General features: G+C 33.2%; 2 protein-coding genes and 2 non-coding genes across 4 annotated transcripts in view; 3 read left to right on the top strand and 1 right to left on the bottom strand.

The window, feature by feature from the left end:
• The first annotated feature begins 1,004 nt into the window (after nucleotides 1-1,004).
• On the top strand, nucleotides 1,005-1,076 carry Smp_tRNA_01999_Pseudo_TTG.1.1. The gene has a single exon. It is a non-coding gene (tRNA).
• Nucleotides 1,077-15,464: 14,388 nt separating this feature from the next.
• On the top strand, nucleotides 15,465-15,531 carry Smp_tRNA_02148_Pseudo_TTG.1.1. The gene has a single exon. It is a non-coding gene (tRNA).
• Nucleotides 15,532-21,774: 6,243 nt separating this feature from the next.
• Nucleotides 21,775-56,367, top strand: Smp_142940 (putative paired box protein pax-6; the record flags this gene model as incomplete). Its single annotated transcript, XM_018799904.1, has 7 exons — nucleotides 21,775-22,507; nucleotides 42,946-43,111; nucleotides 45,318-45,531; nucleotides 48,243-48,339; nucleotides 48,562-49,334; nucleotides 55,522-55,930; nucleotides 56,108-56,367. The coding sequence occupies 7 exons, from the start codon at nucleotides 21,775-21,777 to the stop codon at nucleotides 56,365-56,367; spliced, it is 2,652 nt and encodes an 883-aa protein (XP_018653771.1).
• Nucleotides 56,368-64,460: 8,093 nt separating this feature from the next.
• Nucleotides 64,461-69,352, bottom strand: part of Smp_142930 (mitochondrial carrier protein-related) — a gene marked incomplete at both ends in the record, with an annotated part of 21,465 nt that continues 16,573 nt past the window's right edge. Inside the window, one exon of the mRNA XM_018799903.1 lies at nucleotides 64,461-64,651. Coding sequence (XP_018653770.1) covers nucleotides 64,461-64,651 — 191 coding nt within the window. The remainder of the gene's footprint in view (nucleotides 64,652-69,352) is intronic.

Genomic DNA, 69,352 nt, shown 5'->3' with positions numbered 1-69,352 from the left:
TTATAAAAAGAAAAATGACTTAATCAGAAAGGGTTTTGTGTAGACTTAGTATTTTCATAGTTGAAAGCATGAGTCAATTGAAGCTAGACCACCAAGGAAAACCTGAAACTACTGGACGGCCTTTTCGTCCTATTGTGGAACTCCTCAGCAGTGCGCATCCATGACCTCGCCTCGCAAGATTCGAACCCAGGACCTACCAGTTGACATGCTTTCAACTATGAAAATACTAAATATCCACAAAATCCCTTTTGATTATAATCATATGCTCACTAGTGACTGATTCCAAGAGATAATTCCTGGAGTTCTAGTGAGAAGCAGTGACCAGTGGAGTTCAAACCACGTCTGTTGTGAGATAACAACTTACTGAAGACAATTGGTGAATGGTTGCTCAATTTCGTGGATTGGTTGAAGTTGGACATTAACACCATCAGATGCCGTCTCAGTGGTCTATTAGTTAAGTGCTCTTGCTCGAGATTGGTAGTTCCTGGGTTCAAATCTCGTGAGGCGAGGTCGTGGATGCGCATTGCTGAGGAATCCCACAATAGGACGAAACGGCCGTCCAGTAGTTCCAGGTTTTCTGCGGTGGTCTAGCTTCAATTGACTCATGCTATCAACTATGAAAAATGACCTATTCAAATATTTTAAAACTAAATCACTTGTAAAAATACCATCTGGTTTCATGAACGTCAATCTTCTGTTTAAATATTATCTTTTCAATGTCATTACATATAGACTTTTTCGAAAGAAAAATGTTATGTTCCATGATCAATAAAATATTATTACAAGCTGACAAATATTAAGAAAAGTAGAGTGAGTTTTGCTGCATTATATAATTTGCTTACCATGCTTGTGAATTAAGGCTATATTGAGGCAATACGCAGAGTATGCACATATGCCAATTAGAGACTGACCAGTTGCAGTCCTAAACATCGATGGGAAGATTCAAGCAAACAATACTGAATGAATTTATACTTCACCCCATCGCAAAAGCAAGTGGCTATCAGGACTCAGTGGCCGAGTGGATAACGCGATGGCGTTTGAAGCGAAAGTTACTGGGTTCGAGTCCCAGAATGGACATCAACTCTGAGATGCAGGTACATCCAGCTCACGAGTCCCAAATAGGACGAAACGCGCGTCCTCCATTCCACTGCTAGCCACTATCCATCTATGTTTATCATGCTTGTGAATTAAGTCTATATCGAGGCAATACGCACAGTATGCATATAAACGAATCAGAGACTGACCAGTTGCACTCCTAACACATAGATGGGAAAATTCAAACAAACAATACTAAATGAGTTTATAATTTGTAGTGTTTCATTATCTTCTTTTTTATTCTTGTGGATTCATCTGTTGAACATTGAACTTTTTAAATGTCAGTTATATGTCGTAGCAATCGTAATTTACTGTAACCAACTGAATTTGTTCGTATGCTTAGTTTTAAGTCACATACCATAATTAGTGATTGTAATACTTTAAATTTTCTTAATCAAAATAAGTGATGTTGGATTTAAAGGTATATTGGCTAAGATTTCGCGTCACTCAGACTAGCGATGATATTTCAACTTGACTGATAAAATTCCATCAACATCAGAATAGATTAGACAAACATGCAATCGGTCGCTACTCAGTGATTAAGCAGTTATAGACCATCTCATTCCTACAGGAGGCCTATGTGAGTTCCCAATAGCTATGTGGTAACGTCTGCAATTTCAAATACTGCAAGATGCGTGTTTCAATTTCACAGGACGCATCAATTCCCTACATCCTACTGGCAAGTGTCAATTACTATGAAACTTAAGTCTAAGGTTTCTTGTTGAATATTTCTAACCACCTAGATTCTTCGACGAAATGTTTGTAAATCGAGTTATTTAATCTTCAATTTGACTCTATAATATTTGTTTATAAATAGTACCGTTATTTTGCTTATTATTAAAGTAATGACTATGGACATTCCAAGTTAGAATAAATTGAGTGTCAGGAAAATTTTCAATGAAGATTAGTTGTTTTCTTACTCTCTAAAAGATGTTGGCAACCAAAAAACATTATTTATGTTCATACATCTAGCTTAATACTGATCCAAAATTTTTAAATTATATCTGTTAATTTATGATCAATTAATTACTGAGTAATCGTCTACTTCATCCTTATTTAGTCCTTTATTGCTAATCGAATTCTATCCATCAAGATATAATACTGCCACTAACCTAAATAATTTGACATCACTTGCATTGTGTTGAAATGTTAGATGGTTGAAAGTAGTTGTCAGAATATTCTGCTTGATCTAGGTTCCATGCTGTTTAGCATTCGTTGCAAAAACCCACCTGTGATCTTAAGAAGACTTATGCTTTCTGAGGGATTCGATCACGCACAGCCCAAATTCGTCAGTTCTGTGATGACTGAATGTATTCGATAGGTAACTTGGAATTCAGGGTTTGCTGATTGGCACTTGTACTTAAAACATATGTGCAATCAAAAGGGGCTGATATCTCTTGTAAGACTTAAATCAGCGTCACCCAGTGTTGCATCTGAAGACTGTCCTAATGAGCTTCTCAAATAACTTCGAATGGCTTAAATAAAATCTAATTAATTACAACACTAAACAGTTTATCTTTAAGCCAATAAGTTCATTCTGTGTTCAACTGAATTAAAGTTTAATTAAGGAAATTTATTGTTGAAAGAGAATGATATATTTATTTACCTTTATTTTAAATTAATTTATTTCACGTGATTACATGTTATTAACTTCATCATCACTTAAACTAATAATATAAACTTTAATAGTTGAATTCATGAATCAATGTAAGCTAGACCACCATTGAAAACTTGGAAGCACTAGACGGGCGCTTTGTTCTACCATGTGACTCCTCAGCAGTGCACACCCACAATCCCGCAAACGGGAATCGAATCCATAACTTTCGGTCTTCAGAGAGAATACCTAACATCAAGACCACTGAGCTGGCATCCAATTCTGTTGATGACTAACTCTCAACAATCCACAACATTGAGCGACCATCTTTCACTATTGTTGGGTGACAGTAACAACTAAAGCGACCATGATCGGAAGACCAAATTCTGTATAGTTGAGAAATGAATGAAATCTTCAGACCTGCCTGTAAGCCAATAGATCAGTAAGTGAAAGGGTTTTAAATTACGTGTATCAAATAAAGATCCATAACTAGGCACTAGCTAACACCCTACTGTTATGATTTTAAAGTTAACTGAATTGTAATGTAACGTAGCTCGACAATTAGTGAGTTTGATTCTAGATGTAGATTATGTGCAAAGGGCACCTTCGTGCATAGACTTTCTGTTTGATACTATTAATCAATAACTTATAATACTTTTAACCTTAATTAGTTTCAGTTAGATAGGGTAACTTCAGATTATTTATTTTATGCCAACTACTTAGGATTAAACTTTCAAGTCATTTAACTTACTGATTATAAAATAAAACTTATCTTTTCAGTATAATCAGTACTAAAGAGAAAAAAGACTTGCATTGGTTAATTTACTATAATCAGTGCATTAATTGTTAGATGAAAAGTGGCCTTTTATAACATTAGAGCAACTTATGTTTCAACTGTCTAAATATTTCATTTAAAAAGAACACTGTTCTTCTTGGTGTATTATCCTTTTTATAAATCCATTGATGGAACAAACGATACACAAATTGTAAACTAAACACTTGATAGGAGAATAATTGTGACAACTGAATTGTATTTTCACATTTGAATTCATGGGTCGATTTAAGCTAGACTACCAGTGAAAACCATCGGAAATACTAACATCTTCCCAAAATCCTTACAGTGACAATTGAATGGGTAGAATATGAGTATCAAGGATTGACTGTTAAGAATATTTATAAACAATGTTTTGAATGATTACACTTGGAATCCATGTAAAAGAGATATTTATTGTAACATTCCATGATTAATGCTAAGAACTTTGTTACTTACTTACTTACTTACGCATGTTACTCCCAATGGAGCATAGGCCACCGACCAGCATTCGCCAGCTTTGTACTGTGACAAAATTTATAGCTCTGAGTAAAGCTATTGTTATCCTTTAGTTTGAATGAATATATATTTTAAGTATTCACCATTATAATAGTCGTACGTACACAACCAGTTAACGAATGTTGTGAAATAAACAAATATATTACTAACACCAATAAAAAATAATCAATATGTTAAATCACATATTTTATTAATCTCTTAATGGAATATCTCCTAGATAGATACAACAGTAATCAGTCAGTTTATAGCAATATAATCTCGTCAATCAAAATGCGAATAACTTTTTAAATTATCCAATGTATCTTAAGCTTCGAAAATATATGAACTGATTCAAAAATATAAATTTATCAGTGAATTAGCCTTGAAATACTGTGATCTAGTTGACCACCTCCAACCACCATCTAGTTCAGAATACTCAACAATATCAAAATCATCCATTTGAACTATAAATCTTCAACACCTTCTTAAAACAATTCATTAAAATGAATAAAAAAAAGTGGAAAAATCTTTTTAACATTGAATTGTAAGCAAGACTTTCTGAAATGAGATTGAACTTGAAATTATGAATTTTACATTTTTGAACTAATATTTATTTATTTTAATAGTTGAGATCATGAATCAATTGAAGCTAGACCATCATAGAAAACCTGGAAGCACTGGACAGCCGTTTCGTCTTGTTGTGAGACTCCTCAGCAGTGCGCATCCATGATTCCGCATCGTGAAGTCCGAACCTAGAACCTATCAGTTTCGCACGCGAGCGCCTAACCTCTAAACCATTGAGCCAGCATCCAACGGTGTTATTATCTAACTTTAACCGATCCACGAAATTCGGCGATACATTCACCATTGTCTTCAATGAGTTACTATTTTGCAACAAATCTGGTTAAACTCCACTGGCGGGATCGTGAATGCGCACTGCTGAGGTATCCCACAATAGAAGGAAACGGCCGTCCAGTGCTTCCAAGTTTTCCATGATGGTCTAGCTTCAACTGATTCCTGAACTCAAATATTAAAACTACTATAATATCCACAAAACCCCCTTCTGATAATAAATTTACTTAGTATTGTTTGCTTGAATCTTCCCATCGATGTTTTTAGGACTGCAACTGGTCAGTCTCTAATTAGCATATGTGCATACTGTGTGTATCTCCTCGATATAGCCTAAATTCACAAGCATTGTAAGCAAAGATGTATGGTGACTAGCAGTGTAATCCAGTTTGACAAGCGTTTCGTCCTATTTGGAACTCGTCAGCTGGATGTACCTGCATCTCAAATAGGACGAAACGCACGTCTTGGGTTGGACTGCTAGCCACTATCCATCTTCTCCTTCTAATAATATTTATTGAATAAATTAATAATAGCCGCGGGAATATTGTACAATATGTGAAACATCTTAATTAATCATAAATATTCAGTTAACTTTATTGACACATATATATACAATTATGTAATTATTAAAAGTAGATAAAACATTATATAATTTCAATTATTCAATTGACTAAATTTATTTTTAAAATTGTAATGAAGGTTGTTTCTTCTTTTTTTTCTTTTCAAATTTTGTTTATCTACCATACACAATTACTTGCTTAAATGATCAAACTTATATAATTTTAAACATTTTATAAACTATATATATATGTATATATGTAGATATACTGAAATCAAACTTCATTACGCTTCATTAAATCTTATTTCTTTGAGAAAAAGAAAAGAAAAAAGGAAGAAAAAAAATTTTTCTTCATTCTTTTCCTTGAAACATTTTTTGAAAAACAAACTAATTTCTATAATATTCATTATTTTCCCTGTTATATCAGTGTAAAGTGAAAGTATACACATACAAATATATAAATATATATAGTCGATTTAAATAAATCTCTTGAGACATTTCAACCTGTTTGACACTGTATTTTTTTTTATTTTTTTTTTATTTTGTTTAATTCATTCATTTTTAGAATATTTGTTCAATGTACAAGAATGGCGATAAATATAAATGTGACAAGTGTGTACAACTATAAATGTATACATACATACATACATACATACATACGCACATACTTACATACATACATACATACATATACACGCACATACATACCTACATACACACGCACATACATATTCAATGAGCCAATCACATTATTACATATACATAATTATTGATAGTAAAACACATGAACAAATGTGAAACGTATTAAAAATGAAAATAGCCTTAGGATATTAAAATAATAATTTCCCTTATTTATTTATTTATTTCCTTATTATTATTATTACAGTTAAGAAATGGAATAAAACTAAATAATTCTGATATTTTCTTTCCCTATTTTATTTACGATTAATTTGATTAGAAAACAGTAAATATATATTTCCAATGGATAACGCGATGGCGTTTGAAGTGAAAGGTACTAGGTTCGAGTGCCAGAGTGAACATTAACAAGTCTGAGATGCAGGTACATCCAGCTGACGAGTCCCAAATAGGACGAAACGCGCATCAAACTGGATTCCACTGCTAGCCACTATCCATCTTTGCTTACAATGCTTGTGAATTAAGGCTATTTTGAGGCAATACGCACCGTATGCATATATACCAATCAGAGACTGACTAGTTGCAGTCCTAAACATCAATGGGAAGATTCAAACAAACAATAGAAAATGAATATATTTCCATAGTTGAAAGCATGAGTCAGTTGCAGATAGATTACCAAGGAAAACTTGGAAGCACTGGACGGTTGTTTCGTCTTATTGTGGGACTCCTCAGTAGTGCGCTTCAATTGACTGATGCTTTCAACTTTGAAAATATTAAATCTCTACAAAACCCCTTCTGAAATATATATTTCCCATTAACTATATATGTATATATATGTATAATATAAGTTTAAATTAATTCCCAATAATAACTGGTTTAATAGTAATACTAATAATAATAATACAAGGTTAATATGCTTTTTTTCATGATAGTATGAAATATAGAATTTAATTTCATAGTAGGGTAATATGATTTACAATGTATTGTATAAATGAATTTGTAGATGAAATCAAGTTATCAAACTGTCTGATAATTCATTTCATCAAGTCAACTTCAGAGTTCGAACTGAGAACTCATCTTTGGATTTGTGGTCAGCTACATAGTTTTAACCTGTTTATCGGGATCCATAGGTATATTTTTCTAATTTCAATCAGTTTGTGATATAATTTAACAAAATCATCTACTGACTAACAAACAGCTTTATACTTGACAAATAAGGCGGCCTGTTTCAATATCTGGGCTATTTGTTCCTGTCATCTAGATATTTCAACAACTTATCTGTTTTTTTTATTTGTTTTGACAGACCATTATGCCAACTTATTGCATCAGCTAAACATGTGAGTTTGTGAAAAGTTTACGACTTTTTGCAATACAAGTTACAAAAGAACCCTATCAGAAACATTATGGTTGCTGGCAATATGCATCGAAAAGAATGTACTTTATTTAGATGTTGATTCCTGAGATGTTAGCAAACACTCAGTTTTTATCGTCATTAACAATGAATAAATAAGAAATGGAAACTTGTTGAAATACTCTGTAGTGAGAATTTTATATTGTACCAAAAATATTAAATTTGATAAAGCTAATGATAATAATAATGAGTTACATTGAATCCAACGAACTACTGGAACTTTGACAAGCAATTTTTCAAAGTTACGCAAAAGTGAAATCACGGTTTTTATTTAAGAGATTGTAGGGAGTAGTTAATTTTGAAAAAATCTTCGTCGCCGACTGAGAAAATTATTGAAAACCAAGAAAAGCTCTTCTGAATACAATACATTAATGTAGGCAAAATGTAAACTAAATTTCAGATAAACTTCTATCATTCTCTTAATGACTGTTGACCTAGGAATGAACAATAAAGAAGATAAAACAAAGCAGAAAACTTATTATCACTTTAACTAACAATGATACAGAAATAAATCTATGTGTACTTGTATAATCATTCCTAGTATCCTTGAGAACCAATCATTTTGAGTGCAGACTTCTTAGTCTAGAATACAGATACACACTTGTGGTACAGAAATTTAAAAGAGCTATTTAAAAATCCACGTTTTAGTCTGGTTCCGGTCAAATTCTTGAGACATTGTTTATTTCCAACTTAATGGATAATTTTCATAGTTGAAATCATGAGTCAATCGAAGCTAGACCACCATCGAAAACCTGGAAGCACTGCTCTTAGGCCGTTTCATCCTATTGTGAGACTCCTCAGCATTACGCATCCACGATCCCGACTCACGAGCGAGATTCGAACCCAGGACCTATCAGTCTCACGCTAGAGCACTTAACCGATAGACCACTGAGCAGGCCGGCATCCGATGGTGTTAATGTCTAACTACAACCAATCCACGATTTTGAGCAACCGTTCATCATTTGTCTTCAGTGAGTTTATATCTCTACAACAGACTTGGTAGAACTCCACTGGTCACTGCTTCATACTAGAACTCAAGGTAATATCTCTTCTAGGTTTTCCATGGTGGTCTAGCTTCAATTGACTTATGATTTCAACTATGAAAATACTAAAATCTCCACAAAACCCCTTCTGATCTATAATGTATAATTATTTCTTCTTTTAATTTGACTGTTTGAGACAACACTGTTTATGTTTATTCATCATGAAAACATTCAGTTAAATGCAAATTCGACTTGTTATGTTTTGATGATTTCATATCGTGAGAAATACAAGAAGATTGGAGGGAAGCACAAACCTAAATCCAGTTAAAAGATAAAGACATTCACTTATAGTAAGAATACACTTTTTAAAGCCTAAGTATTCAGACAAGAGTCAGTTGGGTTTAAGAATGCTGACTATCGATTAGATATTTTCATTTGTATATTTTGGTTTTATTCTAACATTAAAACTTGAAAATGATTTGACTATATATTTTTTTATCACAGTCTACTTAATAAACGTACTTAAGTAATATAGATTATAACCAAATTATACGTTAGTTTTCCTACTGAAACAGTAATACTATGAGTCATAGATAACCTAGCGATGAGTTGATGGGTGTATCAGCATGAAAATTCTCCCGATCAATAGTTATACAGATCTTAAAATAGAAAGATTTGTCTCCCAATAGATTTTAGTAATGGTATATTTTCCCAATGGTTTTAACGCTGGACTTTCAGTTACCCGGTAACAGGTCTAAACCTAGATTCATCTGTTTTGCTTTAGCTCACTGGATAGCACAATTACTAATGTGCACACTTAAGGTATGAGAACTAGTAATCAATTATATGAATCTGTACTTGATAAATAAATTTTACAGAAGAGACTATAATTTATAGACAAACTTGAATTTTGATGTGAATTTTATTCAGTTTAGTTAAATAGCATTTTGACATTATAGATGATATCAGTTCGTGATAGAAAACCGAAATCTGATTCCTAACCCCAATCATCAACTGTTAATCATAATTGGAATTCCTTATACTAGTTTATCATAATCATTTAGTCCTAGTTATTAGGTGATATTCTTACGTTCACTTGAGTGTTGTTTAAAAGTCGTCCATAAATTATAGTCTCACCATTCTTCAAATGATACTTCTTGAATTTCTAGACTTCTTTTTAACAAAATTGCATATGGACTATAAAGTCTCCTGTATAACCTATTCAGATGAGTCACAGATATACACAAATATATATCCTTTCCTTTTTGTCCAACTGATTAATTGATACTGCATCATTATGAGGACTGCTTCTTTTATGATATTCATTCAAGTAGTCACTCTTTATTTATCTATTCATTGAATCATTGATCCATAACGGGATAAACACTTCTTATTGGTCAATTGACAAATATATAATTGTCATTATTATTATTACTTTGTTACATTATCGTAGGAATTCAATGTTTCTTCATCACAGTATTTTAATAATGATGGTGACTTGTATGATTTGAATTCTTTTGTATCAGTCGGTATCCATTGATGATGGGAAAAGAAGATATTTCAGTATGATTTTTTTACTTTTCAAGTTCACTGATTTTAACTATGAGTATTTCTAGAGGTTTTGTAGTTTATTTAATGGAAAATCAATTGATTATTGAACATCACACATTTACATATTATATAGTAAATAGCAGTGACCAGTGGAGTTCAACCAAGTCTGTTGTAGAGATATGAACTCACTGAAGACAATTGGTGAACGGTTGCTCAAACATCGTGGATTGGTTGAAGTTAAACATTAACACCATTAAGTGTCAGTTCAGTGGTCTATCGGTTAAGTGCTGTGGCGCGAGACTGATAGGTCCTGGGTTCGAATCTCGCTCGTGAGTCGGGATTGTGGATGCGCATTGCTGAGGAGTCCCATAATAGGACTAAACGGCCGTCCAGTGCTTCCAGGTTTTCCATGGTGGTCTAGCTTCGATTGACTCATGATTTCAACTATGAAAATACTGAAATATCCACAAAACCCCTTCTGAGATATAGTAAATAGGCCTTTTAATATGAATGACTTATGTAATGCAATAAATATTTGATTTATTGTTGGGTAATAAATGAAAATATGAATGCTGTATTAATGTGGAGCAATGTTTTTATAGTTAAGGTGTTGGACTTGGAACTATTAAATTACAGATTCAAGTTTTGTCTTATCTTATTTGGATTGGGCTGTAGGATTGTAACTCGAAGCCAAACTCATAAATCTGTACTTAATGATTTATATCAGGGTAACTGATAAGAAACTTTATAGTTGAATATCTCATTACTAAGACAGTTGTAGATGTGATAATTATTTTGTACTGCATGTAATTGAACTTTGATCATTCAGTATCGTAATCGGGAAAATGAAATGTACTTCCTGAATAATCTCTCTACTAATAGTGACATTGAAACTATGAACCTAGTAGTTCATTGCTATTAATTAACATATTCAGTTCTGACTAATCGTGAAATTCAAATCCGTTAAATCTAATACTCCTAACTAAGATTCTTTTGTAGATTTGAGATATTTATAATATAGTCACTATTCTACGTATACCAAACTCTCTCTCTCTTACGCCTGTTACCCCTCGTGGAGGAGCATAGGCCGCTCACCAGCATTCTCCATCCAACTCTGTCCTGGGCGATCCTTTACAATTCTTTCCAGTTAACATTCATCCTTTTCATATCTGATTCTATTTCCCGACGTAATGTGTTATTTGGCCTTCCTCTTTTACGCTTCCCTTCAGGATTCCAAGTTGGGGCTTGACTCGTGATGCAGTTTGGTGATCTCCTCAATATATGTCTAATCCACTTCCATTGTCTTTTCCTAATTTCTTCATCAGCTGGAAGCTAGTTTGTCCTCTCCCATAAAACGCTGTTGTTTATATTATCCAGCCAGTGAATGTTGAGTATTTTTGCGTAAACAACTGTTTATAAATACTTGTGCCTTCTTGACGATAGATGTGGTAGTTCTCCACGTTTCAGCTCCGTACAGTAGGACTGACTGTCTTGACGTTCGTATTGAAGATTCTCACTTTGAAATTAGTTGACAGTTATTTTGAGTTGCATATGTTCTTCAACTGTAGGAATGCAGTCCTTTATTTGCCAATCCTCGCCTTTACATCTGCATCAGATCCTCCTTGTTTATCAACGATGCTTCCTAGGTACGTGAATGTTACCACCTCTTCCAAAGTTCCTCCATCAAGTGTGATTGGGTTGGTGTTCTCTGTGTTGTATTTGAGAATCTTGCTTTTTCCTTACGTATACCAAACATCGTTTTGTATATTCATAAAATTAAGTAGATCTAAGCGATGATTAAGAATTTCCTTAATGTAAACTTTGTACTGATAAGCTCTTTTTAGAATCTAACTTGTTATTAGTTATCATACAGTGTACTTTAATTTCATTTTAAAATTCAATTTTGATTCATGATGACAATTTAAGGATATTTATTCATCTTAATAAAAATGTATCACTAGGCAACTGGGTTTTTTTTCACTTGTACATTATGAGCAGGTGTATTTTGAAGAAGAAGAAGAAAAAAAGGTTCTCTTTAATGTTCTAATGTGAAACGAACATCATTCTTGTATCCTTGACATGAATGTTAGTTATTTCGACAATTTTAATCTTTTATATTGTCAATTGTAGTTTGTATGAATTGATGATGTACATCATTTTATGAGTATATTTTACATATATATGTATATGTGCGTGCGCATTTCATTTAACTATACCTTCAAAAAGGTCACATGATACTTAAAATATTATCTATTTCTTAAGGTCATCTTTTATAAGATAGTTAAAACATTTTGAATGAATCGTTTATTAAATGTAAAGCTATCATTGAAATAGAAAATTAGCGCTTATTTATAATAAACATATGCACATATTACATGTAGTGATAATGAACTATGAAATGTATATCTATCTGACCGAAAGGAAAGAAAAGAAGTGGAAAGAATCCACTGTATTTAAATATCCTTGAATAGCATTTTTTTTTTTGTTGATCAATGTTTTCTTTATAAAAGTCAAATATTGTCATCAGTTGTTCCTTTTTTTTTTTTTATAATTTGAACACAAAGTGATTATGACTATTGTATTTGTCAAATAGTATAGATATATTTAAAACCAACTAAAGAAAATGACCATGTTGCTGTGACAAACATAAGATGATGATAATTTCTTTATAATCATGTATATAATACGGTTGAATGAATTAATCCAACCTGATATTAGATACGTCTAATCTTATACTTCTTATGTATTTATATAAAAATTAAATTGAATATAACACGCAATTATTGTCAGCTGTCAGTGTTAACTACACTTGAACATAAAAATAGGGTTCATGAAATAGATATTCATCTTTTTATTTCTTTTTTCATTTGTAAAATATATATAGACAAGATCAATGGTTGTCGGTTTTCGAGGCGATTAATGGTGATAAGTGAGTGAGTAAGTGAATGAATGAACAAGTGAGAGTAAATCAGAAGATGATCTGACTATATACAATCATAAAAATCTATTGTAAATAAACTGTGACCATTTTATTGGAAAAGATTTAATGAAGCTTTTATTTTATTTTGGATGCTTAGTGGCCCATTATCTAACTTCAGTTGTAACGTAGGATGATTTCTATGGAAATATATATTCAGTCAATCCTCACATATAGTTATCGACTTAACGGAATGGATTTAGAATACGTATATTGCATACAATCGTTGATCCAACCAGACAATCAAAGAAACGAAACGAAGAAAGGGATTAGAAAAGAGCAAAGCAAAACAGATTAGAGAAGGTATTTGAGCCAACTCACTTGAATTAACCGTTACTTAATATTTATGATCAAATCGAATTGAGGTGAAGTGAAGTAATGCAAACTAACGAGAGGCGAGGTTGATAAGTGAATAATTAACAAGGTGAAAACATGATTCAAAGTGAATGAATAAATTGGTTTATCCAGAAGCTAGAATAATCTAGGTGGGTTTGACTTAGGGCTAGTCACTACAGATGGCAAATATTAGGATTTTTAAAATGTATCTGACATAATTTTCAATTATAAATCATCAAAGTAATCTTGTTTCATTGTTCAATACTTAAAATAATGATCAAATAAAAAATGTGGAAAATAATAGTTCCGGTTTTCAAAAGGAAATAATTCATAAATTTTTACTTGCCCCCAAATGCCCTGGTATGGCCGAGAGTGGGGAGAGTCCGCTCTCCCTCTCGAAATGCTCTCACATGGTCACGCGTATAAAGCCTCCGTCAGGGAAGTCCTACTCACTGCCTTCTCATAGTGGCGGGGGTTTTGTTTACGAAATCGGGAGGACGAAAGTGAATGTCCGGAGCTTTAACTGGGTTGGTGGACACAGAGAACCCATCTAGGGGAGTTGGAAAACTCTGATTCCAAACCAATGGTGCATATGGGCTCCACGATCCTGAGGGAACAAATAGTGTATGAACTGATTGTTGGTCACTGGCTACTATGGGACTGCATCTACTCACGATGCTCCAATGCTTTGTGGATCAGACCTTTAGGTCAAAGGCTCAGGGTGTGGCTCCCTAAAAAACCACCTGTTTCGGTTTCGGCACCTGAGTAGTATCACAGCCCTCACACAAATCAAATGAAATTTGTGTGGCGCATATATATCTGGTACCTCTTTAATTAATATGTAGTTTTAACCAAAGTTTCTATCGACAAACTTTACAAGAGGTGAATATAACCAAGTAATATGATTGAGATCATGAATTGATCAATGTAAGACTGCCATTAAAAATATGTAAGCACTGGACGGCCGATTTGTTATAGTATGGGACTACTCAGCAACGCGCATCCATGTTCTCGCACGCGGGATAACTGAGCAATAATAAAATTTAATAAATAATAATTTTCTCAATATCTACTGCATTTTACTAAACTAAGTTTTACCAATTCTTTAAAAATCTCTTACTATCCGTTAATTGGTATTTTCGATTCCTTTATTTCTTCAAGTGTATGTGAGGAGGAGACCTGTTTTGGTTTCCATACAAAGAAGTAAACTCAATATACTTTAGCTAAACCCTTACAGATGTAAGTAAAAGAAATCTAAACGATATCTCTCATTTATACTAACGAATGATTTGACATAATAATGAATAAATTGTAGATAACCAGTTGAAAAGAAAGATGATTTTCGTTATGTATGGACATCAGTTCTATGAGTCTTATTGGGCAGTAATGATCAGTGAAGTTTAAACATGTCGGTTATGAACAATTTATCTACCAGTAGTACTGAGAGATGATTAAGGAATATCACTAATTAAAGGAATTTTGAAATACAAACCAATGGATTCCAATTCGGTGACTTAAAATTTAAACAATAATTTTGATATCTGGGTCTAATCCCAAATAGGTTAGTGGATTCACAGTGCAAAACATAGTTCTATAATATGACGAAACAGCTATCCAATGCTTTTCATTGGTCATCTGACTATGGTCACTTCTTAATGTAAATGAAAAAAATTTTCATGAATCTTCTGAAAATATCTCCCCAATTTTTAATGAGTAAATAATGTGATCAATGAGATATTAATTTTAGTTGTCTGAATATTTTAACAGTAATTTGTCGAGACTATAATTTATGAACGAACCAACCAGATTTACGATAACAGGTCTTACATTTTGGTATTATAGCTGATATCAGTTCGTGATAGAAAACCCCAATCATCAACTGTTAATCATAATTGGAATTCCTCACACTAGTTTATCATAATCATTTAGTCCAAGTTATTAGGTGGATATTCTCGAAATCACTTAATTGTTGCTTAAAGATCTCCATAAACTATAGTCTCACCAGTAATTTTGATGAATATAATAACATCATAGTTATGAAATGTATGTACCAATAAGAGACTGATGAATCGCACTCCTATACATCAATGGGAAGATTCAAACAAACAATACCAAGTGAATTTGAAATCTTAACCCCATCGCACAAGCAAGGGGCTATCAGGACTCAGTAGCTGAGTGGATAACGCGATAGCGTTTGAAGCAAACGGTACTTGGTTCGAGTCCCAGAGTGAACATCAACTCAACTCTGAGATGCAGGTACATCCAGCTGGCGAGTCCCAAATAGGACGAAACGTGCATCCTATATTCCACTGCTAGCCACTATCCATCTTTGCTTACAATTGTAATTACCGTTTGTGGACTTTCAGAAGAGATATTTTTCTCTGAATAATAAACTTGTATAAACGAATAAATAAATTGGGGGATTTTCATATTACATTTTCTCATAGATAATAATAGACATTATTATTTCCAATAAAATGTGGGAATGTTGACAGATTAGTATTACTATTTATTTGTATTCAATACTCTACGAGTATAGTTCCCTCTTGATACAAATATTGTTATTCCCCCCCTAACTATTGTCCAGCTTCATTTATTTCATTCTTTAAACTAAACAAGTATTTGGTATTAATGAAATGACATGATTGTTTGCTCGTTTTTTTTTTCTGTACAATATAGTATTTATCATTTAGTATTCGAATAGATGCTGGTCGAAAATAACTTATTATTGTAAAACAGAGTTTCCCTGGTTTAATTTGTTCATTATTACACATTTATTTTATTTTTTTGGTGACATATATGATATGGGTAGGATAACATCATCATCACCATCATCGTCAGAAAGTCGTCATGAGATTTACTGCTTACAAAGGTAATTGATTAACCAGTTGAAGGTTCTTTTGATCTACTTATGTTGTATTGTCAATATATATTGTAAAGTATGAAAGTGTTTTAGTATTCTAGCACCTAAATATACATTCACATTGATGTACACCTACATACCTACATACATACACACACACACTCAAAGTGTACTCATATATGTATACTTGTGTCCAAATCTATTTGACTTCAATTCAATAGTCAAGTTTTTTATTTCTTAGACTCATTTCTATTTATTATCAGACTACATGCTGGGTTTAGTTAAGCATATGATTACTCCTCGTATTTTTTCTCTCTATATATATATAATCTATATCTATATATGATTATATACAACAGGTTCATTCATTATACAATAAATAATGTGTGGGGGGGGAATATGAAAATTTTTTTCAGAAAAAATAAATTTTTTTAGACTCAAATTTTTTTATAAACATAAATAAAATAATAATGAGAATAAAAGAAAAAAAATTATAAAAGTCATTTATTAATGTAACAATATTGAGTACATATATATAAATAAATAAAGAAGACATTATCACCTACACTTAAGAACATGTGTATGTCTGTACATCTATATATAAGTGGATAGGCACATAGACACAAAGGTATACACTACCATTCAGTTTGTAGAACATAAGATTCAATAAAAATGGTCAAGTTACTAAAACTGATACTACTACTACTACTACTACTAATAATAATAATAATAATAATAATGACAATAGTAATAATGATAATCATATAAAATGCGAACAATAAGTGAAATGGTTCTAGATGTGTTATTTGTCTTATTTTTTTCAGAAGGGGTTTTGTAGAGATTTAGCATTTTCATAATTGAAAGCGTGAGCCCATTGAAGTTAGACCACCAAGGAAGTGTTTTTTTATTTGTTTGAAAAATTGACCTTCTTTATACTTCTTTTTCAATTTTTTTCTTTTTTTTTATAAATTGACCTTTTATGAAGTAATAAGAAAACTGGATTACATCAGACAAAAAAAAGTTACATGTTGATATTGTTTAAAGGGGGTAGATTGGTTTTGATGAATAGAAATTTTATCTTGTATTCAAATAACTGTTTTCAACTCGATTTGTTGCAATGTATGGGATAGAAGAGCTAGTTCATCTGCGAACTTAGAACACAATATACCTGAATGATAATGTGAGCTTAGATTGTATTGAGTCCGTTAAAAGCGCTGTACTGATGAACTTAACAACCCAAATAAACAGATTATTTAGTCAAACAATTTTCTCTTTTGCCCTTTTTTATATTGAGCTAGAGAAAAATCTCATAAACAATTGTTACAAATAATTGCAACAAACTACTTATCTAGTATTCAGCAGTATATTCTACATTAATTGGACAGCTATCAAATATTTATGCAGCAGCCTCTGCATCGATAGGCCACAACTTACACAAAGGAAAAAGCAAGATCCTCAAATACAATATGGAGGACGCCAAGTCAATCGCACTTGATGGAGGAACTCTGGAAGATGTGAAAACATTCACGTATCTGGGAAGCATCATCGATGAACATGGTGGATATGATATAGATGTAAAGGTGAGGATTGGCGAAGTAAGAACAGCATTTCTACAATTGAAGAACATATGGAACTCGAAACAACTGCCAACTAATTTCAAAGTGAGAATTTTCAATACGAGCGTCAACACAGTACCATTGTACGGAGCTGAAACGTGGAGAACTACTATAACCATCGTCAAGAAGGTACAAGTATTTATAAACAATTGTCTACCTAAGATACTGAATTTCCATTGACCGAATACCATCAACAATAGTCTACAATGGGAGAGGACAAGACAGCTTCCAGATGAAGAGGAAATTAGGAAAAGCCTTTGGAAGTGGATCGGACATACATTGAGGAAATCACCAAACTGCATCACGAGGCAAGCCCCAACTTGGAATCCGGAAGGAAATCCGAAAAGAGGAAGGCCAAAGAACACATTACTCCGAAAAATAGAAGCAGATATGAAAAGAATGAATGTTAACTGGAAAGAATTGGAAAGAATTGCCCAGGACTGGGTTTTGTGGAGAATGCTGGTGGACGGTCTATGCTCCTTCGCGAGGGATAACAGGCGTAAGTAAGTTAGTAATAAATATTTATATGCACTTCTTTGTGTTATTCTTTAGAGTTTACTCAAAATTAGTGTACTGTAAACCTTTTTACCTTTTTAAACAATAAAACATGGCATAGTTATTTTTTATGACGGTAATCTTAATTGGTTGCAGTTCAAGTGACCTATAAAATCGGTTTTTATTTTCCATTGTTTTTGACATTTAATCACATTTTAATGAATAGTGATTTCATAACCTTATCAATTATTTATATTTGTTAACTTTAACAGTTCACTCTTATGACATTATAAAACGGTTTTATCCATGAAATTACTGATTGTCAACTGTTACTCTGCTTGATTCATTCGAAACCGACTGCTGATCAGTGAATTTTAAAATCAATCACTTCAGATGCAGTTTTGATATGTGTTTAGTATCTAGTAAATCCTCGTCTTCCATCCTTATCCTTTTCTCTGAATCATGGTGGTTCCTTTGGCGAGTACCTGTCTTTCATGGTTATATCATTCAGAAGTTTAAGTAATCTACATCTTCGACCTTAGTCATTTACTGTTCTCATCCAATATTATTCATAAGCTGCTATTTCATTTATGATTTAATTCATTATTCAGGGTTATAGGCTTTCAGTAGAGCTTTTGTAAACGAATTTCAAAGTTATTGTCTTGTCAGCAAAAAGAATCTGGTCGTGAAGTGTTGATTTCGTTTCTTGTTAGAGGTGTGTGAGTGGTTTTCTCTGTCCTGTCGCCAACACCATCGAAAAGTAATTTTCCTTGAGGTACCTGAAAATGAAACTATTTTAGGAGTGGTCTTAACTGTTTGGGAGACTGACCTTAGAGCCTAACAGACAACAGCATGAAACCGGTCACATACAGCGTTTCTTTATGTAGTGATGCGATAGCTTTGTAATTCGAAAGCCTAATCTTTGGAGACGGGAATCTGTGGAGCAAGATATGGTGTTCTATTATTGGGACTGATCTCTTCCAGCCCCCTCTTTTTGTTATGAAGAAACAATATTGTTGTCACTTCTGGTTGTCTGAGGTAAAATACTGATTACAGTCATATCCCTAAAAAGTACTATCCTTCTGGTGTATATTTTTGTATTTAACAGGATTATGTGATAACCCAGTAGGGGAAAATAAAATGACATAATATTTTATGATTAGTAGTTTCTAAATCATGAGCTCATCTTGGCTAGATCACCATTAAACACAAAGAAACACTGAAAAGTTATTTCACCCTAGTATGGGATTCCTCTACAGTGCCCACCCACAACCTCCTCATAGGGTACTGAATCTAGGACCTTCAGTATTAAGTGTGAACGTTTAAGTTCAATCCATTGACGATATTGAGCGATCATATTTTATTCCCTCACAATCGGCATGGTTGAAATCCACTTGAAGTTAGTCATTATTATTATCATCATAAGTATAAGGTTTTGTGAAGATTACAGAATTGTCACAGTTTCTAAATTATTATCTGCTTACTGTATTTTACTAGAAAAAAATACATCAGTTCACTATGTAACTGAATCACGAAAAATTCAGTGTAAGCTAGAATACACTTATAAATAGACGAACAAATCTTTTTTCCCGCAACAATTTTCTCTTCTCTCCTAATTATTCACAACCAAATATTTTATAATGATTGACTATCATACATTTTATTCGCAATTTTCAGTTCTATCCATATCGTATTCCAGCTCCCTCTGTGTGTGTGTGTGTATGTGTATGTGTATGCATGAGTTTATTTCACTGCAGTTCTGTCACTCTCTCTCTCTCTCTTTCTCTATTCTTATTTATTCCTATCCCTGTCTCTTTAACTCTCTATCTTTCTCTTATTGATACTACTATATATGAATGTAAGTAATTTGTTGTGTTTTTTTCTCAAAAAAGAAAATACTGTTACATTTCATAATATGAATTAGAGAGTAGAAAATAAAAATAGCGGAAATTTCTTGTTTTCATTCTCTTTCCCTTTTTTTCCTTCTATAAGAATTATATAAAACAAAAATCGTTTTATATTTCTTATCATTATTATCTCTTATATGTGTATATAGGAATTAAATTAACCAATCATAATTCAGATATTAATGACAAAAATTATGATTGGTTGATTTCGATAATAATCATAATAATAATGATTATCATAATAATAATATAGTTGGATAGTATCCAATAAATCTTTCTTCCTTTTAAATTGTGTATTAACTATTTAAGTAGTATAGTTAAATTTCTTTACATTTTATTATCAATTATGAAAAGAATGTTTCTATATCTATATGTCTATATTGTATAAACTGAATCTATCATTGCTAGTTACTAATCTATATTTGTATGAACTAATGAAGATTATTTAACTGACAAATCATACATTCATGATGAAAATCCAAAAGTTTAACACTTCGTGGAGAGTATATTTATATACATATGTATATTCATCAATGAACTCTTTGTATCCGTCTATGTATTCGAATAACTAACTAACTAACTAACTGACTAACATATAAACAAATATATTGATTAATTTTTTTTACACGATTGTATCATTGTTCATTGTGTCATTTTGTTTTAATTTTTTTTTTCGTATCCAACACATATTCATTCATTTAAATAAGTAACTAATCAAATAAAAAAAGAACAAAAAAACAAAATGAAACTTTCATGAATCTATCAATCATTCAGTTTCATAGTTAATTAAATTGAAAAATATATTTTGCACCAAAAAAAAAAATAAAAAATAAAAAAAATATGAATACAGATTATTATATATATAAGTGAAAGAATTTGATTTGTTACCCTGCAACAAAAAAAAAGAAAAAAAATTTGACCTGAAAAAAAAGTAATTTAAATATTAAAATTGATAACCGATTTTTTTTCTTTCTTCTTTTTGAATAAAAAAAAAACAAAAAAATTTAATTATAAGTTAGTGATAATGAATAAGCATTTTATGTATAAATGGATTCTATGTATACAAACCAAACCAAACATGAAGAATCTGTGAAGAGAATATGTTATTGGTATCATTCATAAATTGAACATTGTTTAAAAATAATAACCATGTCAAGTTTGAAATATTTATGGCCATCTACAGCATTTGTTTTAGGTAATTCAATGGGATTTAATACATCAAATGGAAATACATTTAATTCATCGAATACTTCATCATTTTCTTCGTCTTCTTCTTCTTCATCATCATCGTCATCTTCGTCATCATTTTCATCTGAGGTATCACAACATTTTATTAGTTCAATGAATTCTATTACTTCGAATGAATTAATACATTCTATAGCTAATTCTTCAATGACACCAGAGCTAGTTCAAAATTTAAATGATTTGAATACTTTAAATCATGATCATCTTAATCAAAATGATAGATTTCATCAAATGAATTCTTATTCACATAATAATAATAATAATAATAATGACAATAATAGTAATAGTAGTGATAATAATAGTTTTACACACACACATGAACTTCCAGATCAACAACGACATCTTAAAATGGAAGAATGTGGTTCTTCCATACTGAATAAAAGTACTACTGTTGATACTTCTAATACTGATAATGCAACATTAGGACGTTCTTGGTCATGTATAGACAATAATGATGATAATAATCATACATCTTTTATGCCTATAACTTGCACCCATAGCCATGGCGTTTCAAAGTGTCAATGTGTTAATGTAGTTGCTGCAGCAGCAGCTGCTAGTTATGCACGTTCTTGTTTATACCATGGTGTTGCTATGGCTGCAGCGTCATATAATAATTTTGATCCTTGTACAAGAACAATAACTACAACTAGTTTAACGAATTCACTTAGTACATTGAATAGTTCTACTAATATATCAAATATGAACTCATTATATCCAAGATCATTTTGTACTTCAACATCATTATCCTCCTCATCATCTACAACATTACCATCTTCATTAATGCCAGCCTATCATTCAATTCAAAATTCACGTGATTATCATCATCAAAATCCTCATTCATTTTCATTTCCTGTAATGCAACAAACAAATTCAATGTTTTTACCACCTCCACCACCACCGCCTTCTTGTCAACAATCATCTATGTTTGATTTTAATGCATTAAATCCATATCCTTACTCAAATTATCATCAACATATTGGGAATTCAAATTCAAATGTAGTGTTGGCTGCAGCAGCTGCACATAAACATGTACAATACTTTCAGGGTATTTACTCACGTACTAAATCGAATAAAGCTAAAGGTAAGGTTTTGTTTTGAATTCGTTAAATGTTCAATATCAAAGATTGTACATCTCTACTGAAATGTGTTAGTTGACTATCATCAGGTAACATTTAAAAAATGATGAGTTAGTACAGGATTTTTTGTGGTTGCAGAATTTTCATAGTTAAAATCATGAAATGATCTTAGCTAGATTATCATTGAAAACAAAAAATCATTAGACAGCTGTTTCTTCCTGGTTCATGACACCTTATAAATTTGATATCTGCAGAGGTTGCTGATGTTTATTACTGAGGAGTCCAATCTTACAACAAAATAGCCGTTCAATGGTTTCTGTTTTAAAACGATGATCTTGCTAATTTCCGTTCGTAATTTCAATCATGAAAAAAAGAAGTTGATAAAACATTTTGTTTTTATAAAATGGTGAAGCAGTTCATTAGATTTAGTTTGATTTTCATTTCATTCAATCTGATGTTGACTTTCATCACAGATCAAAACATTCACTAATTATTGATAGGTTAAAATAAAATAGCTTATGTTTAAGTATAGTGACTAAAAATAACTAAAGAGGTAATCAAGTGAACATCAGTCATCATTTTGATCAGCCATAGTCCATATAATGATCATTAAACATTAGACACTGAAAGCTCATAATGTAAATCCTTTTAAATTTACTAATGGCGCTTGATCTGAAACTCATAGATAATTCTGTGAATATTTTTCTTCTTAAGGTCGGTTATGTGATCTACATAAATGTGTAAAAATAAATACCCAGTAACATAGCTCAAGTTAATTGATAATCAGAAGGGGGTTTTGTGGAGATTTTAATAATTTTATATCGTTGAGATCACGAGTCAATTGAAGCTAGACTACCATGGAGAACCTGGAAGCACTGGACGGTCGTTTCGTTCTATCGTGGGACTCCTCATCAGTGCGCATCCACGATCCCACCTCGCGAGATTCGAACCCAGGACCTATCAGTCGTTCGAATATTAGTTATCTAGTGGTTGATATTATTTGCAATGAAAGATCAACCTTGAACTAGTCTACATCTTTCCTTTGTATAATACAATGAAAAAGCAACATCCAGACAATTATATGAAGTCGTATGTCGAAAATCATATTTCTATGAAGGTTCTAACTTGAAAAAAATATCAGAAATAAACAACATCTAAATGTTTAAATGCCATTTCACTTCAGATTCCAACTAATTGTACTGTTCATGAACTAGGAAAGTTAATACAATTGCATCCACATAATAACTGAATCCATAAATTAATGATATATCTATAGTGTACATTGTTTGCCACCTTTCATTCTCTGCAATACATGTTACGTAAATTATTTCTATCATAACTTTACAGAAGAATTTAAATAATGACATTTAGATTTTTAAATTAGTGTTGCATTTAAAGGTGACGGGAAACATCCCATACTATTTTTATATGTTGCTTTCGTAAAGAGTCTATTTACATTCAGTTATTCTATGTGTACGTGGATACGGTTACCACCATTATTGTATTTATTTACTGTAATTAAATAAAGTAAACATTTGACTGATGAACTTCAACCATATCAGAACGAAGATGTGAGTCCTCGATCGTAGTGGCTAATAATATGTATAATATACTGGAAATTGACTGAAGTTAAAATTATAATATCCTAAATAATGGATCAGTGATTTATAGGAGACTAGCTCGACTTAAGGTTCTAAGTTCAAATAATTGTGTTGCTATGAGTGGAAGCCTCTTCAAAATCTTATAGTAGGATGAAACGGCTATTCATTACTGCCTAGCTTTCAGTGTCTGTTTTGTTCAAGATAATTGAAGATGCAATTTGTGCATAAAAATCTCACCCTAATGTAACAATTATGTGTAGAGAGTTGTGGAGATTGTTGAGTTTTGATTGAGATCATGAATAGATCAATGTTAGAACACCATTGAAAACCTAGGACGGCTGTTTCGTCGTAGTATAGGACTCATCAGCAGTGTACAACCACGATTCTGCACGCGGAACTCGAACCCAAGACCCTTGGTCTTCCACAAGAACGCTTAATTTCAAGACCACTGAACTGGTATCCAACGCCGTAAATGTTTTACTTCAACCAATCCTCTATATTGCGTGACCGTTCTATGTTTCACTTAATGGAGATTTTTGATAACCCCAAATAGTTTTCAAAACAGTTGAACACTGATAGTGGAAACGCAAAATTTAATTTTTATATTAGTACTGTAGTATCGTCTCCTTAATGACAGTTATTGCTTTCCTATTAGTTATTGATAGAACTTTGTGTGAGTAATTTTATGGCACAGGACTCGATGTAATTCCATATTATTGAAACTATCTGGGAATCAAAAAGAAAACAACTGTGTTGATATCTTTCTTCTTTTCTCCCAACATTCCAAGAATTTAAATGTTTCCTTCAACTTATATGTTTATGTACTCCTTCTAGGATGACTTTTCAACTTTGCTAACGACAACACTTAGTGCACATAAAAACTTTATCATTTTTATGTATATAACTAACAAATTCAATCACGCTTTACGATCATAGTTTTACATTATATACGAAATATTTAATGTTCGACCTTCTTCTTTGGTCGTGAATGTGTTTTACTGTGAAATCTCATACTAAGATGAAACGACTCCCCAGTGCTTCCCAGTTTTTAATGGTTGTCTAACTAAAGTCAGTCTTTTGTGTCAGACTACAAGCTGAATGATCTTCACGACTTCCTCTGTACTTACGTATCAGATATATAGACTATGAATTTGTTGTCAGTATGCGGTTGTGGAGATTGTTGAATTTCATCGAAATAATGGGTTGATTTAATTAGGACCACCATTTAAGACTTAAAGGCACTGTGCATGGGATTCCTCAGCAACGCACATACACGACCCCACATCCGAAAATCGAACCAAGGACCTTCGATATTTCGTGTGAGTGTTTGGCCTCTAAATCGCTGGTCTAGGGTCCAGCAGTGTGTAGGTACGACTTTAACCAATCGACAATATTGTGAAATCATACAGTACCTCCAGGTTTCTACTGATCGTCGAACTTAGGTCAGTTATGAATTCATTACCAAAGAGTTTGTAGATGAAGTTATGAAAAAAGATTGTTCGCTTGAACATTCCTTGTTTTTTCAACATTTGTTAGATCATTAATTACATATTTTAAACTAGTCAGTAACAAATTGAAGCTACTTAAATTCAATAACACATTACTCATCAATTCATAAGTAGTAAATAAATTTAAAGCTGTAAATTTGAGTTAATTTTCCAAGAGTAAACATTTAGTTATCTCATTAAATGTTTTCATCTAATTATTATAAGTTACAATCTAGTGGTTCAGCAACAATTTGATCACTAACTTACACTAAAACTGAACATTGATTTAATCCGATGAATTATTTATAGTCTCGTTTTTATCTTTTGTCACATTTGTGCATGACGTTAAAAGATTTTAGATAAACTGAGAACTGTTAGTGTATGAGTGTACATGCATGTAGTAACATTTGGACATATGGTATAACTCTGTTTTATAAACTGTTTACCATCTATCAGTATTTTAATTTTTTCAAAGCATACTCATAACATTGACTTAAATATATCACAATACCTAGAATAAAATTTTTATATGGTTGAAATCATGAGTCAATTGAAGCTAGACCACCATCGAAAACCTGGAAGCACTGGATGGCCGTTCCGTTCTATTGTGGGACTCCTCAACAGTCCGCATCCACGATCCCGCCTCTCGAGATTCAAAACCAGGACCTATCAGTCTCGCGCACGAGCGCTTAACCACTAGACCACTGAGCCAGCATCCAACGGTGTTAATGTCTAACTTCAACCAATCCACGATTTTGAGAAACCGTTCACCAATTGTTATCAGTGAGTTGATATCTTCCAACAGACCTGGTTGAACTCCACTGGCTACTGCTTCTCATTAGAACTCCAGGAAATACCTCATAGAGCCAGTCACTAGTAAGCATATGATAAAGATAAACCAGCCGATAAATTTTCATTGGACATTCCAACACATCATTGATTTTAAGGGATACTTATCTTCAGAGCAGAATTAAAAGAGTATCTATTTCATTAATTTACTGTGATGTTCATTTTTAACTCGTAGTATCAGCTCAAAACATAAAAAACATGGTGTACATGATGTTGATTTACAAAGATTGGTAACTACATTCACATGACCATTAGAATTTAATCGACTCTATGGACTAGATAAACGTGATATCGGTCACTACTAAGTGGTACATATGAATAGATGTATTTGTAAGTTATATGTTGAAAGAAAATGACGAGTAATGGATGGATGGTTAATTTTTTAAACGAAACCTTTCAGAATGTCATATTGATGTTTAACCTTTCCGTACTAATCTGTTAAATGATCTCTGATGAAGTTTTTCTCGAGCGAAAATATTTTAGTTAAAATCTTTTGAAATTATCGTACTTTTTCCGAAACTTATGTTTTCAAATCATACACATAGTGATTGGCTTGAATTTCATTCTCATGGTAAGACTTATTTTGATGCATGCCGATTTGATTTTGCAAGTCAAGAGATATAAATGGATCATTAAGACAAAATTAATATTAACTGATTACTTCCCTAATGGAGATTTGTGGAGATTGTAGTGTTTTCACAGTTCTCCCCTTCAAACAGTGAATGAAGGGTTGCGAAAGATCATGGGTCGATTGAAGTTATACATTAAAACCGTTGGATACTAGCTAAATGTTTTAGATATTAAGCGTTCTCTCACGAGAATGAAGATCATGGGTTCGAGTCACACGTGTGGGATCATGAATTCGTACTGCTAAGGAGTCTCATACTAGAAGGAAAAGGTCGTCCAGTACTTACAGGTTTTCAATGGTGGTTTAGTTGTGATTGCTATCTATTGATAGTATTTAGAAAATAGTGTGTGGTTGTATGCCATCGCTCAACTTTAACTATAAGAAAAAGATGGTTTCCTCAAAATTGATGTAATTTTCATTCTCTTATTAGCGTTATAATATTTTTATTGACAAGATAACTGAATTTATAAATGTGTTAAACTATATGTTTTATCCCGTGGTAACGTTGGGAACTATTTGTGGACCAATGTGATATGTATATTTACTATTGTATAATTGTTAAGTAACTAAACTATTCATATTCATGTTCCTTTTATTATAGGATTTATTTTGATCCATGAATTAGTATTATACGATTTACCATTCTTGTGTTATCCCCAGTCTATTAATTACTGTCACCCCTATTCACAGCCACATTTGGCTAAATATTGTACAGATGTTATTTTCTATTTTATGGTACGATGTGGTCTGTTTGTTTGGTATATAAACCCAGTATGTTTGTGAATAAGGATTCATATTGCAGAGGCTTTTATTGGCATTCTGGACATAACTGGCTGGGTTAGGCAGAAAGCAGGGCTGACAAGTACTCAAGACTGCTCATGTATCATTGGGCGACCAATAAATCCACTGCTCTCTGATAAGCTGTCTTATCACTCTCATATATATAGGACTCTGTTTATAGAATGAACCTTTTGGTGTTAACTGACAGAAAGCAAGATGTTTCTTATTCAGTCACATTCAATTCATTGGATAGATGTATGTGTAATTTTTAAACAAACTGATTCTCTCTCTCACACTCAACATTTCATTTATAAACTACTAAATATTTCTATCAAATTTTTAAAATTAACGACTGGACACATTCCTGTGTTGACTTAAGTTAATGATCCAAACTGCCGTATTCCAACTTGAAATTCTGAGAGATGAATATTAACATCAGAACTTGAAAATCTTGGTTTTGACTCAATGATGGATTGCTGACGCTAACTGCTAAATACTCTCCTATTTAAATAAAACAATGAACCAGCGCTGACTAGTTTTCATCTGTACTTCAAATAAAATAAGTCACTGATAAGAATCATCTTTAAATTCAAAATGTGAATGAATTAGCATTAATTTTGATCTGTCTAGTAAGTGAACTCTTGATTCGTGTTAATAATCGATTCTAAGTTCTACATAGATTACTCATACTTTAAATCTGAACAAATTATAAAAGGTAGGTAGAGTAAAAGAGAAAACTTTACGTACAAAGTTAGTCAAGATACAGAAAATAAGGATATCTATAGACTAAGTTGACTTTCATATCGCATAACCTTTCTGGAATTACTATGAACCTAGTTTAAAAAATCAATAATTATCTAATCATGATATGACGTAATATTCGTCATGTTGCTAGAACTAATTGGGAATTTTCTGTACAATATTGATTAGACTAAATATTCATGACCTTTTCTCATCTTCTAACGACTTTTAGAAGGAATTCTCGAGGACTTTCAACTAAACTGAATTCTAAATTCATTTGGTGTTGTTTGATTGTATCTCTACATTGTTGTTTAAGACTGCAATCAATCAGTCTCTTGTTGGCATATATGAATCCTCTATGGATTGCCTCAATGTTGATTAAACTGATTCTTTCATAGCATACCAGAAACCAATAATAATATTTACAAAGACATTTATTTTCAGTAGATTTTACACATGTTTCTTTTAAATCTACACTTTGATATTCTTATGCACTTGAATAGGAAAATATTCATCTAACGACACAGAATATTATCTATACGTAAAATGTCGATAGTGTAATAAGAAGACGAAGATGTTGATGGAGTGAAGTGGTTGACTTCTGAGAGTCATTACGACCGATATTTGTTGTGAACGACATCATCAGCACAAACTTAGGGTAGAAGTCGAGACAGTCCCCTCTTACCCCCATTTTCCAGTTTCGTTGACCTTTTATTTTTATATATAAATGTTCTTAACAAGTATAATATGTGTGATAAGATTGTTCGAAATGTATTGTGCGCTAATATATCATCACATAGTTCTGATAATCCTTATCTTCTTATTACACTATCGAAATCTTTCAAAGGGACTAATTACTTTAAATTTCTTAAAAGAAGACTCCCTGCATATACGTAAAATGTCTGATCTACTAAAGTTTATGATTAAAACGAATACATTCTAAAATGTAAAGCTGATACCAATCGAAAACTGAACAACTCCTGAATATGATTGCTTAATTGATCGTTGAAGTTGTATGGAATGCTTTCAAAATTTCTAACATAAATATATCATCATTCAAAGTAACATAAATCTTATTTTATTAACTATGAGGTTTACAAAATTAGTTAACTCATTCCATATGATCAAGTGATTGCTTCGTTATTTTTTCCTTGTTAGTAAAATAATGTAGTCTATTACTGAAACAAATGTTATAAACCATTTCAAAAATTGTAAGCAAAGATGGATAGTGGCTAGTAGTGGAATCCAGTTTGACACGCGTTTCGTCCTATTATGGACTTGTCAGCTGGATGTACCTGAATCTCAGAGTTGATGTTCACTCTGGGAATTGAACCCAGTACCTTTCGCTTCAAACGCCATCGTGTTATCTACTCACCTACTGAGTCCTGATAGTCACTAGCTTGTGCAATCGGGTGAAGTTTAAATTCACTTAGTATTACTTGTTTAAATCTTCCCATTGATGTTTAGGACTGCAAAATTGATCTACGGAATCTTTCAACAGTATAAATGTAATTTTTCAATATATACACTAACGAAACAATTAGTTCTTTATAAGAAAAATACAATTCCCTCTATACATTAATATGCCAATCAAAAAATACCCTACATTATTGTATACCGCTATTCAAAGATAGAACTAAAAACTGATTTATAATTCATTAGTTTGGTTCAATATATTAGTAGTATTGTTATTTTCATCAGTATTATTATTATATGAACATAAATTATACAGTACTCAAAACTGATTGGTTAAAAAAAGGATATATGGAAATGATGTATACACATTTATACTACGTGTACTACTATTGCTACTAAGCATAAGTAAATTCATTGTTGTACATATGTACATTTATGTATAGTATATGTGTATATATATAACCCCTTGGGAGTTTATTATATATACATATATGTGTATAGGTAGAAGGATAGATAGATGGATATACAGAGCACAATCACAAAATTTCCTGAATACCTATTGGTTATTATCCTTTCTATTATGATTCTTTGTTTTAAAAATCTATTTTATTTTATTTATTTATTTTCTTCTTTTAACACTGATTTACTATTTTAGTACAAATTTTCTCTTTTTTTCTTTCTTTTTTTTACCTTTTTTTCTTAAAAAAAAAAGAAATAAGCACAATATTCGGGGGGTGGGGGTGGAAATATTCTATACTGTTTTGAGTAAAATGAATAATTTATTTATCAGATACAAGTTTTCCCAAGCATATATTTATATACTCATGCTTATAAAATCATAAATATGTTGTTGCATGTACACGCGTATCCATGAATTTATGCATGTCAATGTTTAATAGTTTCAATCATCAATTTTTTTTAATGTTTTAATGATGTGAAAATTTATTTTTTAAAATTTTTTTACTGCTTTTAAATATATAAAGTAGTATGAGAAGAGTAAGATGTAGAGAATTAAAATGAAAATAAAAGATTTAAAATATACCGAAAAAAGAACGATTCTACTAAAATATTTGGTTTTGTAAATGTGATTTCCTGATGAGAATATGGAATGGTAACTACTGTGATCCATTTATGCACTAATACTATACATAAGTATGTCTGAACACAGATTACCACGACGCGTAATGCTGACTAGTATTGTGGATGGTTAAAAGAGAGTAAAAGGCGGTCAAATCAAAACGTGGCATCATCCCTTGAAGTCATTAACCTCTAAACTGATGCAGACTATGTGGTTGGGGATAATGAATTGTATCATTGGTTCTCATTGTACCTCTTAGTTGATTACATGAATCTGTACTTTAGTATTCCTTATTTTGTAGGGAAGTATAAATTCACTGAAAATCGACTTTGAGATATGACGCAGCTGAAGATAAAACAAATTTGACTTTTGTTTTTCATCGTAAAAAAGAACAGTTTTATCATTTTTGAAAAGCATATGTTAGATTATACCGTACCTAAGATAAATTCTATCTTTTAAACAATTACTCTGGGTTTAACCTCTGGCGGCACGGTCGTGAATGAGGAATGCTGGACAGTTTCACACTAGGACGAAATAGCCATTCAGTGCATCCTAGTTTCAATGACGATCAAGCTTAGATTAGTAAAATATAGTGCTACATATAGTACTATTAATGAGCTTTGGTTTTTAACATCACAGAATATTTATATAGTTTTCAGTAGGGAAAAATTCATATCAGTAAATATTTTCAGTTCAGATCAGAAATGTACAATGAATTTTATCATTTATGTCCAGAAACGATTTCGAAGGGTAACTGATGTATTAATCAATTCATCTGAGATTTATCACAAGGGGGTTTTGTGGAGGTTTTAGTAATCTTTTATATAGGTAAGATCATGAGTCTGGGTTCGAATCTCGCCCGCGTGCGGGATCGTGGATGCGCACTGCTGAGGAGTCCCACAATAGGACGAAACAGCCGTCCAGTGCTTTCAGGTTTGTAATGGTGGTTTAGCTTTAATTGACTCATAATTTCAACTATATAAAATCACTAAAAAATCTCCACAAAACCCCCTTCTGTACGCTTTTACGTTAACGAATATGTTTCGAATGTTTTTACATATTATCATTTTAAATGATATCTCTGCTTTATATTAGCCCCCTTTTTGCTACTAAGATTTAATTACTGAGACATATTTATTTTATTTACCTTAATGATTGGATGTGTCCTACATTTAACAATTAATCACGTCTTATAACCGTATACTTAAAACGATGTAGTCATTTTTCTTATATTACTATCCTAGTAAACAGGAAATTTTTATAATGTAAGAGGAGGTTTGCATTATTCCATTGTTGATATTTAGAATTGAGTTTTTCTCGGTCTTTAGTGACAATTAATGCCAAACGTATTGAGTTTGAGTTTCAGTGTGAATATCAACAATGAAGAGCAGGTACATCCGGTTGATCAAACGTAAATGGGACGAATCGTACATTCTAGATTATACTGCTAGCCATATTCTATGTATTTAAGAAATATAACTTGTATATATAGTAAATGTTCACCTTTGAATATGAGCTGAACTCATTATTCTGTCGCCAGACGGAAGAATACTCAGAATAACATTTTGGTTTGTATGAAGTCATTCAATAACATGCCAATTTTATCAAAAACAATTCATTTATTCCATATTTTAAGACTATTTATATCTAATAGTTTACCACAGACACGTATAGATATGGACATAGATGAATGTAAGATGGTCGCACAATATCGTATATTAGTCAAAGTAAGACAATAACACTGTTGGATACCGGCTCAATGTTCCAGTGGTTAAGTGTTTGCTCATGAGACTGAAGGTTCTGGGTTCGATTTCCGAGTATAGAGTCGTGTATATGCTCCGCTGAAGGGTCACGTACTAAGATGAAACAGTCGTCTAGTACTTCCAGGTTAACAATGGTGGTCTAACATTGATCAGTTTATTATTTCAATGAAAATTATATATCAAATAAAATAAATCACATTTGATTGATCACTGGGTGGAGATCAATCAATTGTGATTACATCTCAGTCCTACAGGAGGTCGGTCGCGGCCCGAATAGCTCAGTGTCAACGCCTCTGACTGTGAAGCTGGGTGACACAGGATCAAATCTGTCAGGGAGCACCAGTTCCCTCAAGATTACAGGTACACCTTGCTGACGAGTGCTAAGTAGCACGAAACCCGGGTCCAGAGTTTCCTTTTGACTACCTCCAACCACCATCTTATCTCAAAATAAAATTAAAATTAAAATGACAATATTTCAACATATTTTTATATGTACATATGTACGTAAATGAAAGTCATTATTTTGTACCGTTTAATCAAACTAAAAACCTGAGGAGTCCTACAATAGAACGAAACAGCCGTCCAGTGCTTCCAGGTTTTTCATGGTGGTCTAGCTTCAATTGAATCATGATTTCAATAATATAAAATAAATCTTCATATATTTACTGAGTCATTCATATACTTAAACTTTGCTGGCAAAATAAAAGGTTAATATAATAGAAATAAATAGTTATAATATCTAGAACCTAACAAAATTGTGTATTTTCTTGTTTTCTCCGTAAAATATTCATTTTTGTCCTCAACATTAAATCTGACTAATTAATTTAATCCCCAAGGGAGAAAATAATGAATATAAATAAGAGTAAGATAAAGGACTAGAAAATGTCAATAATAAATATTGAATGGACTAATCAATAAATGGTACTTTTTACTATTCAATTTCTATATGTGATACGTCTTTTGATCCCAATGATAGTAATGATGATGTCTTACTTACTCACTTACGCCTGTTACTCCCAATGGAGCATAGGCAGCCGACCAGCTTTCTCCAACCCACTCTGTCCTGGGCTTCTAGTTCCATCCAATTTTTGCTCATTCTTCTCATGTCTGTCTCCATTTCTCGGCGTAATGTTTTCTTTGATCTTCCTCTTTTCCTTCGGCCTTCAGGATTCCATGTGATGGCTTGCCTTGTGTCGCAGTTAGGTGATTCACTCCATGTGTGTCCTATCCAATTCCAGCGATTCTTCCTCATTTCTTCCTCCGCTGGATGGAATATGGTTTGTTGTCCCCCACAGTAACTTGTTGCTTATAGTGGCCAACGGATCCGAAGTATTTTGCGTAGACAGCTGTTAATAAACACTTGTATCTTCTGGATGATGGCTTTCGTAGTTCTTCACGTCTCCGCCCCATATAGTAGAACTGTCTTGACATTTGTATTGAAAATTCTGATCTTGGTATTAGTCGACAATTTTTTTGAGTTCCAGATGTTCTTCAGTTGTAAATATGCTGCACTTGCTTTGCCGATCCGCGCCCTCACATCTGCATCTGATCCACCGTGTTCATCAATGATGCTGCCCAGATATGTAAAGATTTCCACATCCTCCAAAGCTTCTCCGTCAAGTGTAATTGGATTGGTGCATATTGTATTGTATCGGAGAGTCTTGCTTTTCCCTTTGTTTATATTGAGACCTACTGCTGCTGAGGCTGCTGCCACACTGGTCGTTTTCTCCTGCATTTGTTGTTGCGTGTGTGATAGAAGAGCCAGATCATCTGCAAAGTCTAAATCATCCAACTGCATCCTCCCTGCCCACTGTATCCCGTGCTTCCCTCCAGATGTTGACGTTTTCATGATCCAGTCGATCACCAGGAGAAAGAGAAATGGTGATAGTAGCTCCTCCGGCAGCTACTGCCGGTCCCAAGCCCGGATAAAGGAGCAGGGTTGGGCATGGGGTTAGCGACCCCACACCGTAGAAAACCAACTCGTTAAAAAAACGCTAAGCGCTAATGATGATGTCAGTTAAGATTAAACATGAAAAACTAATTGGTAATAAGCTGTAAAAACAATATAATCAAAAATCTATTTTATTCCATAATGATTCCGACAAAATCACTTTATCCGGAGTGGTTAGGTGTCAAACCGTTTTCACATCATTATTATTATCATTGTCTCCTCTTATCCCCCCCCATTTCCAGTCTAGTTGAAGTGTTATCGCTTTATATATAAATCTTCTGAACTAGTATATGTGTGACCAGATTGTTCGAAATGTATTGTGCGCTAATATCTCATCACATAGTTCTGATAATCTTCATCTTCTTATGTACACTATCGAAATTTATCAAAAGGACTAATTACTTTAAAAATCACTTTACAAATTATTGACTTATTTTTCATTCTATCCAATTGTGATTGATTTAAAATGAGAGAACAAGTACTTACTAAGTAGTAACTAAATTTTTATCAAAAGGGGTTTTGTGGATATTTAGTATTCCTATAGTTGCAAGCGTGAGTCAGTTGTAGCTTTTTGTTTTGTTATTTCATCCTATCAAATGTTTAGTTACGTAATCCACAACTATATATGAAAGGAAATGTTGATTGGAAAACAAGTGACTATTTCTATTAAGATTACATAACGTTTCTTACTCTTCAATATATGTAATATTGAATTCTGGAAAAAAATAGTTTTCCTGTCAAAATGACAAAAGAAAAAAAAATAATAACACAAAAATATATTATCGATAAAAATAAGGCTTAATGATGACGATTACTAAGGATTATTGAAGCATGACCATATTTAATGAAAAAAAAAATGGTTGGTACAATTTTATTGATATGAAAGAAAAAAAAGAGGGAGAAAAGAAGAAGAGGTAGAACCAAAAGATGTAACCATGAAAAAATAGGCGGGGAGAGAGAAAGTGGGTGTATGTAGGTATGTATGTATCTATGTATGCTCGCATGTATGCAAATATACGAACGCACAATGTAGAATAATAGTAAACTAACTCATAAATGTAGATTTTATAACCTTTTATGAAATTTTCATGTCTCTAAGGTTTCTTAGTTTGTAAGAATAATAATACATGTGATTAGTTAGAAGGGGTAACAGCTATATCTATTAGTAAACATGGATACATACAGATACAGACATACATGGTTTGCTATTTTTATGTTACAGAACAATGATGGAATTGGATTTTCTCTGTTTGGTTAAAGTAAAAACCAACGTTTTTTTTATAAACATTAACAGATGTTTTACAAGGAATTGTAATTGGTCATCGAGAATGTATGCACAAACACTTTTGTAACCTTAGTAATTGTTTCTTTTTCACACATTCATGTATATACGCCCACAAGTGTTCTATAACTATATCGCCAGTATCTCATTTGACATTTTCTTAGTAATACTGTCGTGAATAAAGACTTGGTGGAGATGACCAATTTATGATTTCATACAAAATTACAGAATATCTTCATAAAATATGAGAACTATACATTGAATACTTCATTTACAATTCTTCCATCAATTGTCTTTCACATTCTGTATGATTCTTCCAATTCACAATTCCTTTCTATTTCCCTTTCATGTTTTCTTTAGGTCTACTTTCTTAGCCTTGTACTGCCATACATTCGTCCTCTGATTTGTGTTACATACTACTTATATTGATCAACATAAGCAGCATACACCACGATATTAGTTTTTGTCATTTACTTAACTTACAAAAAAACGAGTTAAGAAGATTTAATCTGTATAGGTTATTTTTTAGTATAATGAAAAATAAGAAACATTAATGTTTTGTATGAATTACTAAAGTGATTAATTTTTTTAAACAATAACGTTAGATTATGAGCAAAGATGGATAGTGGCTAGCAGTGAAATCCAGGACGTGTGTTTCGTCCTATTTGGGACTCGTCAGCTGGATGTACTTGCATCTCAAAGTTGATGTCCACTGCTAATATTATGTAATCGGAAAATAGTTTCTATTTTATGTAAAGCAGATGACCTTTAAAAAAATAGATTAATATAATTAATGGGTTTATTCAGTATCGTATTTTTAGTATAATATAGAATTCCAAGCACAAAGTATTTCAACAAGTTCCCTTTTTTAATTACTGGGTTGATGCTGACAATAAATATTGAAATCTTGTAGTGATACTTAGCAATCGTCTTGTAAATCATTTAATCAGGATTTTTAAATTATGATTACATCATAATTATGATACATGTTTAGACTTATTAGGAGTTGCAGATGACCCAACTTGCTAATTAATGGTCTCTAGTTAGATGTTAGCAGTTCATGAATTCACATCTCAATAATGTTCATTCATTTCAATGTGTACTGCTGCTAGCCACCACGATGTCTTTGATTGTACTTTTTTGTAAATTGTACTGTGAAAGGTCATAAAATTTTAATAAATAAACTTGAATGGGTTATGTAATTAATAGACAATGTGTTAAAACAAAAAAACAAACACAACTTGTTAAAATATCTAGATAGTAGGAACAGATAGCTCAGATATTCAAGAAGGCCGTCAGATGAGGAATTTGAAGATTACTTAATGATTTGAATTATTTTTTCTGGTTAGCGCTTTTTCAGCGAGTGAGTTTTCTATGAGTTGGGGGTCGCTAACCCCATGCCCGACCCTCCTCTTTTATCCGCGCTTGGGACCGGCAGTAGCCCCCGGAAGGGCTACAGGCGGAGTTATTGAAATTATGATAATATCGACGAAACCCCATCTGATATTATCCTGATTAATTTATTTATTTTCAATTTATCAGGGAAGCAGAATTTCAATTCTAACTTAAATATTACAGTTTGTTACTATTTATCATTTTTTATTAAAATCATATTGAATAGTTTATTGATTAGTAAATTTACCAGGGGAACTTTAGGTTTTCAGTTTTATTTCATACCTTTTTTGTAAATGATTTGCCATGTCCCACTCCCCTGTATTGACAATCTTTACATTAAAATAATGAGAGGATATATATATATATATATATAATGAACTATACCATCGCCAAACAAATAAAACAAGTTGGTTAATATGTGTCATCGATTAAGTGCTCTGGCGCGAGACTGGTAGGTCCTGAGTTAGAATTTCGCGGGGCGGGATCGTGTATGCGCACTGCTGAAGAGTCCCACAATAAGACGAAATGACCTTCCAGTGCTTCCAGGTTTTCCATGGTGGTCTAGCTTAAATTGACTCATGATTTCAACTATATATAATATGTATTCTGTCAAATAAACAGGCAAATTGAAAAAAAGCCTTATATTGTAAAGTTTTATGTGTGCACTTCTGCTATCCCTTTCAAGATAATTTATATTTGTCACAGTGGATATGTTTTATCTCCATTTATATTCGTCATAATCTTCTCTGGAGTCCTTAACAGTTAGATATCTTAGATAATTTATTATTTCACTTGTTATATACTTCACAGAATTTATAAAGAAACCATATACACAAATTCAGTTCATCAACAATCATTCAGATAATGATCAAAAACTGTACGTTACTGTATATGTTCAATAACACAAGCGGTTAACAAATGTCATAGTCTCAACCTCAGATTACATGTTAGTCGTATATTTTTTACATTAATCAAAATGGAAACATTTTAGTTCCTTTATAGTTCATCAAAATCACTTAGTCTATAAAAAAGGTCATTTGGACTTTAAGTTCTTCTAGAAGCAATAAATCAGTTACAGTTTGGAAAGGACAGGAGGCTTAATGGCCTGTGTTAGTCCTGACTGACGTTATTTTTATACTAACCAGTATTGACCATGAAGGTTTAATAATGACGTATCATTGAATATTTGAGCCAAGATAAATTAGTGTTATGTCTAAAAACGAAATATAAGTAAGTGGCTTAGACTATAGATATCTCTTAAATCTTTGGAGGAATTTAAGTTTCATCATCATTACAGATTAACTATATTTTGTATAAGCCAATATTTATAAAATGTATCCATTTCTTTGTCATTAGAGTTCAATTTTCAATCATTTTGATTCCGGCTTATTTCAGTTCATTTTGTACTAATGAACGCATTGTTTCAGTTATCGATCATTTGACCGTCGTCATTTTACTCTGAGGTTGAATAAAAGTATAGTTTTGTTGAATCCTTCTATTAAATTGGTTTAATACTTAGTTGATTATTGACTAATACGAGAGGTGACTGTCTTATTTTACTTTAATGATAATTAATCATTATTCCTTTTGTGTATTACACTACAATGTTAGGAATCTTCAATAATCGAATGAAGAGTGGTTAGTTGAATGTTAAGTTATAGAGCAGTTGTGAATTAGTACTTAGTTTCTATGAATAATAATATAACAACGGTGTAAATTTAAATAAACGTATTGAAGGCGAGCTCTAGCTACAGCCTATATATCTTACACTACAGGAGCTCGTCCTATAAGAACAAGTGGTGAGCTGCTAGAATTTCTATCATCGAACGTTTGACCAACTTCAAACACTGCTGAGTAATTTTTATTGTTCCATCAATTCAAGAAAACATGTTCCAGAAATAAACTCCAGTTTAGTTTCACATGCCAGAAAAAAAAGGAAAGAAACCAAAAAAATTCAAGTAATAAATCCATGAACTTGTAACGGTTTAATGTTCTTCTGAAGCCTTAATTAGACATCATCAAATGGTTAGTGATTGTATATATACTACTTTATAAGTATCGTAGATGTATAACACTTGAATAACACACACAACAATAAACAGTAAAGTCCAAGTCGTATTCCATTATGAAATCAGATGATTGAACTCTACCACTAAAAATTGATTTTATCGATCTAATTAGTATTCAGAAGTAAATTTCAGTTTGAGTAGTCTACTAATATTCTGATAGATTACAATCACCATATGGATTATAGGCAGAAGTGGATACAAAGATCCGCGTTTCACTCTATATAATAAGTTTCGTTCCAATACATCAGAGTTCCGGTGATCATATTCACAATGAAAATTGAGTCCAATATCATAGGTTTTAAACGTTTACACATTATCCACTGAGCTAATGAATTCAAATAATTTATAGACTGTGTAACAGGTCAAGTTCTGGAACTTATGAATTCCCTCTAGCATATCTACATTCTAAATGGATTCTCTCAATATTGACATTTATTTACAAATATCACTGTGAAACTCAACATTGGGATATAGTTACATTCAAATGACGAGTCCCGAATACAACTAAACGAACATCCTGAATTAAACTACTAGTCACTACATAACTTTATTTAATCAATATGTCAAATTGGACGGTTCCAATTGAATCAAAGATTCTTAATCAATTTTGATTAGGATCATAAATCGATTAATGTTAGACCACCATTAAAAACCTGGAAACACTGAACGGTCATTTCGTCCTAGTATAGGATTCCTCACCAAGTAAGCATCCTTTAGTCTCGTGCTCAATAAAGCAAGGAAAAATTGAAGATAACACATAAACAAACAAGCGTACAAATGTGATAATGATAACATTCATTGAAAGTATTCAAACAATTCGATTAATTTACAATTGATATTATTATTACTATTGTAGTTATGTTTAATCATGCATTCACTTTGAAATCTATTTCTCTTCTTGTCATTCTCTCTTGAATCCGTTCTTTTTTTTTAATTTTCTCAATTAATAAAATATAGGAAAAGCATAAGAATTGACGACTGGCTACTGAATAAGTGCATAACTATAACCAGAAAAGTTGCTTATGTTCCCGTGTGTGTGTGTGCGAACTTACTAACAGGAATAATAGGCTGATTATATATGAACGAGTGAATAACTAGATAACTCTTATTTTCCGCGTACACATGCATAAACATACATAAATTCGATGGGGGGGGGGGGGAAAAGAATGGCTTATTTTAAATAAATTAAATGTTAGCAAGGTAGAAACAATTTCAAACTACCATCACCCACACCACCACGACGACATCAATAACAAGAAAAAAAAGTGAAAAGAAATATGCAAAACAGTTGAGTGAGACAAAAATGAACGAAAACAAGAAAGAGAAAATCAGAGTCGGTTATAAATGGAGCATAACAAATTATCTCTTACAAGAACACTATTTACATATATATATATATAATGCTTAAAAACAAGTGGCTAGATGCAACCAACTTAAAGATAGAAAGAATGTATAGTATAACAATGATTAAATAGATTGTAGAAACATTTACCTACACAACTATTTTCTCTATCCATTACAACTAGAGGAATTATTCTTATAATGATTATCTAACACTAGAAAGAAGTATCAAGAAGTATGGAAGAACTAAAGATAGCAACTAGGAAAAAAGGGAACAAATAAATAAAATCAGTTTCTCATTTTGGAAAAAATATCATTAATTCATTCCGTTTCTTGGCATAATACTACTACTACTACCACTATTACTAATACTACTACTACTACTACTGCTACTAATAATAATAATTATTATTAATCTGGACTGTTATGATGTAAACATTCATTTTTTAGTGTTTGAAAAAGAAAATATCGAATTTCCTTCCCTTCAATTATTTATTTCTGCTTGATATTATGGTTGAATTGTTTGAGAGGGATTATTATTTTTTTTTGACTAATCTTGTAACTACGGGGAAATATATACATTTATATACTTATGTCCTTTTACTTTAAATGTTTTCTTATCTGATTTATGATTTTTTGGACGAATTCTGAATAAAAAAACATATGTCAAGTCTGGAATTGATATAGTTGATGTTCGTAGTTGAAAGCGTGAGTCAATTGAAGCTAGACCACCAAGGAAAACCTGAAAGCACTGGACGGCCGTTTTGTCTCACTGCGGGACTCCTCAGCAGTGTGCATTCACGATCCCGCCTAGCGAGTTTCGAACCCAGGATCTATCAGTCTCGCACCACAGCACTTAACCGATAGACCACTAAGCTGGCATCCGATGGTGTTTATGTCTAACTCCAACCAATCCACGAAGTTGAGCAACCGTTCACCAATTGTCTTCATTGAGTTCCTATGTCACAACAGACGTGGTTTGAACTCCGCTGGTCACTGCTTCTCACTAGAACTGATGTTGATGTTGTCAATAATAAACACTCAAGTAAGAACACTAGAATTATTTGTTTAGACGAAACTGAACTGAGATGAGAATGAATTACAATGAAAATCTAAATGAATTTATCCATTAGCATAATTGAACTAGATACAATAACTTCAAGATGGTTGTAATTAATGATGCAAACTAATTAAAGCCTACGGAAAGCAGCTTGATATAGATAGTTTCAGTGAATTCCAATCGTTTGTCTGTATATTCTGCACGGTGATTCACATAAATCCTTGTGAATTAAAGATTTCTTTACAAATAAACAATAGCTGCTGAGTGGGCAGAATTTAAGACCTTCAGTAGAATCACTGCCAGATAAACATTGATAACATGCCTAGTGATCGAATAATACTTTAATTTAGTAGCCAATTAGAAACAACAATGAGAATCGAAGAAGTCCAAATTCAAAAGATTAATTCAATAAAGAGAAGGAGAATTGAAATGATTTATTTCTATAGTTGGAAATTGGAGTTTTTCCAAATAAACGCTATTTGTCAGAAGGGGGTTTTGTGGAGATTTTAGTAACTTTGTATAGTTGAAATCATGAGTCAATTCAGGCTAGACCACCGTGGAAAACCTGGAAGCACTGGACGGCCGTTTCCTCGCACTGTGGGACTCCTCAGCAGTGTGCGTCCACGATCCCGCCTCACGAGATTTGAACCCAGGACCTATCAGTTCCACAATAGGGCGAAACGGCCGTTCAGTGCTTCCAGGTTTGCAATGGTGGTCTAGCTTCAGTTGACTCATGATTTTAACTATATAAACACTATTTATCAAGTCCTTTTTTATATATTGTTATGTTGATCATCATAATCCACTAAAGTGTGGTACTAGTTACAAACTGAAATTTCGGAAGCTTCAACATCGAATAAAACTGTTTTGGACCAAAAAATGGTAATAAATTTTGAACAAATTTCACAAATACTTTTAAATAACAATACCTACTACTGATACTTTTAATAAATAACAAACTGCGGTTTACCATGTCTCTATTTTGCTTGTTTTTTTCCAAAGGACATGGTGGAATAAATCAACTTGGAGGTGTTTTTGTCAATGGACGTCCATTACCAAATCAAGTTAGACAACAAATAGTTCAATTGGCCAATCAGAATGTACGACCTTGTGATATTAGTAGACAATTAAGAGTTTCACATGGTTGTGTTAGTAAAATTTTAGGACGGTAAGTATCATCTCATGTTATTGTAATTAATCATAATATTGTGGGACGAAACGGTCGTCCAGTGCTTCCAGGTTTCCCTTGGTGGTCTCGCTTCAATTTACTCACGCTTGCAACCATGAAAATACTAAATCTCCACAAAACCTATTCTGATAATTGAATATATGTTTGAGTATTATCCCATTTTTAGACAACCATCATGCATTGATTTCATGCGGTTTATAGGAAGCAATTAAACGGGTTAATAGATATCAAGAAAACAACCACTGTCATCCTTTATTTATGTCTTAACATTCAGAGAGTTTTCCTGACACTGTTTTATCTTAGTCAGTATAGTATACTAAGATAATGGTATGTAATAGGTGTAATATATGTTTCTGTTACTTTAGTAAACGATAGTTTGACATCATAATCAATCAAATAACAAAATTCTTTTTCCAATACTGTTTTTGGGATTACCACTGTTCACTTAATTGTTCCACTATTGAAAACTAACAGCAATATATGATTAGATGACTGAGACTTGCATTAATTTATTACACAGTGACCAATGTCATGTTCATTTAGTTCAATAGTGCTTAAAAGAATTACAGCAATCCGGTTACAATGTGATGACCAGTTTAAATGACCTAATATCAAGTGTAATGTTAGTCAGTGTAAATATCTCAATTCCACCGATCAACTACGAGGCCAAAGCTCAAGGTTGGTATCTAAGACCGCAGTATTGGGTGACATCATTTCATAGGAGACATCGGTTAGCTCATTAATGTGGGTACATCTTATTGAATGGGGTTGACTAGGATGTAACCTCAATTTAGGGTATCTTAGTGACAATCTTAAGCTACCTAACAGCAGTAGTAACTTCCTGATGGCCTGTAATAGCAAAGTTGTCTTCGTGTAGTTGAAAAATGGTGCACAAAAGAGTTTTGTCTACTATTGAACTCCTTTCTATAGATAGGATGATGGTTTTGTTTACACTTCAACTGAAGAAAATTAATCAAGTATTTTGTACTCTGGAAATGTTTTCGTTAACTCGCATTCGTACAGACCTTATGAAAATTCCAAATTAAGTCGGGACTTCACTCTACTAAGTACCTGAACTTACAATATTTACATTTAACCAAGTTGATAATTATTAATAACAGCAACATTTATAAATACGACATACCATCCGTTACATTTAGACGCTAAGCAAAACATATAGCTTTAGAACTTGTGATAAGCTGTAGGTAAATCAATAATTTATCAAGCTCTTCTGTTGCACGAACATATTGTATGGCTATGAAAATTTACAAACTAGATATCCTACTTCCAGACAAAGACTACCCATGCACTTAGCTTTAAATCAAACTTTTAAGTAGAAACAAATAGCACTATTTAGTTATCAATAGTCGAAAAGTCAAAATAGGACTTCAGCTTGAATTTGAGCTATCGAAGGTTGTACACCTCAATCATTAAACTTTTGCTATCTAATAGTTTATTTAATACATATTTAGGTTTCATCATACATTGCTTACATACAAATTAGGTAGTATACTAGCGTATAGTAAATTTTCACATTAATAACGTAAACTATTTCAACATGAAGACTTTTTTATTTGACTGATATCGACCAATTAACATGAAACGAAATGTGTTATAATTTCAAGTCACTTAAGTTAATGACTGTTTTACAAAGATTCCCATTCCTAGTTTTAGTTAATCTGTAATTTACTGATATCCTAAATTGATACCATTGATCAATAAATACATCTGTTTAAACATGACTGCCTTTGTTGGTTTGGAATTGATGAATCTCTACTGACATATCTACATTCTAAGTGAGTTCTCTCAATGTCGACATTTATTTACAAATATCACTGTGAAACTCAACATTGTGATGTAGTTACATTCAAATGACGAGTCCCGAATACAACGAAACGAACATTTTGAATTCAACTGCTTGTCACTACTACTCATGACTTTAATGAAAGCTTGTAACCAAATGACATTATTTGGGGAATCTACCCAGCATGAATATATACCAACAGTGATTGATTATATACGGTGGTTAACTTCAACGAAAAGTGTAAACGATTACCAATACAATGTTTGTATGTTGTAATTGTTTTAATATGAACATAGTGTTCCATGTAATCGGAAATTAACATCCAGTTACCTGATACTTGTCGAATGTTCTATAATTTATAATATATTTTCAATTATTTAGGTATTATGAAACTGGAAGTATACGGCCTGGAGTTATTGGTGGCTCAAAGCCAAAAGTTGCTACGGCTTCCGTTGTTGAAGCTATTTGCAAATATAAAGAAGATAATCCAACTATGTTTGCATGGGAAATACGTGATCGTCTATTAAAGGATCAAATATGTACAGTAGAAAATGTACCATCTGTATCATCAATTAATCGTATTGTTAGAAATAAGGCAAGTTAGTATGAGATGAAGAAGAAAAAGTACAATTTATGTATTGATTACATCACATTTTTGTGGTTCGTTGATTCTATTCGAATTTAGATGAACGTATAAATATTCTATGAACGCAAATTTTCCGCTTAACTCCGTGTATTAAGTAGACTAACTCCATTTGTGTGACGGCAGTAACAAGAAGCCAAAAACGGGTTGAGTCCGATGAACTTATTCCAAGAAATCGTTTATCCACACAGAAATTAGGAAATCAAAGAGAAGCGGAGAAGACGAGTGAGCCAACTCGTTTTAATAAAACGTAACTCAGTATTTATAGAGAGAAGAACTAAGCTATAGATATGAGATGAATAGAGTACACAATACACACACGCTTATATAAAAACAGTCAGGATTAATAAGCGAATAAGTAACAAGGTCAAATGTGACTCTGAGAGAACGAATAAAAGGGTCTGTTCGGAAGCAAGAATAACCCATTTGCGGTTGACAAAGTACTACATAGTACGACATTACCTTATAAGAGTATTTTTACTTGTTTGTGCATATGGATATTTTTAAAAAAAATGATTGTCACACGATTGAAGTTTAGTACATTTAAATATATTTGTTTTATTACTTCATTACTTACTTATGTCTATTACCTCTCATAGAGGTGTATGAGCCACCACAAAGATTCACCATCGAACTCTGTCCTGGGCAATTCTTTCCAGTTTCTTCCACCTGCTATTCATCCTTTTCATGTCTGTTTCCAATTCTCGACGCAATGTGTTCTTCGCTTTTCTTCTTTTCCGTTCTCCCAACGAATTAAAGGTGAGCGCTTGCCTCGTGATACAGTTTGGTGATTTTCACAATGTATTTCCTATTTACCTCTACTGTCTTTTCCTAATTTCCTCTTCAGCTGGAATCTGGTTTATTCTCTCCCACAGTAGGTTGTTGTTTATGGTATCCGCCCAGACGGATATTGAGTATCTTGTGTAGATAATTGCTCATAAATACTTGTACTCTTTTGACGATGGTTGTGGTAGTTCTCCACGTTTTGGCTCCATATAGTAGGACTGCCTTGACGTTTGTATTGAAGATTCCGATATTGGTTGACAGTTGTTTTGAGTTTAAGATGTTCTTCAGTTTTAGGAATGCCGCTGTGGTGTTTGTATCAACTAATGATTTCTTAGCACTTGATGACTGCCTGATTTCAAATTTCAAATACAATACGTCCGTTTGTGCTTATCTAATTCTCTTTGGTCTAAATTGCTTTATTTCTGAGATTCCTAGTCCGTATATTAATTCAAATACTTCTAATTATCACATCCACCCTTGCTTTGCCAATTCCTGCCTTTACATCTGCATCAGATACTCCTTGTTCATTGGTGATTCTGCCCAGAAATGTGAAAGTTTCCACTCCTTCCATAACTTTTCTATGAAGTGTTATTGGGTTGATGTTCTTCGTGTTGCTTTTGAGGATCTTGGTTTTTCCCTTACGTATGTTGAAGCATACTGATGCAGAGGCTGCTACTACATTGGCTGTCTTGACCTGCATTTGCTGATGTGTATGGGATAGAAGGGCTAGGTCATCTGCGAAGTCCAAATCGTTAGGTTGCTTTCAAGATGTCCATTGCATTTGATGTTTCTCCTGAGATGCGGAGATCTTTATAATCCAATCGACTGCCAGTAGAAAGAGGAATGGTGATAGCAGGTCGATGATCAGATGCTTCATGTCCGTTGTGTGGATACCATAAACAACAACCTACTGTGGGAGAGAATAAACCAGATTCCAGCTGAAGAGGAAATTAGGAAAAGACATTAGAGGTAAATAGGAAATACATTGTGAAAATCACCAAACTGTATCACGAGGCAAGCGCTCACCTTTAATTCGTTGGGAGAACGGAAAAGAAGAAAAGCGAAGAACACATTGCGTCGAGAATTGGAAACAGACATGAAAAGGATGAATAGCAGGTGGAAGAAACTGGAAAGAATTGCCCAGGACAGAGTTCGATGGTGAATCTTTGTGGGGGCTTATAGAAATTAATTTTTAAGTAGTGTTCGTCAATGACCTAGATTCTTTTTGAAATTATTCATTCCCTGGGCAGTATTTCGAAATTCATGCCATAAAATTGCCACTTTCTTCAATGTGATTGGTACAACATCCCATAAATCTACCAATATATTGATATTTTGTATTTGATAATTTAGCGCACATGCTCCAACCACATCAGTTGATGAAGATTCATTATCCCATAAATCGATTAGCCTACTTTACGTAGTACTTTGCGTCCAACCTCGATATTACTAACTTGATTGTCCCAACATAAGCAAGAAGTGCTTTGAAGGCATTTGTGAGCAAACCTTAGTAACGAACGAATATCCTCTATTTTGTACGCTAGGTTACATAACTCCAAAGTAAAAAAGAGAGAACTACTGGACAGTATACTCGTCTTTCAATTGGCAGACATATAGTGTACATACGTCACAGGTGATGCAAGTTGCCAAAAACCAAGTGAGCTTTTCGAATCCAACCCGAGGTTTTGTCAGATGCCAACCCAGTAGGATTGATGAAACTTCCTAGATAAGTGAAGTAGTCTGAATACACATTGACTGTACTCCATATCATCATTTAAATGTTGATGGCGTTCTGTCCTGACACCATTTTAGATTAAATTTCGAAATTATTCTCTAAACAACCAACTTCTTACTGTTTTTCTATCTAACTGATATAGGATAATCAAACTACAATGGAACCACATAATGTATTATCAAGAAAACGTGGTCATCGTCAAATTCATAATAATTCACCAACAAATAAAACCCAATTAAGTCAAGATTCAAATTGTCATGATTCACCTGCAACAACACCTTTAAGTCTTCAAACTGATTCTTCACCAAAATCGATTAAACTATGTGATTTTGGACAAGAAAATTATTTAAATCATAGTCCAATAACATTGCCAGTTGTTGGAGGCAGATCAACATCATCAACAGGAACTCTAATAACAACAACAACAACAACACCAGCAACAACAAAATCCAATACATCAGCTCATTCAATAAGATCATCATTTAAACAATTAATGTTTACAGATAAAACAACTTCGAATCTTCTAAACTCCGACATAAAACGTTTTCATCATTCTTCGACAATGTCTAATGGTTCAATCAATGGAAGGATATATGACAATACTAATTATCCAGAAGTTTCTTATTCATTTCCTAGTAATGATAATATGAATAACACCCTTAATTCTTTACAGTATTCTCAATTTACACCCTATTTGAATCGAAATTATGATGAAACGATTGAATATTTAAATCAAGCGGCAAATTCAAACTTATCCAATGTGACCTCGTCAGAATTCGGTGAACCTTTTAAAAATCAATCAAATTATTTAAATTTTAGACTCATTGAAGGAAAACAAAATGAAGGAATAGATGAAATAGAAGATAGAAATTATTTAACTACTTTTAATAAAACTATGATTACTACTACTACTAATGATGATAAAAGTAGTACATTACCGAGAATGATAAATACATTACCAAATGATATATCTAATAAATTAAATATGAGCTTTATGAATGATGAAAGATCATTACATAATTATCATATAAATGATGAATATATTCAACGTTCCATGTATAATCGATTACCATCCACAGATAATGAGGAGTTATCAATGATTAGAAATTCATATTTATATCCTTCATTAATGAATACAAATAATACTGATGATTATAATACTACTAATAATGATAATAATAGTAGTATTAGTAGTATTAATAGTAGTATCACAAATTATTTAGTACATAAATCTGTAAGTAAACAACCTTTATCAAATATAAATACATTGGGGGATTTAACATGTTTCAATAATAGCTCTAATCATATTGGTTTATCAACTGATTATAGTATAACTGGATTATTAGGTTTAACAATGGCGGCATCAAATGGTTTTAATACATTATATGGAAATGGATATACATTGAATGGGAAGAATAAGAACTTAAATTTATTGATTAATGATACACTTGAGAATTTTCAGATCCAACACCACCAACACCAAGAAAGTGAACAACAAGGTCATTTAAATTTTGATTTTACACATCAACAAAATACAACTTCAAAACATTCATCATCCCTTTCACACCTTCATCAGCATCAGCATCATCATGATCATCATCATCGTCATCATCGTGATAATAATCATATAGATGATTTAGAGAAACATTCTGATTATGTACAACAACATCAGAATTTTCTTCCATATAAATTATCTCAAACTTTGAATGTACATAATGGAAGTGAAAATCAAATTGATGAAAAGAATCAACTAGATATCACAGAGTGTTCAACATTTAGACCAGAAATTTTCAAAAATTATGATGGATTGATAATGAATAATAATAATAATACATCTCATAGAAATGATATGAATGAAATTGTAGAAACATTATCCATTTCAGCATCAGCATCGGCATCATCATCATCGTCGTCTACTTCAATACCGATAATAACGACAACAGTAGTAGAGAAAACAACTACAGTAATGACAGATGTAATATCACAACCACAATTGTCTACATCGTCATCATCATCATCATCATCATCGTTGAAATTAATCTCAAGTACACCAATTCATAGAAACAAATTGATTGGAAAAGAGCACTTCAGTATGCATCGTAAAAGTAGATTACAGAATTTTGATATGAAATGTACAGGTTAGTTTTAGGATGTTGTAATACATATTGCTTGTTCCTGATTAGGTTCGATTCATTTTAACTCCTGCTTTGTGAGTAAATTATGAAATGGTAGGTTAGTGAGTATCATACTTGACTAAATTCATTCCGTATAACTGATAGTTGAACAAGATTTTCCGAAAAAAACGAATCCGAAATTTCGGAATCATCCGAACTCGTGAAAAACGATACTCATGCAGGAAACTTAAACGTATATTAGGAAATATTTATTAGGAACATAAACGCTGAGGCACTTGTATGACTAAATATCCCACTGATACATCAACTGTTGATCTTCAGTGCTTATACAGTAACAAATACATTATACTAAAATGTTATTTTTATATTTTATTTAAACACATAAATATTGGTACAAAGGTTCATCAGATATATATATGCGCCACACAAATCTCATTCGATTTGTGTGACGGCTGTGATACTGCCAAGGTGCCCAAACTGAAGCAGGTGGTTTTCTTAAGGGACCACACCCCGAGCCTTTGACCTAAAGATCTGACCCACAAGTCAGTGGAGCATCGTAAGGAGGTGCAGTCCCATGTTAGTCGGTGACCAATTATTGATTCATGCGCCATTTGTTCCCTCAGGATACTGGAGCCCATGTGCACCATTGGTTTGGAATCAGGGTTTTCCAAAACCTAGGTGGACTTTCCGTGTCCACCAACCCGGTTAAAGCGCCAGACATTCGCTTTTCGTCCTCTCAATTTCGTAAACAACACCCTAGTCACGAGAAGGCAGTGTGTAGGACTTTCCTGGTAGAGGCTATATACAGGGAAGTCCTATGACACATTGTCTAGTGACTATGTTGAAATCTTGAACGATAGTATTCAATTACTATACAATATTCTACGTATTATTTTATTGATAACTAAAAATAACTGTATCAAAGTCTTATTAGTCTGAAAAGTTTGTTGACGACATCTTTGAGTAACATATTAAATAGTAAGATTTTGAACTATTGAATAAAGCATAATTCAATAAAGAATCATAAATCATTTGTGCTAGTTTGTGACAATGAAATACATGGCATGCTAAATAGATTTAATTAACTGCTAATCGCTAGTCCTACGCATCATTTCATTTAAAGATAAAAATATTGTATTTCTGTTGTATTTCATTTTATCAGCATAGGGTTGTGGAGATTGTTGAGTTTAGAGTGATATCATGAATGGATCAATGTTAGAACACAAGTGAAAACCTGGGATTACTAGATACTGTTTCGTCCTTCTACGGGACTCCTCGGTAGTAGGCATCCACAATCTCATACATGAGATTCGAACCCAGAACCTTTAGTCTCGCGCGCAAACGCTTAACATGTAGACCACTGAGTTGACATTCAACAGCGTTAATGTCCAACTTCAACCTATCCACGATATTGCGCAACCGTCCATCGTTGTTTTCAGTGAATAACTGCTTCATAACATCACAGGTTAATCTTAGTTAGTCAGCTAATGAAAATAAGGAAGTATTGGATATCTGTTTCAACCTAATGTGGTACTCCCAGGTAATGAGCATCCACAACCTCACTTATAAAATGGTAAAAGTCATGTGCTCATTAGTATCTTATTTTGAGTGGTAATTTCAAGAGAAATGTTGCCCAGTGAAGTTTAATCATTTTGAATGTGCAACAGTTATCTATCAATAAGATTGGAAGGTGGTTGCACAACTTGAAGCAAAACAAATAAACCTTTGAATCCCAGCTCAGTAATCTAAGCGTTCACCGAGTGACCTGAAATCGCTTGGTTTGATGCATAGTGGAATCGTTGATCTTCATTGATGAAGAGTCTAGTACTGGGTCTGAACCATTGACCAGCGTTTTGGTTTCCGGTGATTGTTTAACTAAGTTCTATTCAGGATGTTCATTCTAAAATTCAACGATCTCTCTAAACTACGTAGATTATAATAACTAAATAAAACAATAATATTGTTAAATTCACTTAGTATTGTTTGTTTGAATCTTTCCATTGATATTTAGGACTGTAATTGATCAGTCTCTTGTTGGCATATGTGCATACTGTGCTTAATGTCTCGATATCGCCTTTATTCACAAGCATTATAAGCAAATATGGATAGTGGCTGGCAGTGGAATCCAGCTTGATGCGCGTTTCGTCCTATTCGGGACTTGTCAGATGGATGTACCTGCATCTCAGAGTTGATGTTCATTCTGGGTGGATAACGCGATGGCGTTTGAAGCGAAAGCTACTGGGCTCGAGTCGCAGAGTGAATATCAACTCTAAGATCTAGGTGCATCCATCTGACGAGTCCCAAATAGGACGAAACGCGCGTCAAACTAGATTCCACTGCTAGCCATTATCCAGCTTTGCTTATAATATTATTGTTAGTACAGATCTTGTTTATCCAGCTTCATGTACTCATGACTGAATTTCAATTATTCATTGTTAACATATATGTGTCTGTTGAAAATTGATTCGACACAGCCTTATTAGAGTAAATGAATTATATATTGAAATGTAAATATCAATAATGAAATGTAGAAACATCTAGATGACGATTCCAAAATAATTGAAAGCGTGAGTCAATTGAAGCTAGACCGCCAGGAAAAACATGGAAGCACTGGACAGTCAAATCGTCCTATTGTGGGACTCCTCAACAGTGCGTATCCACGATCTCGCCTCGCGAGATTCGAACCCAGTACCTACCAGTCTCGCGTCCTGGATTTGAATCTCGAGAGACAGGATCGTGGAAACGGCCGTTCAGTGCTTCCACGTTCTTCCTGGTGGTCTAAATCTCCACAAAACCCCTTCTGATTCCAAAATACGACAAAATATATATCCTTGATTCTATTATTATTCACAATTCATCTATTCTACAAAATAAACAATAATTATAAAGAGTTTACCTTTAAAAAAGAAACACAACAAAAGGAATAGGCAAACTTACATCATTTCCTTTCATTTGTATTATTTTATTCAAATTACAATCATAATGACTAGTAGTATGTTAATGATTCTATAAAAAAAAGGAATATTGAGAGAAAATGAAAAATTAGTTTTATTATTGTTTGTTCCTTTTCGTTGTATTTCGACCTTTTTCTTTTTAAAATTTGACGTACAAAACAGTGAATGATGAGTGTGTGTGTGTGTATGTGTTTATGTGAGAGAGAGATAGAGAGTGAGTGAAGGAAGTGTAAATAGATAGATAGATAGGTAGACATTGGTTACTGTTTTTTAATAACTGAAAATGATGATTCGAGATTATAATAAAGAATTGTCACGACCGGATACATGTAAAATAGGATAAAGCTAATTCAATTTCTTTTATTGCTTTTGTTTTACCTCAATTCATTGATTAAGAGTCAGAATTGATATACCTATAAATGAATGACATGATTTATGTATAAAAATTCGGAAATGGTTTGTAACTATACGATTATAGGAAAATTGGATTATATTTCATTGAAAATATAATCAAAGTGAAGTTGACACTAATAATCCAAATATGATTGTTTTCTTTTGATAGTCCATTGTTTTCCAGATGTAAAAACAAGATATATATATATATATATTGCTATCATGAATTGATCAATGATAGACCACCATTGAAAACCTGGAAGCACTGAACGATCGTTTCTTTCTAGTATAGGACTCCTCGACAATGCTTATCCACGATCCCACACGCGAGATTCGAACCCAGGAACTTCGATCTCACGCACAAATGCTTGACCTCTAGACCATTGAGCTGGCATCTAACGGTGGTAATGTGTAGCAGTTACTTACTGAAGACAGTAGTGGACTATCGTGTAATATCGTGGGTGCTTCCATGTTTTCAATATTGGTCTAACATTGATCCATTTATGATACCAATTAAAAACTCAGCATTATACACAACTCTATAGTGATATATACATATATTTCATTGTTCACACAAGAATCTCTTTACTGTGCAGAAATTAGGCTTTCTTGTAAAATAATCGAATCCCTCAACACTCATAGATAAATTCTATTCTCAAATATTCATTGAACTAATAATATTAACTATGTGAAGATTTTACTCATAATGTGGTGTGGGTTACTGATATCCACATAAGTAGTATATGTTGATGGGTCGGACAAGGAATGTATTTCAGTAGAAGATCGATAATGAGAGAACGGAAACGGCACGCAAAAATGCATGAACAATCGAAGACTATGGACAGATATTTGCAGACAAAACAGTCAAATTGAGACAACTGATTGTTATTTTGCAAATTAACTGTTCATTATATGGTTTTCATATTTTAATGAGACATTCTGTAATGTGCTAAAAGACATTCAATTGTCCCCACCCGTGTTATAATCTCATCAATTTAGATTTAAATGGAGCATCTCATCAGCTGTAAAGGGACTAAATTAATAATAATAATATTATTATTCTAAAGAAAAATTTCCTATACCGTAATCAATGCAGTTTAATCAGAAGGGGTTTATGTGGAGATTTCAGTATTTTCATAGTTGAAATCATGAGTCAATTGAAGCTAGACCACCATGGAAAACCTGGAAACATTGGACGGCCGTTTCGTCTCCTCAGCAGTGCGCATCCACGACCTCGCCCCGCGAGATTCAAACCCAGAACCTATCAGTCTCGCGTGCGAGCGCCTAACCACTAGACCACTGAGCCGGCATCCATGGTGTTGATGTCTAACTTTAACCAATCCATGAAGTTTGAGCAACCGTTCACCAATTGTCTTCAGTGAGTTATTATCTCACAACAGAATCTGGAGAGGCGGGATCGTGTATGCGCACTTCTGAGGAGTTCCACAATAGGACGAAAAAGCCGTCCTGTGCTTCCAGGTTTTTCCATGGTGGTCTAGCTTCAATTGACTCATGATTTCATTAATGAAAAACAATGAAGTTGAGTTTAAAATGACATAAAAAACAAGATGAGGAAAAATCATATTCAACTTAGTAGTTAGAAATGAATCAGCCACATGTGGTAATGAATGATGTAAAATCTAATCCTAATGGGATTAACATTTAACCAGAGATCGTAGATACTCGTTTCTGATAAGTGTTAGCTACCACGAGAACTGGGTTCCAAATTTCTTGCTGATTACCTTCAACGACCTCATATTCAAACCTACATCACTTTCCAACAACTCTAGCTGTTCAAATCCAACTCTATACCACCATCTGTTATTACTCACTTTATACAGTATAGGAAAATTCTTACAAACTTATTCAATATTCCTATATCAACCGTTTGTTGTTCAGCGATCCATTTTTCCTTTAATTCTTTTGCTTTGATTCAGATACCACAAAGTTATTAACAAATTGTTCTTCAATACCTACAGCAGATCATGATTCACCAACAATAATAAAGAACTCTATTGAACATATTGACAATTCTACAATAAATGAAAGTAAAGATGAACTATATAATTCATCAACATCATTTTCATCATCTTTATCTCCATCATTTTCTACATTCAATCATAATGAATCCGGAATATCATTTATATTGCCAACAAATTCCAATCTTCCTAGTAAATACTTAAATCGTTTATCAAACAGAACTTCTACAATAAGTAATTCATTCAATTTTATGGATTCAGCATTAGATATTAAATCTTTATCCAATATAAATCAAAATATTAATCAAACAAGAATATCAAAATTTCCTGGATCTGAATTAATGACAAAAATCCCATGTAATGATACAAGTACAATATATGGTCATATTGAACAAGATTGTCTGTTGAATAATGAATCTGTATTTAATAAAGATAGATTCCAGTCAAATAATGATTTATCTAGAACATATATGTCATATTTTATACCTTCTTCTTCTTCTTCTTCACCCCCTTTTCAATCGTCTCATTTAACAACTAATCTATCAGAAGTTACTACAGATATTGTTAAATTTCCATTTTATTTAATGTCTGAAAAAGCAAACAATTCATACTATACACAAACATATACTAATTTAGATTTGAATGAAACAGATTGTATAACAACAGAATTTTTTTCTAGATCATTAACAGATAGAATTGATATACATCGAAATGAAATAAATGATGAAGAGAATAGTTCAAATAATATCTCATCAAATCATTGTAGAGATACACCTGAATTTCCAACACAATATTCATTAATCTGATAGAAATACTGAAAATCTCAGAAACAGGAATTCTAACAATTAGTTTCGTTGTATTTTACTGTTAAATTTTTAAAGTTATCTGCATACACCTTATAATGTCGTAGTAGTGTTACTTAACACAGTAAATTGTATGAATAGTTTTTAACTACTTATAACTTAGCAGTAGTTAAATGAATATCACAAAAGATTTTACCGCCGAAAAACAAAACCTTTTCATAGATGGAAGAACGAATCAAAAATTTGAAATTAATATATATTTATCTCTTTTATTGTCAGTTTCACTTGAAATGGAGACTAACTTTTTTTTCATTATTTTTAATTGCTGAATGTAAAAAATATTAAGTACATTGTAAATCTTAAACTTGATTATTCTGAATTCTGGATCAAGATTTAAATGAAGAAGAGATTAGTAGAAGTTCCATGATATACTACTTTTACTGCATATCAAACAATAAAATGATTCATATTAGAGATGATAAACGATGTCGTTCTATAAATCTACACTTTGTAACATTAGAACATATTTCGAATTAAATCATATTCTATTTAAAGGCCTTGTGTCAATTACAAACACCATAAATTTATTACGAATAATAAAGCTAGAAACAAAAGATCTGTATAATTTAGTTATTGGATTTAAAGTGGAAGTACGAAATGAGACAGATGTCCCGAATAATAAGGCAGAGAAAACGATATAATGTATAATGATCGAGACTGATGTCTATCTACATAAAAATGGGAAATCTAACTATAAAAATATTATCAATAATACAAATAATATAAAGCACAATGAAGAGATATTTGCAATAAAATGAGTGGAAATTTTATTAGTTGAATTCATGAGTTGAAGTAAGCAAGACCATCATTGAAAACTTGAAAGTACTGGATAGGCCGTTTCTTCCTAGTATGGAACTCCTCCACTATCCCTCATACCGTGACCAGTGGAGTCCAATTTGTTTCGAGCAGGGACAGGTATCTACCTCAGACAAGGGATGAATGATTGAGTAACATTATGGATTGATTGAAGTTAGATATTAACACCGTTGGAAGTCAACTCAGTGGTCTAAATGTTAAGCGTTTGCACCTGAGACCGAAGGTCCTGGTTTTGAGTCCTTTTTGATGCAGCGTCGTGGGTGCGCGCTATTGTTGAGTCCCATAGTAGGACAAAATGGCCGCCCAGTACTTCCAGGTTTTCAATGATGGTCTAGCTTACATTGACTGATAAATTCAAATATTAAAATTACTACAACCTCCATAAACCCCCATTCTGATAATAATAATAACATTTTACAAAATTATAATGATTACGTAACAGCTAATCAAATCGCACTACACTTTGTGTAGCCTATATAACTTGTTCCAGAAGACCAAATAAACTGATAAACACACTAAGTTGAGTCAAAGCGAAGATTTATTCTTGATATATCGTTGAATAAAGTCTACCGGAGAAGGCATTTCGAAGGTCTACAAAGCATAAATTCTTTGATAATAATTTTGCTAATCAGCTTTTCTCACGATTTCTCCTGTGTCTTCGCCTTTAAATTCAACGTTCACCAACAATGACTTTTTGCCACTTGTTTTTGTGCTTTAGACTTATTTTAATGAACCCGAGTGAGGGAACCAATGTCACTGAGTGTTTATAGGATTACATTGATAGTGACCTAGATACAAATTAATCCGCTTTTAAAAAATAAAGTGTAGAATATGTTTTTCGCCCAAAACAAAGTCATCCAACTTGAAAATCTGTATATTGCTTATTCTAGGTTAGCATTACACATACTGATATTTGTAGAGAACTATTCACTTTTTGCTTCAACAAGATATCAAGGAAAGGATATCCTCAGTTCACCTCCAATTAAGGTAATTAACCCTGAACAGTTATTGAATCCATGTAGGGTACCTTTAAGTTTATTATTTTCTTGATGGATAATGATAATAATGTCGTCTATATTTCTATTACTATTTGATCTGTATGACTTCATTTGAAAATAAAAGCAATCAATCAAGATAACTGTTATAACTTGTGGCCATGTGCCCCTATCAATATATGACGCAATAATACCGCCAATTAGAGAACATGGATTCATCGACTGGACCAATGACGCATAAAATCCATACAAGCAGTGTAGAGTCTTTATCTCTCCTTCTTCCTGCTTAGCCTTGCCTGTTAAGTCTATAACAATAATCTCAACCTCCGCGATATGAATCATGTATTTCAAACGTAATGGGTTTGTATACAATTCAACCAGACCACATCACACCATAAACTAGAAAATAACATTTGTACAAGATCTAGCCAAATGTGGCTGTGAATGTGAGAGACTATAATTAATAGACTGGGTATAACTTAAGAACGGTAAATCGTAATAATAATAGTCTATGGGTCAAAATAACCTTATAATAAGAGGGACATGAATATGCGTAATTTAGTTACTTAATAATTATACAATATGCATAGTATTAGTCCATGAATGGATCCCAACAGTAACCATTCAATATTCTCGTTGGGATATAACAATAGCATACCGAAACGTAGAAAGAATGAACACCCCTTAAAGAGATAATATATTCAACACTGTACATTAACTTAAATGATAATGCATACAATTGAATACTTAATAGACATAACGTTTTGTTGTGATAATCGTTATTGAAAACTGACATTATCTATGTGATAAAGTCACTTATGAGAAGATATGTATAATGCTAAGACAATTTTGAATATGTTACGCACGCTTAACTACCGCGACACAAGTTCGTGTAGCAATAAGAAGCTAGAGACGGCTAAATTAGAACGTGATTTCAGTTCATAAGGTCGTTGACTGTTAGTCTAAAACGTGAAGAAAATTCAAATTATCTGGTTGCCATCTGTTTGAGAATTGTGATCGATGTTTTGGAACTCTGAGTGATATAGTTCGTAATTGATTATAATGGCGTAGATGGATTTATCTTTCATCTTCTTTAAAAATCCTGACTTAAGTATTCCATCACACGTACGCTTTTATCGATTTCTTTAGTATTATTTTTTAAAAATCTTATCATGATAATGTGGTGTGGGAACTTGGGCCAACTCACATTTTTGTTATGCTCTGCGTTGATCATGACTAAGGTAAAAAAACTGCAACAAGAATCAAGCACCTTCTTAAATTATGCGCCAGCAAGTTATAGAACAATCCTCAGGATTCTATCAGGATACATTAAAAGATACGAGTTTGATACAATCATAAAGCACCCTACAATGTTTATTTTATTTATTTATTTAAACACATAAATATTGGTACAAGGAAGCACCAGATAAATATGCGCCTCACAAATCTCATTCGATTTGTGTGAGGGCTGTGATACTGTCCAGGTGCCCAAACTGAAGCAGGTGGTTTTCTTAGGGGCCCACACCCGGAGCCTTTGACCTAAAGGTCTAGTCCACAAGGCAGTGCAGGAGCATCGTAAGGAGATACAGTCTCATGGTAGCCGGTGATCAACAGTTGGTTCATACGCCATTCGTTCCTTCAGGATCCTGGAGCCCATGTGCACCATTGGTTTGGAATCAGGGTTTTTCAACTCCCCTAGGTGGATCCTCCACATCCACCAACCCGGTTAAAGCGCCAGACATTCGCTTTTCGTCCTCTCACTTTTGTGAACAACACCCCCGCCACGAGAAGGCAGTGAGTAGGACTTCCCTGGCAGAGGCTACATATTCGCGTGGCCATATGAGAGCATTTCGAGAGGGAGAGCAGACTCTCCCCGCTCTCGGCCGTACCAGGGCATTTGGGGGCACCCTACAATGTGGTATTGAAAAAGTGATTACAGGGAAACAGTAACTGATTCAGTAGCTGAGTGGATAACGAGATGGCGTTTGAAGCGAAAGATACTGGGTTCCAGTCCCAGAGTGAACATCAACTCTGAGATGCAGGTACATCCAGCTGACGAGTCCCAAATAGGACGAAACGCGCGTCCTGGGTTCCACTGCTGGTCACACTATTTCAAATGATTGAACGTTAATTCCTGTTTATTTACTATTCATCAACTATCTGAAAGAGAACTTAATATTTCGCCTCTAGCATTTGAAGACGGTTATAGATAAATTGAAGCAAGAAGAGTAATAGAACGTAACGAATTAACGCCGCAAGCGTATAAGGATGTTAGATCAGAATTATTATTTAGATTCAATAAAATATTAGTTGAATTATGACAGTTAACTTAACTAACATCTGATTGATCATGAATACCAAATGACCCGGTTAACAAGATAGAATTGGATTTCTACTGTGATCACTACAGTTTTTTTAAGATCGTATTATATAACCTTTAGTTAGTGCTCGGAATCATCAAGTACAAGTCAGATCATCTATATTAAATTTTAGAATACTGGTATACATATTGCCATTCATCTGTAACCATATTCCTCGAATTCATCGGTCGTCACGTCTTATAATGCACCAAAGAGGCAAATAAACACGCTGTAGACTTTTTACCACAGCACTGTTGATCAATTCAAAGCTTACGACCAAGTATAAACTGAATGGAACACATAACTTAATGTCTTTCGAGTGTTTACTTTATTGTCGTCATGATATGCTTCAATATGTGGAAGAAATTTATCAACTTGAAGTACGTAGATGATGTAGCTTTGTTCGATGAAGACACTACTAAAATTTAAAGTCTTCTGAAAACCTCCACTGCAAACAAAACCTAGCTTTACTAAAAATTGTGACTAAATGGAGATATCGATGTGATCTGGTTGGAATGCGCACATAGGGATTGATAAAGCTGACAAGTTCATAGTATCAACAACTGCGAAATACAAATCCTTACAAATAAATCGATCGAAGCTTGCAACATATTTTGTCTTTAAATGAAAATATTTCTCGACTGAACATCATCTATCTTAATTACAGGCGGGAAATGCTTTATATGTGTAGTTACTCCTTAAACATGCTATTCAGTAGATTAAAAAGCAGTAAAAAGACAAGATGGGAGATGAAGAATATGAATAAATAGTCCTAAAAGCCAATCTTCTAATGCTCTAAAAATGGGACAATTGGAAGCAATTAAGTGACGAAAGTTGGTGAGTGACTATAATAGATTACAATCTGCACAAAGCTGCAATCATCTAACCATTGATTAACATGCACAAATTTTCTGTATTCAAACACCCAAAATGTATGTTCAAGACCCCCTCCCCCTCAGCTAGCCCTATGCCATTTGTCAAGAGCGCTATTTTTTTAGAGACAATGTAATTAGTAATAGAACTCAAATTCAACTACCTCCACAATATAATCTGCAAGGGTGTATCCCCAGACAAACCACTTTAACTTGACCTAAAGGCATGACAGGAGATAAATGGCTATCAACTGAGGTTTCGTCAGGTAACGAAGCTTCAAACTGAGCTATTAGTTTTTTAACCTTAAAACCGAACCTAGTATCAGAGGATCCCCGAATAATCACTCACGGAAGTTACTTTTGGAATCAACAGACGAAGAGGATCTCACAGTTGAGTTTCAATAATACAGAGTGCCTCAGTAGAAAGCTTTTTCAAAAACTTAGTGGTCAAACCTGCTTGTTTTCCATTGTGAAAACTTAAAGACGAAAGCTCAAGTGCCATAAGTGATTCCGTAGTATTCAAATCCAGCATTAAGAAACTCTAAATACAATAAACAAATTGAACTTTTAATTAATCTCTAGATACATGATGAAATTCAAATGGCAAGGAATGTACAAAAACAGACAATACAATATCTTCAATAAATCAGATTATTGGATTAGGTGTTTACTGTGAATTATGTTTGAGAAGCACTAAAAAAATAATAATCATTCTGAAATCCTTATTTACGTCACATAATAACGTGTCTGATGGCAGAGATTATATCAAACAAGTCAGCTGCCTTAATATATCATCTCACAAACCTCCAGTCAATATTCCGGTGAAATTAAACTATGAAAACAAACTAATCAGGTTTTAGATAACATTTTACGAAATTCGTCCGCGAGATTCATCCATTCATATGGGTTTTTCCGCCATAGATAATGTCAGTTCGTGATGAAAACTCTAACCATAATTTATCCTAACTCTCAACCTCTACTATTTTGAACCAGGAAATAGTTAAGACTTTGTAAGATCATATTTAAAATCTCCTAATATCTTTCTCATACTTAGGAACCGCTAATATTTCTGATTCGCGAGGTAGTGGAAAAAAAATATCAAAAGCCATATCTCCAAGACAAAGTTTTACTACAGCAAGTTCATATACAATTTCTCCTTTACCTTTGTAGACTACCGATTCAGAATTTTCCAAATGCTTTACACAGACACTTCATATCTACTGATAAGGTCTAATGTTTGAATAGTTTCACTGGTGATCGTTTTGGCGACTAATGACTATAGATCATACGACTTCAGAAACAATGTTAGTATAATAAGTTCTATCACGTTTACCACAATAAGAATTATACTTTTTCCTATAAAATAAAAGAATTGCTGATAGAAATCACTGAAGCTTTTATCAATCAACTAATAGATATTGTAAGCAAAGATCGATAGTGACTATCAGTGGAATCCAGGTTGCGCGTTTCGTCCTATTTGGGACTCCTCAGCTGGATGTACTGTATCTCAGAGTGAACATCAACTCTGAGATGCAGTACATCCAACTGACGAGTCCCAAATAGGAGGAAACACGCGTCAAACTGGATTCCACTGCTAACCACCATCCATCTTTGCTTACAATGCTTGTGAATTAAGACTATATCGCGGCAATACGCATAGTATGCACACATGCCAATAAGAGACTGGCCAGTTGCAGTCCTAAACATCAATGGAAAGATTCAAACAAGTAATACTAAGTGAATTCAACTAATAGATAATTTACATTGTCAATTTTGATCACCATGAATCACGAACTATATTGATTATTAGAATAAAGTGAAATAACGAACCACATAAACCTTTATTTCTATTTAAAATGCCTGAGTACATCTGTTGAAAAGTAATTTTAAACACGAAAATCTTTCTACGAATTCCACGGAAAAATGTTCAATGAAAAAGAAAGAAATACGGAATGAAATAATTTATTGAGGATTCTAACGTGTAAACTAACACACACACACACACAAGTACATGTACACAATACTGTCAGTTTTTATTTGTAAATGGTTAATGTACTATAATATATATATATTCTGTTCGAAAGGCGAAAAGGACATCGGGAAAAGGCGCAAACACTTAAGTACAATCTTTTCCAAAGTAAACGAAACAGAAATAATGTATAACAATTTAAACTACTTAATTAGATGCAAGTAGCACAAGTAATAGCAGACAAATTAAGCAGTAAACAAACACTGGATAAAAATGAGGTAAATAATAAGTAACAGCACAAAAATAAATAAATAAATAATTCAGGATTATTCTACAAATTTACAGTATTTTGTTTGAAAAATATCAAATAATTAGGTAATATAGGATATTCAATATCGAATAGGTAAGTAACTTGAAGTACTCTGTACAACTTCAAGTTTGTGAGTATGTGTATATCTGTTGATGTATGAAAGTGTTTGAGCCACATTGATCTAATAGCTATAGAATTGAAAGACAAAAGAAATGCGGCAAATACAAACTCAGAAAACAAAAAAAGCTTCTATTTTCATAGTGATGAGACAAAAAAACAAGTAGAAAGTCAAGTGATATTTGCAGATCATTTACAAATGTAAACCGAGATTTAAGTTTTAGTCAGTTTCTTTTTGTAGAAGACAGTCAAAATAAACGTACGATAAACAAAGATAGATAGCCTTCATTATTACTGTTACTACTACTAATGATACTACTCATAAACACATCATTGGATATGATAGACAGTCAACAAATGCATATTGTAAACTAATAAAAACAGAGAACAATAAACAACTAGAAAAGGGAACTGGCAAAAACAATAACAACTCCAATTACCTCTTAGCAACAACAAACATTTATTGTATATAGAGATAGAGAGAGATCATAAGAATCTATGATGTAATATCGATAATCATTTGGTTATTGTTTAATAAATAGATGATAACGAAGGGAAATAATTATTATTATTATCAATGATGAAAAGAAAAACCAGTTATTCATTAATTATTATCCATTGATGAAGTAAATGTTGAAATTGATGATAAACCGTGAAACTAATACCTGAAGCTACTGGTCCTTTAATCCAATTCACTGACAAACCTTTATATAATCCATGAATAAAACCTTCATCTTTATATACATATCGTAATGTTTTATATACACTTTCTAAATATTCTGGATGACCTAGTTAATTTAAATAAATAGTAGAAAAGTGAAAAAAAGGTATGATATACGATGAATAAAATGTGATTAATAACTTTGAAATGTTTGCTTCAAAAAGCTCGCTTACGTTACCTATGACGAAGACGAGATATCCGTCTATCAATTAAGGGACGAGTATACTGTGCAGCAGTTCGCTCTGTTCTACTGCACGGCTGTGAAACATGGTCATTAGGAGTAGAAGATACTCGTAAGTTACTAGTATTTGACCACAGATGTCTTAGAAATATTGCTCGCATCTGCTGGGATCACCGGGTAAGTAATAGTGAGGTTAGACACAGGGTATTAGGGAATGATGGTAAATCAGTTGACGAGGTCATGAATCTTCATCGACCGAGACGGTTAGGCCACGTGTTACGTATGCCTGAACACCGATTACCACGACTTGCAATGCTGACTAGTGTAGGGGATGGCTGAAAGAAAGTTAAGGGCGGTCAAACCAAAACGTGGCATCAGTGCTTGAAGTCACTAACTTCTAGTCTGAGCCATGTTGGTAGATGCACACTACTTGGTTGGGGTCCGCGTGACTATCGTAACCAATGGTTGGAGACTCTAGGTGACATGGCTCAGAATCAATCACAATGGCGCGGGTGTATACACTCTTTATCTCCCCTTAAACCTTGAGATTAAATTTGCTTCATATCTGTCTTTCTTCCTGTACTATATCCTTATATGCAATCTTTCTTTTATATATTACCACCACTAAATTAACTACTTCTATGAATCCGGTGTTCAACTTGTATCAACGAGGTATGGCAACTTGGACCGATGCATATATGTGCCCGGTCCTACGTTGTAGCTGACTGACTGGTTAAAGTGTTTGATATCTTACCGCTAAGTCATAGGTTCAAACTTCCCACCGTTTACATTTCATCTACTTGTGATTTGGGCAAGCTAGTAAGTAATACTAGACCGAACATTAGGAAGGTAAAATTGAAGTTAAATGCACAAAAATGTCTATGCCTAACAGATGAGTAGGTAAATATTGAATAATAAGATGTATATATTGTTAGGTATCAGGACTCAGTGGCCGAGTGGACAACGTGATGGTGTTTGAAGCGAAAGTTACTGGGTTCCAGTCCCAGAGTGAACATCAACTCTGAGATGCTGGCACATCCAGCTGACGAGTCCCAAATAGGAGGAAACACGCGTCAAACTGGATTCCACTGCTAGCCACTGTCCATCTTTGCTTATAATGCTTGTAAATTAAGGCTATATCGAGGCAATACGCACAGTATGCACATATGCCAATTAGAGACTGACCAGTTGCAGTCCTAAAAACATCAATCGGAAGATTGAAACAAACAATACTTGGTGAATTTATATTGTTAGCTGTTAAAGTATATCCGTAGAGTAGATAGAAATATATGAGTACACATTTTGATAGATAAGGCTAGATCTATCTCTTATAAAAAAACACATCGAAACACGTAGCCAATATTACGTGACTATGGTCAAATACAAGCAGGAGAAATAGAAAATAGTTATGGGTTATTCTTCGCTGAGTCACAATGAGAGGTGTTCTTTTACGCGTTGGATATTATTTGTCAATAGATGATCTACGCAGCTAGTTTTATAAGAGCTGCTAAACAAGTTATATTTATACTGATTCATGCATCCAGTGTATTTTGTCTTTTACTCAGATGCATACCAGTAAGACGCTAGTGTAGAATACTTATACAAGCGGCTGTATAGAATATTCGTCTTACTAAAATTTCCATCCAATTCTTAAGAACTTGAACCATAATATCATCCTTGAGTTCAAAATGATCATTTTTGAGTGATCTTAGATTTATATGGCTTAAATCTCAAACCCATCTTAGATAAACCACCACTGAAAATATGAAGAAACTAAACGGCCATTTCGTCCTGCTATGGGACTGATCAACAGTATGCATCCATGAACATGCACATCCTGGAATCAGAATGAGGACTTTCGGTACTCAACTTGCAGACAATTGAGCCGGCAACCAACAGTGTTAATGTATAACTTCAATCAACTCATGATATTGCGCAACCTTCATCTATTGCTTGTAGTGAATAATGGTCTTACAGCCGACACGGATTAAACTCTAGTGGTCACAACTCGCGAGAACTACACGAATCGCATCTTAAAGCTAGCCATTAGTCAGCACATGATAATAAATTAGTATAGGGGGCTTACTCAAAATCGGCTAACGATAACCACTATTCAGAAAAAAATAGTTTTGAGGGCCTGAAATCCTCCTATGTGTGTTTTTAAGACGCATGCAGTGAAAGAACGGATCAGACTTTTTTTTACTTTTCATAGAGACAAAACTATTCGAATTCATCATCCCTCCATTCAATGTAAATTCAACATAAATGGTTGTTTTTACTGTCTCATTTTGTTTTACCTTGGGACTAAACGAGCTAAAATCAAAATCTTAGACGCAATTTACTTTTTCAGGGTGAATAGGAAAGATGTATGACATTCGTTGAATGCTTTCAAAGTAACAACCTTTTTTTACATGTGATAAGAAATTTTGTCAATAAATCTCCTGCATATGTTAAGCTCTCAATTTCTCTAGGGCAAACTTGCTAAGCAGAAACTATTTGGAAACGGACCTAGAGGTGATAACATTGCAACATTATTCATTAATTACTAGACCTTATCATTAAAGCTGGACTCGATTTACCGAGTGCATTTGAAAATCGGCTCCTTCCAGTAAGATGTCAATACATCTATACTTAATTTGCACGTATCGCACGTATGAAATCACATATAAAAAATAATATATTAATAGGTTAATAGTATTCGATCATAGGTGTCTTCGAAGCATTTCTCGTATATCCTGGGATCACCGAATAAGTAATGCAGTTGTTAGGAAACGGGTACTAGGTAAGAATGGCAAATCGATTGATGAAGTAGTGAAACTTCATCAGTTGAGATGTCTGGGATACGTGTTACGTATACCCAACCACCGAATGCCCAGATGTGCGGTGTTTTATAGTGTAGGAGTAGGTTGGAAGAAAGCTAGGGGCGGCCAGACCAAAACTTGGCACAAATCCATCAAGTCACTGACAAGTGGACTGGGCCATGTTGGTAGGTGTAGACTACCTGGTTGGGATCCGCAAGATGATAGCAACTGATGGTTAGACACCTTGAATGACATGGCTCAAAACCGTTTGCAATGGCCAAGGTGCATCCACTCTTTCTGTTCTCCCAAATTCTAATCTTCTGAATTCTTCATGTCCCTATCCTTTTTCTCTTTCCAAATTTATTTCACTGGATTATACTCCTTCAATAACATCTTCAAACCCCGATCTTTCCGATTACTGCTTATACTTTTACTACCTCTACCACTATGGGATTTCAATCGACAATTGTATTTCTGTGCTAATGTAGTATGGCAACTCGAACTGATGTACTTACGTAAAATGTTCTACGTTGTTGTTGACTGACAGATATTGATAAACAGAACATTCCTGAATAACGAGCGTATGTTTATGGAAATCGAACACTAACTAGACACATCTGAGATCGTGAATAAGATCTCTATGATTTTTAAAGGTATGAAGGAGTTTATCACTTTCTGGTTTCTCAAAATGTGAAGGGATATTTCATACTAAAATACGTGAGAAGGAAAATGGATTTGGTCGTAGTGACCTGAAAGCGTGACTGCAGAGCCCAAGGGACTGCTTGAGGTCGATGGGAAAACGACTTTCCTTGAGAAATTTATGGGGTTATCTCTGTGTTTCAAAAGACCACAGAAATCTGTGGAGTGTAAGATTTATAGGGCCAACCTTTTAATGCCATCTTTTCGTTGTAAGAATGCAGTATGGATGCAGATACTGCTTATCTAAAGGGGAACATCTTACTGCCTTCATACCTCAGTACAGTCAGAAGTAAAATTTCGCCTTCGGATCTTAAGTTTTCTGCTTTTCATCTTATTTTTCCTCAACCGACCTGCTCCGGATGAAACAACCTTAAAGAACAAGTGTTCCAGTCAAAATAGCTCGACTGCGTCGTTACGACAGGTAAGTCAGACCACTACATCAAGGTCGTAGTTACAATCGGGAACACTTCATCGAATAAGGTCAAGTTGATCGGTACAATATGTTTCTAACCTTGAAAATGTATTAGATTATCGAATAAAATCAAGTGTAATCTATTCAATGAAGTATTTTATTATTAATTTCATCATCAAATACCTGAATTTAATAGATTTTAAAACACAAAACCATATAAGCAAAGATGGATAGTGGTTAGCAGTGGAATCCAGTTTGACGCGCGTTTCGTCTTATTTGGGACTCGTCAGCTGGATGTACATGCATTTCAGAGTTGATGTTCACGCTGGGACTCGAACCCAGTACCTTTCGCTTCAAACGCCATCGCGTTATTCACTCGGCCACTGACAGTACTAAATGAATTTAAGCTTCACCCGATCACACAAGCAAGTGGCTATCAGGACTCAGTAGCTGAGTGGACAACGTGATGGCGTTTGAAGCGAAAGTTACTGGGTTCCAGTCCCAGAGTGAACATCAACTCTGAGATGCTGGCACATCCAGCTGACGAGTCCCAAATAGGAGGAACCACGCGTCAAACTGGATTCCACTGCTAGCCACTATCCATCTTTGCTTACAATGCTTGTGAACTAAGGCTATATCGAGGCAATACGCACAGTATGCACATATGCCAATTAG

The sequence above is a fragment of the Schistosoma mansoni genome, chromosome W (genome assembly GCF_000237925.1).
Source record: "Schistosoma mansoni strain Puerto Rico chromosome W, complete genome".
Taxonomy (NCBI): domain Eukaryota; kingdom Metazoa; phylum Platyhelminthes; class Trematoda; order Strigeidida; family Schistosomatidae; genus Schistosoma; species Schistosoma mansoni.
Note: the sequence above shows the minus strand (reverse complement) of the source record. Positions and strands in the feature narration are given on the sequence as shown.